The sequence below is a fragment of the Python bivittatus genome, unplaced genomic scaffold, assembly GCF_059951505.1.
Source record: "Python bivittatus isolate LINGU-HERP-01145 unplaced genomic scaffold, Pbiv_v1 ctg000020_np1212, whole genome shotgun sequence".
Classification (NCBI taxonomy): Eukaryota; Metazoa; Chordata; class Lepidosauria; order Squamata; family Pythonidae; genus Python; species Python bivittatus.
Genome location: NW_028277030.1, coordinates 26,336,497 through 26,397,444, shown reverse-complemented (window position 1 = coordinate 26,397,444; position 60,948 = coordinate 26,336,497). Strand labels below are relative to the sequence as shown.

The 60,948-nt window shown below is 39.7% G+C and overlaps 2 protein-coding genes across 2 annotated transcripts; one reads left to right on the top strand and one right to left on the bottom strand.

Moving 5' to 3' along the window:
- Positions 1 to 4,387: 4,387 nt before the first annotated feature.
- On the top strand, positions 4,388 to 23,179 carry ATP6V1C2 (ATPase H+ transporting V1 subunit C2). The gene is made up of 12 exons (XM_007423594.3): positions 4,388 to 4,579; positions 5,940 to 6,007; positions 8,431 to 8,516; positions 13,639 to 13,733; positions 14,481 to 14,572; positions 15,193 to 15,291; positions 16,941 to 17,009; positions 17,872 to 17,964; positions 19,375 to 19,468; positions 21,607 to 21,704; positions 22,106 to 22,235; positions 22,721 to 23,179. The coding sequence occupies exons 1-12, from the start codon at positions 4,451 to 4,453 to the stop codon at positions 22,814 to 22,816; spliced, it is 1,149 nt and encodes a 382-aa protein (XP_007423656.1). The 5' UTR covers positions 4,388 to 4,450; the 3' UTR covers positions 22,817 to 23,179.
- Positions 23,180 to 23,197: 18 nt separating this feature from the next.
- On the bottom strand, positions 23,198 to 39,024 carry PDIA6 (protein disulfide isomerase family A member 6). The gene is made up of 13 exons (XM_007423597.4): positions 38,882 to 39,024; positions 35,266 to 35,407; positions 34,274 to 34,331; positions 31,573 to 31,699; positions 30,429 to 30,535; positions 29,228 to 29,364; positions 28,499 to 28,613; positions 27,967 to 28,107; positions 27,076 to 27,160; positions 26,918 to 26,990; positions 26,449 to 26,607; positions 25,984 to 26,080; positions 23,198 to 24,704 (listed from the first exon to the last, which is right to left on the bottom strand). Exons 1-13 carry the CDS (start codon positions 38,913 to 38,915, stop codon positions 24,630 to 24,632), a joined length of 1,350 nt encoding a protein of 449 aa, XP_007423659.1. The 5' UTR covers positions 38,916 to 39,024; the 3' UTR covers positions 23,198 to 24,629.
- Between the last annotated feature and the right edge of the window lie 21,924 nt (positions 39,025 to 60,948).

Here is a 60,948-nt window from a genome sequence, read left to right as displayed (position 1 = left end):
AGTGGATCCAAAACTGAACTCCATTATCAAAATTATGCCTTTTTATAAGCCCACATTCAATGGAGTAGAATGCCCACCCCAGACATTCAGACCATTCTCTCCATATTAAATTTCCAAACTGCCAAATATGGCGCTTCAAGAAGGCATTCAGAGATAAGTGAATAAGACCATGCTCCCCCCAAACGATGGTCCTTTGGATTGGCTGTAATTTTATTATGAATTAGTCCTGTGGTTAATTGTAATCCCACTTGTGCCAATGTGGTAAACTGCTGAGAGTCCTTGGACATGGAATGGCTTATAAACTGAAATCAAAAGAGAAATACAAATAAACCAATTGCTGGCTGCTATGTAGATAACAAGCAATATTCTTCCTCCTTATTAAAACCTTGTGCTGCTTTAAAAATGAATACATGTGTTCAGGCCTCATTTTAGATGGACTATAATCCATTTAATAAGATACAGTTTCAATTATCGGCTAGAGTAAGCAAAGCTAATTTGCTTAAGGAGAGATACCCTAGTTTAATGAGAGCATAGTTGAGGGTGGCAACCCTGTTTCACTTATGGGCAGGGATGAGATGAAGCTAACATTCTGCAAATGGGGCAGAAAAGAGGGGCTGTCAGGGTCTATTTGTGCTCTTAAGAGAAAGTGGGAAAGGCACTATGTGAGTTATTATATAGGGCTGGGGTTATCATGATTCCATTTTCATGCAGAAACCCAATGTCAGTTATCTCAGTAGTGTCTGTTTTCAAGGACAGAGAATCGTGGTTAAAGAAAGACAGATATTATTTAGTCCAATGGTTATTTTTAGGTGCAGTTTAGAAAAAGCTAGGTTAATACTTCATATGCGCCTCAGATCTTTCGAACATTCGCAAAAATAAATAACCAGTTTCAGCCTTGTACCAAAGTGTCTTGGTGGCACCTCCGAGACTGGCAGTGATGGTAAGCAGGCAAAAGAAAGAAAGAGAGAGAGAGGGAAGGGAAGGGAAGGGAAGGGAAGGGAAGGGAAGGGAAGGGAAGGGAAGGGAAGGGAAAAGGAAAATCTTGCGCCTGCCCTGCATGATTCGGGCGTCCTTGAAAAAGTTCTAAAGCTTCCCCGTCTGGGCGTGCGCGCGCGCCTCCATCGCCCGAGAGACCCCCTGGAGGAATCGTCCATCCCTGACAGACGCCTCGAAGATCTGACCCACGCGAAGGGAGGGGGAGGGGGAGGGGAGGCCGAGGAGGACGCAAGCGCCACCGGCAAGCGAAAGGCCGGCGGGGGGGGGGAGGGGGGTCCCTACCTCCTGCAAAAGGCGAAGCCGCAGCCGGTGGCAGCTCGGTCGGTGGCTCCGCGCCCTTCAAAGCTCCATCTCTTTCCTCCGGTGCCCGCTGAGAGGAGGAGAAGGGGCCGCGCCTGCTGCTGGCGATGGAAGGGGCCGCCGCTTCCAGGTGAGAAGCGCCCGCTGCGCTGTGCATCCCGAGGACTTGGTGTAAGTAAAGCGAGCGGCAACTTTTCCCACCGCCTCCGTAAAAACGCAGGTTGCTGCGCTCCTCGGCGAGGCTCCGGGTGGGAGGGGGCGCACTGCGTCGCCGGCTTCGAAAGGAGACCCGAAACATTTAAAACGAAATGATGGGAGCGAATCGGCCTCGGCGGAGTTTCTAGTCCGTGGTCCATTTTATTCAACTCGGATGTCGGCGCTGCTTCGTGGGAATAGAATGCGGTATTTGTTAGTCGTTAAGCCTGGCCGTTTATATTCCTTCTCTTTCTGAAGGCAGTTCGGAGTGATGGAAAAGGCATTTTCGCCCAGGCTTTTTGAGCCACTTTCAACGTCCAAGTAGCTGTAAGTTATCCCAATAAAACTGATAATTAAAAGCCTAATTTGTGATATTTTTAGGAAGCCGTGGTTGTTTTGTGTTGAAGGGTAAAATGCATCGTTCCACCAGGCCATGGAAAGGTGTCGGTTAGAGATGGATCAGAATCTAAATTCAAAGGCCCATTGCTAGATAAATTAAAGATTAAATGATGAAGGGAGAATTTCAAGAACCTTGGTTATGATCACTTTTTACACCTATTAAAGCCAAAGCAGAACCATTCCCCCTTCTTTTCATTGTGCTTTCCATCATTTTTATGATGTTTCTCTGTGTTAAAATATGGATACGTAGGATCAACCTCACTTGTTTGTTCCTAATGATAGCCACTGCAGGTGGCAGCCCCTAACCAACTTGGCTGCTCTCTGAAAAAGCTAATCAGGGAGGGAGTCGATTAATGCATAGACAGGAGACTACTAGGAAATCCCAAGGCTGGAGGCTAGGCTGGAAAACTGGAAGTTTCCCAGAAGGCAGCTGTGGCAAACACCCTCTGTATCCTTACTATGAACATAGATGTATCCACCTAGTAGGTCCACCAGAGGTCAAGCTCAGTGTAGGAGAATCTTTACCTTTTTAAAATCTGATAAAATTATCATAGATGCCTTCATATGAAATGTAGAAGGAGAAAACTGCTCCCTCTGCACTCTTTCTGATAGCACCCTAGTAGTTTTATACACATTTCATTGTCCTGATTATTAATTTTTTTTGCAGTAAATAGAAGTAGATTTAAAAATCTAAATAATGGTCATGTCAGTATGACAACAGGTATACATTAACTGCCTATCATTTAGACTTTTAGAATGAAGTTGATTTTTGCTACCTGTCTTAGGTATTTCAGGTATAAAGATAAAGGACAAAAACATCTAGAAATATGTATGTAGGTATGCAGGTATATGAAGATGGTTAACCCCAGAAGTGTAGTTGTGGCTGACTCATGAATCTGACTCAGATGTAATTCTAACGCTTTTGAGCTGTATAGTTACTCAAGAGAAGTAGGTCCTTGGTAAATGATGTAAGACATTCAGTGGTGGGGGAGGCCAGGAAGAATTAACAGGAGATGAATCACTTTTATGTGAGATGGGCAGCTATATAAATATGATAAATAAATAAACAAATGTCTGTCATTAAGAATGCAGGTTGGTTTCCCCTTAGTTTACGCCACACCCTTGTGTGTGTCTGCTCAAAAGTAATTATGGAATTCTACTTATGGCTTTTGCAGCAAGATCTATGCAAATAGCAACTCAGAAAAGTGCAAGTATCTGCTTGGCTATATTTTGTTATTCATAAATTATATTGTGGTGGTTTCCTAATGCAAAGAATAATAATGAATACATGACCCTGAGAGATCTTTTCCAAGTTCATTGATGTATCATCCCAGTCAAATAATTAGCAATAACTAGGTGATATAGTTCCTGTTTCAGCTCTGATTATTAAGCATGGAAACTGCTTTCTCTGTATATTTGTGTATATACATCTACAGACACACAGCCCTTGTTTGCAGTGCCAGTGAATAATACACACACATATACTTCAGTTATGTGTGTGTTTTATGAGACTGTATTTGCCAAATATTTAATTCTCCTACATTTTACTTGCATTTCTCTGCCTCCTCAATTTTTAATTTCCAATGCATGCTTCTTTCTAATCAGTTTGAGGATAATATATGGCATGGTATCTAAAAATACAAACATTCTGCAAATCTTGATGCTATTTTGGAGAAGCATTTTCTATTTAAAAAGTAAAAATACTTACTGGAATCCCCAGGTTTCCTTTATAGACATTAATCATACTTCTATCTGCTTTTTAAAAAGTCTCATTGGGTTCAGTGAGACTTCTTTCCAGGTAAATGGATATAGGATACAGCCTTTAAGCCAATGTTTTTCAAACTTGGCAACTTTAAGACATGTGGATTTCAATTCCCAGCCTGTATTGTTAATGACAGGCTATCATCTCCATAACGCTTCCTGGCCTCCATCACTGAAAGTCCTACATCATTTACCAAGGACCTACTTCTCTTGAGTAACTATACAGCTCAAAAGAGTTAGAATTACATTTGGATCTGGGGATAAATTCATGACTCAGTCACTACTACATTTCTGGGGTTAACTGTCTTCATATACATACATACTTCATGCTGGCTGGGGAATTCTGGGAGTTGAAGTCCACACATCTTAAGGTTGCCAAGGTTGAAAAACACTGCTTTAAACTTTTACATTCTTCTCAAAGAGTGTTTCTTGGATTGGAATTATAAACAGATCAGCCTATTACTTTTGCAAATAGTTGTGAATTGCTCCATGCACCAGTGCCCTTAAGATTAAAAACTCCTCCCTACTGATCAGATGAAACAACCCGGAGCAGGGAGGGAAAAAAAGAAGAGGAACTACTGCCTGTTGGCGACATTGAAGGGAAGGTCACATTTGATTTTAGATCTGGATTGAAAGGTGATGGAATTTTCCCTGTATGGACTGGAATACCAATCTTTTTCATTCTTTTTTTAAAACACTGATTTTAAAGGTTTAACTGATCTGTTTCTGTGTTCTTGTTTCTTTTTTCTTTTTTGATTTTTTAGTTATAGAGATTTGTCCTAAAGGATTCTTTTCCACCATGTCAGAGTTCTGGCTAATTTCAGCTCCAGGGGATAAGGCCAATTTGCTTGCCTGGGACAGAATGAATACTGTGACTTCGAAAGCCAACCTGTCCAGGAACAGCAAGTTCACCATCCCTGACCTCAAGGTAAAAGGTGGGATGAAAAGTTAGGAGGGAAGAGGAAGAGGAAGAACAAGTCACCAACAGGGCTTGATCAAGCATATTTCTTCTTCCTTTCTTCATAGAGTGGGTCTATGTACAAGGAAATTTAGTCTGAATAATATCTTTCATTCTGTTTCTTTCTGAAGTGCTTGAATAGCATGCATCCATTATTATTAGTCAGTGGATTAATTACTAGCATAAAAATCTGGAGGTTTAATTTGATTTCACTCAAATCTGTCATTGGCATAAAAACTCAAAGAACTTTAGTTAGACAATCTATGAACATCCTCAATGGTCAAGATTCCAATTAATCACAGTGGAGCTCTGCCTTACATATCTTATATAGAGAGAAATTAAGTACAATTTACTCACAAGTAAATGCACATGGACTTGTACCATTGATAAACTAAATCTGAATGAATTCAATGGGGCTGAGTTCTAACTAACCATGAACAATATTGGGCATATACTTTGAATGGAGATGCCTAGCATTTTAGTGGGTGTCTTGGGGGAGGGTGGGGGTGGGAATTATGACATGTACACAATGTCATTGTGTCTGTATAATCATTTTACCATAATTGATAAACAAATGGTAATTCGTTACCGATGCTGTTAGCATGTCTATTCAAAATATGTCTTAGCTATTTCGATATCCATGCTATATAGACTTTCTCATAGTTCTCATAGCCCATAAACATGGCTTGGGCTTATTGTAGTTAAATTACTTCTTCAATATCAGCTTGCGTTAACATGTTAGTTACATTTGGGTTAGAGTACTAGACATAGTAAAAAATATAGGGATTAATAATATGACTATGATAGAAGTGCTGACTGATATCTGGAAATCACTTTCACTGTTGGTATCCTAAAGTGTAATAATGTCAAAATTAATTTATTTGCTGCAACTGCTGTCTGCCCACATTATGTATAAATGAGGCAGCTGTAAGGCTCATTCATCTTAAGGATTAAGCCTTTTTCCTACTGAAATTGGTAGCAAAATATATATTCTCTTCAGTGCCTTATGATTACACGTACAATATTCTATACTGTGAGCTGTAAAACTGTTGACGAACACTGATAATAAAAATAGGGAAGGAGTCTTGTAGAAGTGGTTTATAATCACATGATAACATACAATGTTTCCTTACTTAGAATGGAAGAAGAGGCATTTTAGTCATTTTCCATTGAAAGAAAATGTTTTCCCTGGTTGACTAAGGCTTCCTTCAAGTGTCCTTAATACTTTGACCACACAGAAGATCATCCTTGCCAAAAAAAAGATCATTCTGGCAAACCAGTTGTGCAGCTCTTCTGTTTATGCTTTAAGTATTTGTGTTCCCTTCTGCAGGTAGGAACACTGGATGCACTGGTTGGCCTCTCAGATGAGTTGGGAAAACTTGATAGCTTTGCTGAAAGGTAAAATAGATTTTATTTACTGCACACAAACAGCAAATGGATGTTGTTTTTCCAGGTCACAGTGTTCCTGCCTGAACCTAACTCTGACTTGTTTAAGCCTGGCACTAGAAGACAGCCAGGTTGGGCAGGTTTGGCTTTATTTTGTCTAAAGAATAGTTGGGTCTAAGTCCTGTGTTTTCTTTTGAATCAAGTGTATTGGGATCTAGGGGAGCAACAAGCTTTGCACAGAGGTAGAAGGCAAGTCTCTGTGAAAGATTGTACCTGTCCTCTTCTTTGATCTATTCTATGCAGTGGCTTTGAGGAGCTGTTACAGAGATGAACCAGGGGCAGGGTGGTGGTGAGGAATGGGTGGCAAATGGCATCTTGCAGAAGGACTATGGGAATGCTAAGGCTTTTAGGAATGTCTTAATAGTGCTGTTCTATTTTATTTGATGAGGATGTCCATCTATAGCTGAGTCTCTCCCAAAAGTCTTCACTGTTTAGACTTCACATATGTGAAGGGTTGTCTTCTTTGTTTATTTCTCAACCCAGAAGCAAGTACTCCAGGGTCTCCTACACTGGTAACAGTCACCAGTAAGAGACACAGGAGGGCTACTAAGACACACAGCACAGAATTGGGAAAAGAAGATATAGGGCTGAAAGTGAAGTGCACATTTCAAATAATTTAGCAGGAGTTGGCAGTTGGCAGCTTGGAGCAAATGTATGGGGTTTTTTTTGGGTAGGATGCTCCCCAATCCTTCTCCCATTTTATACTGAAAGGCAGAATCAAACAGGCAAGGCAAGTAGGAAGCCCTACCTCCTCTCATTTCTTTTTCTGAGTGCCCCCTTTCCAGTTCTCTTCCCCCTAGTCTTCTGGTCCTTCCATCTAGATGAAAGGTTAGAGGTATGGAGCTGTGTATTTTACGGAGGGGTTGGGATTTTGAAAAAAAATGCGGAACACACAGGTCTATTGTTAAGAAATAGATTTGTTTCTCATCAGTGGGACATTGTTTCTCAGAATCCATCTATAACCAATCTGTTTTCTGACTAGGTTCCTAACACTATTATGGTCACCAAGAATTAGGCAATTCAACTTTGCTCTATGCATAGACATCCATTTCTAACCATGATGGTGCCAAAATGGCAAGATGTGAGTTGCCACACTGTGATCCCTTGCTCCCCTCCTGCAAATGCCTCCTAATAGGAAGACTTTTGCCATTAGACTTCAACCCACATTTCTATTAACTACATTGTTTTATAGCAGAAGCTGAAATTCTGACAGAGAAACTCATCTGACGAAAGAACAGAATTATATGTGAGACTAGTGTGTTGTAACAAATGCTGAAGTCCATGGATAAAGGGGAATTGGTCAGAAGCTATTTCAGTTGCAGAGGAACAGATTGTTAGTGGAGCTGTTATTAGATCAACATATGCAAGAAAAGCTGGTACATCTAGCTAGGCGGCAGAAACCAGCTGGCACTGCTTCTGGCCAGCATAGCAGGGAAGGGGCAAGAGTTTTCAGGGTCTCTTGTTTCCGTGCAGTTTTATTACTTATTTACACAGGAGGCAGAGTATTTTTCCATGTCACTTTAAAGCAGCCTATGGCATTCTGATGCTCTCTGCCCATTCGTTCTTGAGCTGTTTCCATCTCGGATGGCACACTCTCCTTGCAAACCTATTTTTAAGTGCTTGCCAAAATTAAAATGGTATAGAATAAAGATGAGAATCCTGGGAAATCCATGTAGTAAATTAATGCTTTAAAAGCAAGTTAATGTCCATTTCTAGGTCTGTTTATTCTGGAGTAAGCTTCTTTAGATTTTCCCATTCTACTACGTAACGTTCCATTACATGGACAAGCACGCACCTGAAGGAGCGCCTGCAGATTCCTTGGGCTTCAGCAATGCTTCTTCCATCCTTGGCTGATTGTAGGATATAGTTTAAAACAAACCACACACACACAACGCACTGTCTGATCCCAGCTGTGCTTTTTCTTCTGCCTGAACAAGCCACACCTTATTTTATTCTTTTGCTATCCTGTAGCGGTTGGGGAACAGACTTTGTAGCATAGAGAAATTACTAGGACTGAGTTGCTAATCCCATCAATCAGAGTTGGGTGCAGAATAACAGGAAGTCATGCACTTAGAATTAAAGAAATGGGTATCATTTTCTTTTTATTACCAGAACTCAATAATTCTTTTGCACAAAACCCAAACACACACTTAAAAAAAAAATATAGCCAGTTCCCTTTTGACTCTTGTTAATCATTTTGGAGTTGAAAGCCCCTTTTGACCCACCACTGTCCTGATCTGTCTTCTGCCCACCTCTGCCTATTCATTGGTTCTCACCTTAGTGACTGTGAAAGCAATCACTATCTAGCTGTAAGTTATTTCATGGTTCTTGAATTAATTTGAACTAAACTTCTACTGTTTTGTTCTTGTATGAAGTGTAATAAAGAAAATTGCCCAATATATTGGAGAAGTTCTAGAAGATTCGAAAGATAAAGTACAGGAAAACCTGCTGGCCAATGGAGGTAGGCCCTGAAATCATGGATACGTTGTTATGTTTGGATGTAGCTTTGTTGTTTTCACCCAATTTCCAGTAAGAACTGCTGGAATTAATATGCTCATATATTAAGGGATTAGGTGGTGTTTCCAGTTTTAGAAAATAATGCTTCTGCGTTGTATTTTTCATTAGCTTTAGGACAGATTGCTAAGTTTTATTGCTTCTAATGATATGGAGAAACCCTTAATGGCAGTTAGAAGTGAAACATTTAGCACAAAGAAGAGTAAATGTAACGAAGAGGAAGAAGAAAATCAACTCAGGCTAAAATGACACCTTAAGCGGCAGTGTCTAGAGAGCATTGCAATCAACAGCTCTTCATAGCCTAAAGTGGGACATGAATTGCTCCAAATTCAGTTTTAGTTCATACTTATATACAGAAGCTTTTGTGCAAACTACCTTTAATTAGGTGTTGAAATGGCTGCTGATAGCATAAAACCAGAATGGAATTCTGTTCTTTGACAGAGATCTTGTTCCAAGTGATAACCTTAGTTTTTAAGACAAGCATGTTTGAAGATCAATAATTGCACTTACTGTATTTCAGGCGCAAAGAACAAACTGAAATGTCTAAAGGGTATGTTGTGTTTGGGTGGCAGTTGTGTCTTGGCCAGCATGCACTGGTGTGTTTAATAATAGAGTTGAGCCCACATCTGGTTGTAGGGGTACAGTGATCAGGTTACGACGGATTTCTCTAGTAACAACCCCGTAGCTTGATCACCATCTCCCTATGACTCAGATAACTGCAGGTTTGCCTCCCCTACTACTTTTGATTTTTCCTTTCCCTGAGTCTTTTTCTTTCTTATTAACTTACTCTGCATGTATAGTAAAAGGGACTGTAGGGACTCCTGGAGCGTGTGAAACGTTTTGCATGCATCTGTTTTCTTATGATCAATCATATTATCAGTGTTCTTAACCGTGCAAAACCAATTACTGCAGTTTTTTCTCAGTAGATTAATTTAGGCGACTGGATCTGAGCTGTAAAAATTCAGATGAGCATTTAATGGCAGCAAACATGGCTTGTTGTTGCCATCTAGTGCTTATTTGGATTTTGCAGCCCAGGTCTGATATACCCAGGGCTCTTCCTCACAGCTGAGGGCTGTCCATTAGTCCTTAAAATTGCAACAACAGCAACAACAACCATACTGGCATCAACAATGCTGCCCCCTTTGCCAATCTGCATTCTCACCGGCTAGTGGTACTGTCTTTATGTAGCTGTTGTGACCATTTTAAGGAAAGGAAGCAGTGGTTGCCCTAGTCACCAATCTCTTTGCCTGATGTGGGTGGAGAGTGAGGATGGGTGAATTAGGTGGATGGTTAGGATGGCAGATTAGCCCCCTGTCAAGTTGCCTGACTTACAAGTTGCAAGCATGGAATTGGGGCATGGGGAGAAGTGGGAGGGACCTCTGCCAAAGCTCCTTGGATCCCTTGTACCTATCAGTCAGATTATTTCTGAACATGAGTAGAGTGTTCTTCTGAAAAAGCGCTAAACCTGTGTTCAAAGGTAGCTTGGCTCTACAAGCATGGAGGACAAGTAAGAGGTGAAATGGAAAGGACCTGTGATACTGTCAGCAAGTGACCAAGGAATCCCATTTTGACCTCATGGCTGGCAACATCTGGCAGCAACCAAGAGACAACTGTGCAGAACATGTGTGTGACAGCTGACTTCCAGAATCACAGAATTCTGGATGGTCCACACCTAATCACAACAGTTATCACCAAGGCACCTACTGCAGCCAAAGCCAAAATGGAGATAGCAAACTGTCCTTGCCTCTCCCACCAAGAGGGACATAAGTATCTGTGGTGTGGTGTGCAAAGAGCCACAAGAAGTGAAGCTGCATAAAGTGATCTGGGACTATGGCCAGTCCGGGCAACAGTGGTAGCCCTCTTGTCAGCAGCAGTAGTGGAAAGCTTTTAATGCACCTACTGGTGACAGAACGAACAGGACATTGCTGGCAGAACCTGGTTCTCTTTCCCAGTTTAAATCAACTTTCTGTGCAGCACAGGACTAGCACTGTTTCAAAAGAGCACTGAACACACATTATATACTGTACTTTAATACATTATACATAGTACACATTTTACATAGTCCACATAAGGTGTGATAAGTACTTTGCAAAGCATTGGTCAGGTCTCTGGTCTCTCTTGCAGCCCAAGCCTAATGGTAATAGAGTATAGTTCAGTGACTGGACAGGAGGGGGCTGACCACAGCAATCTAAAGTGGTCAATAGATGCTGGGCAGATACCAGCTCCTGAGTGCATCCTCAATCAAATGTTTGGTGAAGTGTATCAGTTTGTATACACGGCTAAAATTGTGATGGAAGAAGAAGGAAAATGCTACCTCAGAACTGGAACAGCTAAGCGCAATTTTAAGCTGCTTCAGCTGAATCTGGGGATGAGACAAAGGCATCATTATGAGGACATGGCACTAAAAATGTTTGGGTTGTGGTTAGAGGCAAGTGAGGAAGAGCCCACAGTTTGGTAAATTAATGACTTCTAACCAAGGCAATTACATATGCTAGTTTCTCTCTCTCTCCCTCCTCCCCCATAACTGGTAGGAAATATAGCAAACTTTTTTTGGGGGGGGGGTTAGTTTTGGCATTGATTTCAATGGTTAGAGTGCATAGCTATCTTTTCCAACATAAAAACTAAGCACATCTAATGCACAGATGATACAGGTCCTCCAGTAAAGCTGAATGATGGAAGCTTTAAGTCACAGGGTGGAGTGATAGCTACCAATTTAGATGATTTAGAAGAAGATTAGTTAGATTTATGGCTAGTTAGGATGATGGCTATTAATGGTGATTAGCTCTATTTTGCCTGCAGCCTGGCTTTCAGGAGTTGCTAGGGATTATAATTGGGGGGGATGTCCATCTTGTGGAGTCCACAGAGGTATCTGGTTGGGCTCTGTGAGAACTCAGTGTTCTTTTGGTGTTCTTAGGCTCCCCCAGTGGCCCCTTCCCACCTGTGAAGCAGCAGCCACGTTTCTGTAGCTGTATAATGGATATATAGGGGCAGTCCTTCGGCTGAAATCAGTGGGACAGACCTACCCTCTGGGCAGTTAGGATGACCACCACAAATTATAAAGTTCTGTAATGGATTATTTGCATTTTTATTTTATTCAGAAGAAAAAAGCACAGAAGAATACATTCACAAATAAGATGTGTGAGAGCTAACAATAAAATGCTGCATTGTGGAATATTTCTGTTTATAACCAATTTCATTCCCTTTCAGGAGGGAGGCAGAAGGATTTAAAGGAAAAGAAGGTGCTAGTCAGTTAGCACTGTACACAGTTTAACACTGGGAGGTGCATTTAGGAATTTGATAAACATTTTTGTAAGGGCTCCCATATGCTTTTGTGTGTTCCTATTTAGCTGTCTCATACATACTTTATGAAAGGAGGATAAAGATGAAGCCTGTTGATTTCAGGTCTCTGAGCACTTAATTCTTTCTGTACACATTAGATTTTCCACACCCAGGAAATACAAGAAGGTAAGGTGACTCTTTCTAGGAGTAGCAACACTCTAGAGAAGGACACTGAGATACCAGAAGGGAGCAAGTCTGATACCATAGAAGAAGGGGGTTGTTGTAGGCGTTAGAAAGAGGCGCTTTCCCACCGTAGCACCCCATCCACTAAGATAGGGGTCACTACAGCTACTTATGTGCCAGTCATTCTTTTATTACCTACAACTTAGATCACCTGGATTTGCACTGTGTATGTCTAAAATGTATTGTGAAAGTTTAGTGTTGACCCTGTATGCTTCTCATACACATACTCTCTCATCCACACAGATCTCTAAGTGAAGAAAGTTTCACTGAAGAATTCCTTTTTGTGTGATTATTAATGCCTCATTAAAAACTACACAAAGTTGTTGTGGTGTCTAGAAGCATCCTGGAATGTCCCTTCTCCTGTTTTTCCAGCTCTAGCTATGTGTCTGTGTGTGTGCATGTTTGTTCCTGCACACATGCGTTTTTTAAAATGTGGCTTTAAAAAAGTACCCTGCCCCACATCAGGTTCCCCCCTTGATAATTTCTGCCTCCCTACAGGGTCTCCACATTACCTTTGATGTCATAACAAAGGTCACTTGAGCAGCTTTTGGGTGGTGCAGGGTAGGCTGCAGCCCCAGCATTAAAACATACAGTTCAGGATCCAATCCATCATATATTTCTTTAGTTTTGATTTCTCCCACTGCCTAGCAAAATGCCCTGTTTTGCACCTGTGATAGTCATCAAGTTTAGCCTTTATCAAAATATTAAGTCAGTTAACATTTAAAAAGCTGCATCTGCACTGAAGAGCGATAACTAAGTCAGGCACAGGACTTTTGTTCTGTACCGAACAGGAAAACCTGCAGATTTCTTATTGCAAGCAGTTTTTATGGCCCTGCAGACTAAGTTAGTAGATGTTCAATGCAAGTGACATTTATGCAAGATTTTGCAAACGATGCACATGCTAGTCAGTCTCTGCATGAGCTGTTTTTTGGTCCTTCTAGAAGTGACACAAGAATCTGATAATAAAAGTTTATGAAAGAATAAAGCAACCCCCCTTCCAATATAAATATTATTATGCCACAAGGCAAACCAAAAATGGAGGGGGTTAAAAATTCAAATCCAGTTATCTTATAAAATAAGACAAGGGACTTTATGGCTCCCCAGATATTATGAACTACATCTCCCAGGAACCCAGGTCTTGCTGGTGGTGGCTGTGAAGTTCCAGTTCAGCAACACTGAGTGGGCCATGGATTCTCCAACCCTGCCCTAAATTAAACCCAACCATTACTTTTAAACAAAATCTTTATTCTCTTACTTGGTCACTATATTAACAAGATGAGAGCCAAGATAAACATGATCCTCTTCAAGAAATTAATTGGGTGAATATTTATTTTTAAAGTGAGAACAGTCGATATGGGGAGGGGGGGGGAGTTGAGATCTGGATTGGCATCTAGAAAAGGGGGTAGATGCAACATGGCAATCCTTGTCCAAGCCATATCCTAAATTCAAGCTATTCCGGATGCAGCATGTCATGGGAAAAGAATACTTTATTCTCAGAATAATTCTTATACGTGTGCTGCTCACTAGATTTACTTTTATTGTTTCAGTTGATCTGATTAGTTATCTAACAAGGTTTGAATGGGACATGGCTAAGTATCCAATAAAACAACCCCTGAAGAACGTTTCAGAAGGATTAGCAAAGGTAATCACTGTTTTCCCTTCTTTCTCCTCTATTGAGAAGCATCCTTATAAAAGATTGTTCTCAGGAGTGATAATAAAGTGCAATTATTTAATTACTGAGGACAACTTCCTCAGGAGCCCAGTTATGGATACTGACTCACTTTGAAATTCATCAGAAAGCAAGCTGGGGCCTTTTTTCACATTGGCAAATTCTAGCATCATGTAAATATCTTCCTCCTCATCTTTCTCCCCACACAGATATTTCTGTCTGAGAGGAAAAGGAAAAATAAAAATGCAGTATCTGTGTCATCCTAAGGAGTATCTCCTGTGACTTAAGGAGAAATCTTTAGGGTATAACTCTAAATATATATTTGAAGTCTGTCTTCGAAGCAGTCACAGGTCTGTCACCCAGTAGTTTTCAGCAGAGAGAAGGCATTTATTCTGTACCTGTAAATTTAAATTACAAAGTGTGTACTTACTGAGGGATTTCATCCTGGTACAAAGAAAGATTTTCTTCAGGACCATAAATAAATCAAATTCCTCCTCTTCATCTCCTGATCATCACTTCTTCCCCATCCAAATGCTATTAAGAGAGAAAGACAGATGTATGTATTTAAATTGCACCTAAAATGGAAAATAAGTTTAGTTTTGGCCCTCTGGTAAATCTAGCAATAGAATTTATATTCACTGCAGGCTTTTGCATGTACAGTGTTACTGAATGGATGCAGAGTTCATATTGCTCAGCTGGATTTCTCCTTTTTATGTTTAGCAAATTACACAAATCGAAACAGACATGAAAAGCCGAGCAGCTGCCTACAACAACATCAAAGGAAACCTTCAGAATCTGGAAAGAAAAACAGTGTATGTGTTTAGATAAGTTTTAATTAATTGCGTTCCTGTATGTATTGGGATATTGACTTCCTATGATGATGTCTTAACATGTTAGCTGCATTGCAATATAGTAATACAAACAAGTAATATGGACTAAATTAGATGTTTGCAGGGTTTTTTGGTGCCTTTGAGTCAGTGTTGACTCCTGGACTGCCTGGACAAGCCCCTGCAGTTTTCTTGGCAAGGTTTTTCAGAAGTGGTTTGCCATTGCCTGCTTCCTAGGGCTGACAGAGAGTGACTGGCCCAAGGTCACCCAGCTGGCTTGGTGTCTAAGGCAGGACTGGAACTCCCGGTCTCCCAGTTTCTAGCTTGGTGCCTTAATCACTACACCAAACTGGCTCTCTAATCACTTCTTCAGTGAATCTGGATTAATTAATCTGTTTAAAGTGTTCATTGTACTGGGATAGAATCCAGTTTCTCTAAGCTTACCACACGAAGCCCAGATTTGCCTTAAATTTGTGGGAAAAGATGTCCAAAATTCCGTGAAAACATTTTCTTTCTAATCATCAAATTAAGCATCTACTTAACATTTATAAAGTATCAATGGTAGATAATCCTCTACTGATCTTTTCTGTCTTTTTTTTTCCCAGAGGAAATCTTTTGACCCGTACTTTAACGGATATAGTGAACAAAGAAGACTTTGTGTTGAATTCCGAATATCTCATCACCCTTCTTGTCGTAGTTCCTAAGTAAGAAAAAAGTTGGCTTTCCTGTGGATGGCTTAATTGTAGTGCTCAATATTTACATAGCATTTTAGAGAAAATACTCTGTATACATTATACCAGCTTTGCCAGGAAAATCTTGGTGAGATGAAATTGATAGAAAGTCTCCTACTAACCAAAGAGTCAGTGGAAAAGGACAAGGTTGGAGCCAGATACTTTATTGCTTATAATAAGTTTCTGCTCGAATTCACACCGTGGATGTACCTACAGGTAGTCCTCACTTAATGACTGCCCGGTTTAGTGACCACTTGAAGTTATAACAGTGCTGAAAAAGTAACTTTATCACTGGTCCTCACACTTACAACTGTCACAGCATCCCTGCGGCCACATGTTCAAGATTCAGGCACTTCGCAACTGGCGGGCATTTACAACTGTTGCAGTGTCCTGCGGTCACTTGATCACCATTTGTACACTTCACAATCAGCTTTAGATAAGCAAAGTCAATGGAGAAGCCAGCAGTAAAATTGCAAGTTGTGGTCACATGATGTCTCACTTAACGACTGTGGGTTATCTGCTTAATAACTGCAGCAGAAATGAGGTTGTAAGTCCGTTGCAGTCACATGATGTCTTGCTTAATGACCATGTCACTTAGCAATGGAGTTGCTGGTCCCAATTGTGGTTGTTAAGCAAAGACTACCTTTATTGTAAATATGAGCACTCCACATGACAGATTCAAAATACCATATTGGAAGGAGGACTTCTTTATTTCTTTTTGACAAGTTTAGATGCTGCTTTTTCTTTGTAAAATAAATCCAAAGACACTAGCATACGTAGAACAACTTTTGGTTCATGCTTACTCAAACTAGAGTATGGGGGAAATAGAGCTGGGTGTTTACTGACAACTTCTCAGCTCATCTCTGTGACCCCATTACTCAGTGGCTTCACATAGATGTAGAGAAGTGGGAGTTGAGCAGGGGAAAGAGGAGCATCATGGAATCCTTGTGGATCAGATTGGATATACGCAAGCCCAGATTCTAACTGCAATGGGTCTAGGAAGTTCCTGGGATACAGAAACTTCAGTGTGAATACTGAAGTCTCACTTCCCAAGACTTGGGCCTAGCACCATGCCTGAGTCCACTTCTGTCAGCTCAAGCAGGAAGATTACTTAGGGGAGTGAAATTCAAGGCTCTTAACACCAGTTATTTACACTGGAAGCTGGCTGACGGATAGACACAATACCCAGAAAAAAATGGAATGGGTATTGGGCAACCTGCACTCCTCCAGATTTTTCTGAGCTATAACAATAGCATAAGAAGTGTAGCTCAGGGGCTACATGAAACCCAATGCTGTCCCACTGGAGATTAAGTGGGGCCTAAAATGTCAGTTCTTTTCTCCTTTTTTCGGTTTGGGGTTAAGGAGTGAAATGGGTGCCTTGCAGAGTTTTAATAGCACTGGTTTCAGCCACTTTTGGAATTTGGCACATGAGATGCTGCCCAGAGACTCAAGCTGAAGGAAGTTGAACATTCTTGTCATACAGGATCAATTTCTACATGACCCCTTTTTTTCCCACTTATCAACCTGGCATTAAGCTTTTCTGAATTTCTGTAAAGTGACAATCATTATACTGAAAATAGGAGTTTATACAGTGATTATGTACAAAATCTCTCTTGTTGCAGATCAAGCTATGTGCAATGGCAAAAAACATATGAATTACTCTCAAATATGGTGGTTCCTCGCTCTACAAAGTAAGTACAACTTTTGGACTGTCTTGTTCTCTAACGGATTTCAATCTTATGCTTAGAGTCATTGGGAGTTGGCTGGCATACAGATTTAATAAGTTGTTATTGTTATGGATGAGCTATCGGTTTTCTCTCATGTACTACTTCCCTGTCCTCCTAGTTGTGACATACTCTGGTTTGGAAATGCTTTGCTTAAATATTTTCCAACTTGGCATGCTTCTGATTTGGATATTCTGGAATATGGAAAATGGCAGGGTGCCCTTGAAGGAACTTAAGTGGGGCTAGGCAGTGGTGAGTCTCTTCTTCCTCTAGGAATTTTGAAAAAGAATGAATTTGGGTTGTGGCAGTAAGATGAGTATCTCTTGTTCTTATTTAAAAATATTAAGTTATTAACATTTGTATACTGTCCCACTGTATAAAGTTTTAAAGGAGATGGGGGAGGTTGTATTAGAGCTGTGGAGCTTTTCTCCCTGACATTTCTTCTTGTATAATGAGGTTGCTTTTCATTACCTCAGGCAGGAGGGAAAGTGGTAAGGGGAACATAGGTAGCAATTTCTGGAGAGTGTGTTTAGCTGTTTTTTGAAGGACCCAGTGACTTTTCTGTTAATCAGATGAACTTGGTAGTGGTGGTGAAATGGAATGAAAAAAACTCTATATGTAACCATAGAATGTATATCACAATGTTATTGTGTTGATTAAGAAATTGCTGAGGAAGAAATTGAATTTGGCAATTACCAATTATGACAGGTTATAATTATTTACGGTAATAATCACACATGCATTATGGTTAGTTGATTTGGGCACCTATCATAGAATGGCAGGGTGGTAATCTTTAGAATAACTGAACCAATGTATTTGATTCCTCCAGGATGATCGCTGAAGATGCAGAGGGAGGTCTTTTCACGGTCACCCTGTTCCGAAAAGTGATTGATGACTTTAAGGCCAAAGCCAGAGAGAACAAGTACTGTTTTCTTTCTATTTGTATGCCAAGGGTAAAATAGTACAGGTTCTTTTCACTGACCTGAAGAGAAAGTAGACCCATCCATGCAGTTATTTATCAGAACTCATGAATGATTGGCACAGGGCCGAATCCCGGGGTCTGTTTCCATCAGCAAAACAGGAAGAGGGGAGAAATTTCTCCTCTGCCTGGCATGAATCTTGAGGATGTAGGGAAAATCTGTAAGGGGAGAAGTCCTATTACATGAATGGACTTCTATTTATATTACATTAAGGGCATACCATTCATGTATGTCTTAACCAGTTTTTAAATCTGTTTAAGAATAGTTTCACACATGAATATCTGCATCTGGGTCAACACTGACGATGAAGAGATAGAAAAGAGAGGGAGGTCATTTTAAAATATCCATGTTAGCCAAGTATTTTCACTGAACATAAATGGGAAATGGATAACAAGTGAAAGAGTCTTAAATGCCATGGCTTACTAATCACATCACCCTGATCATTTTCAAATGTTTGGCACTTACATATTAAGCCTTGAACAATTTGAGGACTGAGTTACCTGAAATACCCCCTCCTCTTTATGAGTTTGTTAAATCACAAAGGTTACAAACAGGAATTTTACTACTAACACCACCACCTGCAGATTTCCATATGATGCTAAGTGAGAGAAGAGCTTTCTCGGTGGCATCTTCTATGTAACCCTCTCTGGGCTAGGCTTTGATTATCTGTGGAAGACATACAGTCCTCTCCTCACGCAGGGTGCAAGTGTATGAATGCCTGCTTGGACATGGGACCTATTCCCTAGCAAATATGTTTTGGATTGTAGCCTAACTAGGTGTCTGTTGGGAGAGGGGTCAAAAAAGTGAAGATGTTGGGGGCTATCACAAAATCAAAACCTTTCCCATGTTTTATGTGCAAATGATGCATGTATAAAGGGATGGAGCTTCCATTGGGCCTGTCATCTTGGTTTTTTTGATGATCCCCTGGCCCTCCTGGTGCCTCTATAGCCTAAGTCATCACTTATTTTGGCTGAATTGGGACCACTGGCTCTCCATCCAACCAAACACACAAGGTGTTGTTAAATTCATAGAGAAAGGGTAGGATATAGGACAATGTAAGAAACCCTTCATAACTTCAACTAATGAGTCACTTTTTCCAGTGCTGATGCATCGGCGTGGGCTCAAGGAGCTGAGAAGAAAGCAAGCTTATTAACGATGACAAGAGCTCCTAAAAGCTTTTAAAATTGGTCTAATGTGACTTACTTCCTACACTACTAAAACTTACCATGTTTCCCAGTTAAGCTTTCAACATGTACTTTGTGGTTTGAAAAAGCATTTGAGTACAAAAGCCCAGGCAGGAAACAGCTCTCTAAAAGCACAGGTGCTGAATGTCAACACTGATTTACTTTAAGGTTCATGGTGCGGGAATTTTATTTTGATGAAAATGAACTGAAGTGCGAAAAGGATGAAATGAGGAAGCTAGCTTCTGATAAGAAGCAACAGTATGTGAGTAAACTACATCATGTTGTGCACGTTTGCCAAATTCTCACTGAAATATTGACTTCTGAGCCTCACTTGATTGTTGTTTGATAAGTTACAACATGATCTTGTCAGTAACAAAAAGAAAATACCAAATAGTGTTAATGGATTGCCCAGAAATGTTGTACATATTCTTGGGATGACATCCAAGACAACTCATTATCCTAAAGTTGTGTTCACAGAACACATTTAACTTGGTTACTGTATTAATCCATTGTCTTAATCTGCATGACCCACTGACCCATAAATTAACCAAATGACCTGGGTTTGCATGGTAGGCTAAGCCAGGGGCAAACCCACACACACACACTTAGCACATTGTAAATGCAGCTATTACATTTGTACCTGATTTAGTTAAGCTTGTAAATGTTTAGGGTGTTGGCGTGTGTGGTTGAGAGCCAGTTTGGTGCAGTGGTGAAGGCCCCAGGCTAGAAACCAGGAATCTCTGAGTTTAGACCTGCCTTAGGCACAAAGCCAGCTGGGTGGCCTTGGGCCAGTCACTCTCTCTCAGCCCTGGGAAGCAGGCAAGGGCAAATCACTTTTGAAAAACCTTGCCAAGAAAACTGCAGGAGTCACCACTGACTCAAAGGCATGCATATACACACACACACACACACGTGTGTGTGTGTGTGTGGTTAGGCACAAACCAGTACAGTTTCCTCTCATCGATATAGTGTTTTAGTATGAAATTATATGTAGCCCAGAACGATGCTCTGATTTTCTAAAAAACAGGACCTTTCTTCTCTGTGAATGGATGTTACATAATATTGTTTGTTTGCTTATTTGATAAACACCTATCTCACACAAATAAACACCTATCTCAAATAACAAAGATCACAAAACTTCCTGGGGTTATGGGGGAATGCCTGGGGAAATAATTACACCCCGAATACTGAACAGAAAGTAATCCAACAAGCACCATATAAATGTATTGGCTAGCTGTTTAGCAAGCTTTTCCCAGCCAGAGGTAGCACCAAGGGCTGTAGGAGGCTTGACAAATGGGTCACTGGCTAATGTCATTTTTGACAGGCTTGGGTTTTGAGGAGTGAATGGATAACTTAAGCTTCCACAGACCTTATTTTTGTAAGAAACCCATGAAACATGGCATCACTGAATATCAGTGATGTAGGGGTGGAATTTTGGGGCACAATTTGGAGTTTTGGAGGCCATAAAACAGGGTTGGGGGCATATGCAGCTCACAAGTGACAAGTTCCCCATGGATGACAAATTCCCACTATGTTATTTCTATTTTTGCTACTAAGGAGTTGGTGTTTTTTTTTTTTAAATATCTGGATGCTGAATCAGATTATCTGCAACCTTGCTGGGAGGGGCTGAGGGCCACAATTGGCCATTGGGTGAAGTATTGTGGGAGCATGATGATACCTACATGTAATTTAAGACAGAGTTTAATTTAAGAAAGTGAATTTCATTACTTTTCACATATTTAGCATTATTTTGTTCGTGAAATTTAAAAAAAAGGGCCATCATTTTGGAGCCTTTGAGAGCTATACAGATAGGACCGTCTGGATTAAATATTTCTCCACACATTATCACTCAAACAAAAGAGAGTGTACTGGGACTTTTAGACTGAAGCAGCAATAAGATAGTCCTCTTCTCCAAAGCAATGGCTCCTAAATTTTATGGATATTTTCTCCATTCTGTTTCTGGCAAGAGGTATAGCTATATACTTTCAAAGCACCTTAGTGTATATATTTAGTCCTTATTTAAAGCTAAAAAAAGAAAATGGGACGAAAAGGTATTAAGACTCCTATATAGATAGAGAATCCTGCACATTTGGTTTTGGAGATTACACCAGACATGTTGATGCAGAAAAAGTGTATCTTTACCCTCTACTCTGTAGTGGTAATGACAATAATCAACATCCAAATAATCAAGAGTTTGCTGCTCTTTGGATGTTACATCTAATGGTGCCATTGTTCCTGTCCTATAGAACACTCTGAAGGAGTACTAGCACCTTAGTTCTTGACTTTAGTATTGATAGTCTATAAACCAAGGTTTTAACCCACAGATCTCTATAGCCCATCACATTTTTACGTATTCTTACGGCTCTTCTGTTATCTAATACCATTTTTTCCTCATTAAAGGGTCCTCTGTTGAGATGGTTGAAGGTGAACTTCAGTGAAGCATTTGTGGCTTGGATTCATATAAAGGCACTAAGAGTTTTCTCAGAATCTGTCCTCAGGTAAACAGGTGAAATTGTATAGGATCCATTTTTCCTAGAATCTCAGTTCAATAATTACAGATCCCCATGGATTTGTTTAACTTTCCCATTGATTTTAAACATACTTGGTTGTAGCATGCAGAATGGGTTTTTAAACATTACAGGAATAAACAGACTATAATTTGGCAAATGTTATGATAGAGTTAATAAGGAAAATAAGCAATCTTTGATGCAGTTTCACTTTGCGGTTTTTTCATCACAGAAAGCAAGATGAGGATAGTTGATAGGGACAGTGAAAAATAGCATTATTGCATTCATAATGTAATCTGGTTTCTGCTGCCAGCTTACTGCCCATTTCATTCATTCATTCATTCATTCATTCATTCATTCATTCATTCATTCATTCATTCATTCATTCAAAGGTATGGATTACCAGTGAACTTCCAGGCAATGCTACTTCAGCCTAATAAGAAATCTACCAAGAGGTTGAGAGAAGTTCTAAATGCAGTCTTCAAGCATCTGGACGAAGTAGCAGCAGCCAGCACGATGGATGTAAGTATGCCATTGCAGGTGACATGCCAAAGGGTGGAGAAAGCAAACAAGGGCTGCATGAAGCATAGGCAGTGCCTCCCATTCCGACCCTTCCCCACTTCTCATTTTTGACACCACTTTCTGTCTCTCAACCAGGAGGATGCTGAATAAAAGGTAACAGTCATTTACAGATGACTGTGTGAAGCCCCAGGGCAAACCCACCCTTGAACTGCTGGCTTACCTTATTCCTGTGTCATCTCCCACAAGTAGTTTCTCAGAAGACCTAGAGACTTCCAATGAGGGATCAGCTTCCTTACACTAACTCTGGGGATTTCCAATTTAATTTCTGTATTTACTGTTTTAAGTCTTTTATTTCATAGTACTTGTTCCTGTTATGGTTACTGAAGTTAAGATATTGAAGTATTCCTTCACATTCAGTAAAAATTGTTAACACCTATCTAGAAGTCTTATGGATCTCACCCTACCTTATTTTCATCTTTTCCCAGACTTCAGTCGATATTCCTGGCTTACAGCTAAGCAATCAAGACTACTACCCCTATGTCTATTTCAGGATTGACCTCAGCCTTCTCGATTGCAGCTAAAATATGCTGGACTAAGTGTGACTTGTTTTTCAGTATTGTAGCATTTCATTGTGAGTGAAGTGTCATCATCTCAAGCTGTTTTTAAGGCAAACATAATAGGAGTGTGGCCCTTTCAATGAAGAAAGGGCAAGTAATTTTAAGCAAGTGTTAATTGTAGTTTCTAGATTTGGCTTGACTATACAGCAGTTTGATTGCCTTCTTCCAATTTGAGAGTTAAAAGATACTGGAAGCTTTCTCTGATTGTATTAGAAAACATGCTTCACAAGGCATTTGTGTTATAGTTGTATTTATTCTGTTGTAATTACAAAAAAAACCCCTTATCAACTAGGGTTTTAAATAAAATTGAAAGGTATCTGGTGGTTAAGACAGCATATCCTCGAGTCATAAATCTGTAATTTATTTAATGTATTGATTCAGTCAACACAGCAGTTACACACTAAAATAGAAGGGAGAAATACTTTGAGAAGTTTGTCTTAATCTAACTGGTTGCTTCAGTTTAGCTTGTCACAAAAATCCAGACAGAAAATTTTTCTCCTTTGCCTGAGTGAAATATGCCCCGCCCCCAAATGAGCATATGGCCCACTGCAGACATAATACAGAACTTGAAATCTCATTTTATCAGTTTGTTGAAAGCAGTATGGCTCTTCATCCATCTTGAATTTAATTAAAATCAGATTAGAATAGCAGTACTTCTCTCATAGCCACCATTTGTTGGCAACGTTACAGTATATCCTTTGAGGAGCATTGAAGTCCAACAAATGGCTACGATGATGTTGGAGCAAACCGGTCCCTAGAGAAAAGGTGAGCCTTTTTTAAAAGGAAGAGAAATATTGTCTAATGTTCTTGTGGCAGGAAAATTTAATACTGGCACTGGGAACTTTCTTACATCCTTCTAAAGAAATCATATCATCTTGATTTCTGTTATAGGAACATTATATTTTATAATTTAACATTATATTAAAATTAGCCTGAAATCATAATTCTGGGCTACTTGGAAACATTCTTCATCAGAGACAACAGGAACTAGATGATGGCTCACTATTTTTCTTGAGTACCATCAAGGAACATGAGTGCTTAAAAGATTCCCACTACAACTGACAAGATGTGCATCAAGATAAACCTGCCACAAGTCACCCAGCAAATACGGCAGCTCTCTCAATCCTACAGGCTCCATAAAGAAAAATAATTATTGAAGTTATTTAGAGAGAATCCAAGGACCTGGTTCATATCCAAAGCTTAGTATTGTGTGAAACAGTTCACTATAGTTTTTTCAAAACACCACAATTTAAAAAATGACTGGTTTAATATGATATATATGTCTTCATTCTATTAATATTCACTGCAAAAATGGGTTCTAAATACTGTACTGATCTAGTCAAAAAGAGATCTCTGTACACTGTACAACGCTGACACAGAGAGTCAAAAATATTGTTTTATTCTTTCATTGAAATGAAAGCTATACCTTGGGGATGGAGAAAAAAGATCACATTTTAAAACTAAGTACAACAAAAGTCTCAAGTTACAGTTGACCATCACATACCAGCTAGACAAAAAAACAAAGCAGGAGCATTTCAATGAAAGATCAGTGTTGTTCTCAAAATATCTGTTGCACCGGATACAATTTTACTCAATAAAAAAAATTCATAGAATTTGTGAGATTTTTTTCTTAAGAGGTGCTCAGTTCACTAATGACCGTATTTCCAACAGCTTTTCTCTCAGCAAAAAGGCCACTGGTAGATCTGTGTGATGCAAAACATTCTTCTATCCAACCACTTCACAATGTCTCTCAAGAAATAAAGTTATCTTCAGGCTCTCACAATTCATCCTTCTGAGTATCCCAGTCATCAAGATCTACATCACTGAGATCAATATCCTCTTCAGCTGGGAGCTATGAGACAAGTAAGTGGAACAGGAATTAATGAGGCATTTATCACATGATGTCATCAATACCTCCAAACCCCGTAACATGCTGAGAAAATACTGCCCAATAGTGAAGGGCACTACTGTTAAATGACTTCTAAAGAGACCTAAATGCTCTGTTGTGTTTCTTAATCTGTGTACAACCAGCAATGCACTTTTCTGATCTTCCCTTAAAGTATAAACTACATGAACAATCTTGTCATGAAGGTAGATTTTACCATTCAAACAAGTGATGCAATTAAACTGGAGTTTCAGCACCTAAGACCCTTCAGTCTTATCACTGTTACTTTACTCTTTAAAATCAGCAGAAAAATTAAAGCTATTGATTAGTAAGATCAAAATAACTGGCTTCACACCGCATGCTAAGTCATTATGTGATTACAAATGTGGCTTAACATGATATGGGAATTGGGATACTCATTTCTTTGCAGCTTCTTGGTTCTTTTTATGGGTCCCATCCAAGCTTCTAAACAACCTATAGAGATGCAAGCCAAAGACCATCCAAACAGTAGAGCAAAGTGAACTCAGCATTGGCCAAACAAGGAATTATTATTTTATCTGTCTACAAGATGGACTGGCTGCTTCTTTTTCATTAAGCAAACCAGGATTGAAACAAGCCCAGGTGTGACATTGTGTGTGGCTTCAGTAAGCTACTAAGCAGAAACTTCCTATGAAAAAAATGGGGGAAGTCAACAGTAGATTATAAGTGAACAATAAAAATTGTAAATCTACATAGGTTTTTATGTAACCTGAGCAGCTGGATAAATAAGAAAAGTAGCACTAGTGTTATTATCAAGTTCCTCTTTACAACCCTCAATGCAACAACGCTAGACTAGTTACAGGTTTGGTGAGCAACTCACATCAGCACAGGAAAGAAAGAAAATACAGAGTCTGCACAGGAAGCATATCAGAATAGCTCAACAGGATATAGAAAATAAAATGATGCCAGAAATAGACAAGCAAACAAATGTCAGAGCTTTGAGCAAAAGCCAAAAGAGAACAAGGATATGCAGCCAAGCATAGAACACAGATAAGGTGGGTGACAGAAAAGATGAGAAATAAAAATGAGAAGCAAGGTTTTAACTAAATAGATCTTTGGGTACAAGCTTTAGGGTATATAATGATGGTGTGCCAGGACGACTAAGCATTAAGTGATTGATTTGATAATGAACCAACTGAAATGCATGAACCCTAAATGTTTAATATAAGTTGTGTATGAACACAGAGATGAAAAAGGAGTCTCTTACCTCACCATCTTTGCCATCCCAGGGCTCCACTGGGTTAATCTTGGCAAAAGCCCCTCCGTCAACCGGTGCTGTGGACCCTCGTCCAACAGAAAGTTCCCTAGAAGTTGAAAGAATGTGTTACACACTCATCTAATGATCCATGTTTGAGAACCTGCTGCGATGCATTATATAGCCAGCAGCACTGAGTGGGGTTGGCAACTGGTGCCCCCTCCCACCCCCCCGCCGGTTAAAATTTCATAGGTTTTCAGTCATTTCTCTAAAAAAATGGGAGGAGGAGCAGAAAAAGATGGGTTCAGGAGTGCTCCTGAACAGAAAATATTTTTTTTCTATTCAAAAATGAAGTCAACTAACATGCTTACGGAATCAATTATTTTTCCCTCTGCTACTGAACTCATTTTAATTGAAACTTGTCAGGCTGCACACATTCATATGATTTAGGTGCCAACAAATCCTTGATAATCTTACCTTAGGAATTCATTAATCCCTTGTTCACTGAAAGAGCCTTTCAGGAGGGCAAATTTCATCTTTCGAGCATTAACGGCTGCCATAGCTGGATAGCCAAAGCCACCAATACCCAAGGAATTTTCAAGATCAGACTGTGCTCCAGCTTCTGTCCACACCCACCTTAGATAAAAAGAATTAGGTGTGTATCTCACAGCAACCATATAAAATCACTTTTGTCTACAGTTTCAGATGTTGACAGTTGCAAGATGCAGAGAAAAAAGGGATGAAGATCACACGGCATCATGTCAAAACCAGCTGTTTACCTCAAGCCTCCCCTACTCCAGTTTGTAACCAGTCTAAGCTAGTCCATGCTGGCCAACAGCATCTCAATTATTGAGCTTCTATTTTCATTTCGATAGGAGCATATATTGTCATTCCCCCCCGCTCCCGCTCCAAATCTAAGTGCCTTCTGCTATAGCCTGTAACTTACCCCCACATCTTCTTTTTGTATTTGTCTGCCATTTTCAACATGACTTCCAGATAGGCATTTCTACCTGCGGCTCCTGTTTAACAGAAATCATAAAAAGGTTACATTTGAGGCCAGTATAATAATGCCAAAGAGAGGGGAAAAGGCCTTTTGTTTCTTACCTGTGTCAAGTATATGGGGCAAAACAGAAATAATACAAAGTTGGTGAGTGTCACATGTTTGCTTTAAGACATCTTCGTTAATAATCTAGGAGAGATAAATAGATTACTAATTCAAAATCCTAGTAATTAAAGAGTAATAACTAGATTGGTTGATACAACTACAAATAGTCACATTCTCCTACAAGGTTTTCTCTTGATCTATCTTTCTTAACATGGTTGATGTATTTGCTCTGATATTGGAGTTTCTATAGATAATAGCTCAGACATTAAGACTTAAATAATTTTGGTCTATGCAGCTGAGTGCCAAAAGGATGCCAGAACAATTAGGGCATATACATCATGCCATTCTTGCCCATGACCTTTCAAAGAGGCACTTTGTCCCAAAGCTCTTTGCAAGCAAACGCCAATGTATAAATGCAGCTAATGTGAAATAAGGGCAGACTTTTCAAGAAAGGGCTTGAAATTTCCAACTACATGAATTTAATGAAGGCAATAATGTAATTTTCTCTCTGTTAAGATCTTTTGGGAGAAGTACAGTAAGAAATCAAGCTTAGCTTTATTACTCATTTTCAAAGAAAACTTTGATTCAAACACTTCTTTAATTTCACCAATTAAAAAAAAAATCATGATAGTAAATTTGGGTACCAAATTATGATAGCTATGTAGCCAAAGTAGGACTAATGAGAAATAGGGGGTTACCACCATGCACACATTTGTAGAGGGGAAATACTAAGAGTTCTGTGACCACAAAATGACTGGGGAAGGGTCTGAAATGGAATATGGAGTATTTTGAAAGACAGCATGGCTGGCTCACTGAACAGAAGCATTCCATACCGCAACATTTTGTTGCAGTTTCCACAGGAAATAACTGCTTGATCAGAATAAGGATACCTCTAAGAGCTCAGGGGGTGGTGCATTCTCTGAAAACAAATCCAGAGCCCGAGCAACAATATCTGATTTTGTCCTTCCACCATCATAGTCAACAGGTTCTTCTCCCTTCTGGAAAATTTTTATTGTCGGAAACCCGCGGATCTGGAACACAGAATCAAAGAATTCAAATCATACTGACCACAAGAGGTAATCACTTTGGCATTAGGTGGGTTAAAAATTAAAATAAAACAGCTCGTAGCTTCACTGTATGTCTGCATAATCCAAATTCTCTAAATAGCAGGTACATAAAACTATCATAGAAATCATTACGTATATGACCCAATGTTTTAAGAAAAAGTTCCTGATATGGTTTATACAAACAAATTGTGCTCTCACACTTGCATTTATTTAACAATACTCTAATATATAAATGCTTAAAACATTCCATGAAAATATTGTTGCCATCTTACAAAGACCATATTCTCCCTTCTGTATAATCTGGGAGACAGTGAATAATAAAATAACAACATTACTACTTGCACTAACTACTCACCCCATATCGGCTGGCTAATATCTGGTGCACAGTAGCATCTACAGCAGCTAGTTTAACCTTTCCATTTGTTTGCTCCTTCACTTCAGTTGCAGCTGATGCCCATTCCGGCTCTAAACTGTGGAAGGAAACATGTTGTTATATGTGGGAGTTTTCCTTTTAAAAAGAACAGCAATAACCTACAACAGCATTTTACAATTAAAATCACTTTTAAAATGGAAGTAAAGTGGTTAAATGATAGTTCCAAGATGATGGTTGGGTTCAAAAATTACTAGATTGGTTGTTGCTTACATAATTACAAAAACATGGTTTAAAAACTTTTACTAACAGATCACAACGACTACTGAATACTCCTCAAAAGGGTCATATGACTTGAAGTCCTTGAGACAGCTTGGACTACATTAGCCCCAACAACCATTATTAATGATCAGATTCCAGGAACCAGGATGCCCAAAAGTCCTACTCCTGCTACAAATAATTAGATTTCTAGCATGTGTTGTCTTAGGTGACAATAGAAGAGTAATGGGTACAGAGGAGCATTACATTAAAAGCAAAAGAAGAAAACCCCATGTTACTCGAATGTGGCTCATGTACCTCCAGAAGTCACAAGCTGGACGCAAGCTGTATTTCTGTATCTGAGCATTAGTTCCACTGAATTAAGTGGGGCTAACCTCTGAGTAGATTGCACGATAAGTGTTGTTGCACAACTCTGAGTACATTCAGAAGTCTTACTTTTTGCAATGTCCACACCAAGGAGCATAAAATTCTACCAGCCAGACACTGTCACTGTCCAGCACATTCTTATCGAAGGTATCATCTGTCAGTTCAATCACATCCTTTTTGCTGGAGCCTCCACTTTCATGACTGCTCTATTATTTTAAAAGAAACATGCAAGATATTTAGTGCTACAGTGTTTATTTCAATTCTAATTATTGGTTATAATAAATGAGTGCGTGCTTTCCAGTCAAAAACACTAGCATAGAAACTTATATGTAATCAATGAAAATAACCCATTTCTGCCTGAAATCATACAATCCGTACAGGATGGAAGATGAAAAAGCGAATTCAAGCATGAATTATTCAAATATGAGTTTTCCAACAATGAACATTGGATAGCTTAGTGGAACTAGTCAGCAGAGCTTCACTCTATTCCAGTAGATGTATATGTGTGTCCTGAGAATGGGGAATTAATTAATTTATTTAAAAGACTTATATGGCTGCCCATCTGAGATCTATACAGCCCAGAAGCCCTGTCTTCCGTAATGAGGCTCTTTTAATTTGTTTATAGCCATGATTTTTTAATTTTAATTTTTTATTTTTTAATTTTTATTAAAGAAATTTTTAACAAGATAAAAATAATACAACTTTTAGAAAAGAAATAAAAGAAAAATAGTGGATAAGAAAATAAAGAAAAAAGAAAGAAAAAGAAAAAGAGAAGAAAGGAAAAGATTATAAAGAAGTGGCTTCTAATCTTCTTAACAGTGGTTATAAGTGCATTTACATTTTACCCTCATCATAATTTCCTTCTTTCCATAGTTTACCCTTTCTAATCCTCAAACCCATAAATCACAAGTTCATTTTTTTTCTTTCTTCAGCAAAAAGTCCATAAGGGGGTTCCAGTCACTAAAAAATGAAGTTATTGTCCTTTGTGCTGTTCATTAACTCTCCAATACACCCTATCCTTCTACTGCTATTGTCCACCCCCTCTTTATTCTGATAAGTGCAAACTACCTTTTTTGCAAAATTTGCTACATTTAAATGAGCAAGCCTGTTGTCCTGCTAAATTTCTCACCCCTGCCATAAAATAAGTCCTTCTTAAAGCCATCATTCAAATCCTAGAGTTACTAGTTATCCGCTAACAGCCTGCTCGGAATATATGCTTGGAAAGAATGAGCCTCTGCAATGAGCAGGAGGCAAGGCCTAAAAGGGGTACCTGTTTTCCAGAGCTGTATCCACCACCTCTGCCACTAAGACGATCTTTTACAAGTGACCGGACAGCACTTAGAGCAGCATCAACGATAGCATCACTAGTCCTGGCTCCTGAGACACAAAACAAAGACAGAATGCTAAGCAATCATTAAGACTCCACATATATCATTTATGTATTCTTTCCAGCAGCAGTATCCACCCATTTCAGCACTTTTAATAGGAGAGGGGGAAACCCCCACAATTGGGCAGCTGCTTGAAGCACTGTGGTGCTGCACCAGGAGAAATCACTGGAAGCTTCAGTCTTGAACCGGAAACCCGGGTTTTAAGTAACCAGTATGCTCCCTGTGACAGGGGTGGAGAACCTGTGCCTCTGGATGTTACTGAACTACAACTCCCACCCAGTTCAGCCAGAAGTGAGGCATACTGGGAACTGTAGTTCAGCAGCATCTGGAAGACCACAGGTTCCCCACCTCTGCCCAACAGCATATATTTGGTTGTTCGGCCAAATCTAATGCAGCCGCAAAAGCAGGAAATACATCTCATTTAAATTCTTGAGAATTTCATGTCACAAAAAAGGACCCAATATATTACAGCAGTCAGTCTTTTCTACTTAAGTAGGCTTTAAGTTGTGAACAAGAGAAAAAGATCAGTTTTGTTCAAGATGCACATCAGTAAAATAATGTGAGGGGACGTGGTGGCGCAGCGGCTTAATGACGCTGAAAGTTGCCGGCCAGAAATGGTCGACGCTTCAGCGGTTCGAGTCCAGCCTTCGCGTTAACAGGGTGAGCTCCTGTTTCCTCCCCAGTTCCTGTCAACCCAACAGTTCGAAAACTCACGTGAGTAGATAAATGGGTATTCTCACTCTGGTGGGAGGAAAAATGCTGGCGGCACCTTGCAAAAAGGAGTCGGGAGCAGTTGCCGGTAAGTGCAAAACCGTGGTCGCCCGAAAAGGGCGCTAAGCAACGGAAACCCCGCCTCCTGCACTTGCCAGCTGGGCTCTGCTCTAGGAAGGAGGCACTGGCAAAACCATTTCCGAGAACAATTGCCTTGAAAACTGCAAGGACTCGTCCAAGCAGTCACTGCAGAGTCGGTAACGACTGAGTGCAGATAAAAATAAATAAATAAATAATGTATCTTCTTAAAAATACCTTGATAGTCTTCTGCTTTGTTCTTGTTAGCACCAAATATCTTGATAGTGGGAAACCCTTTAACACCATATTGACCACCAAGAGATTGATGTTTATCTGCATCAACTGCCCCAACTTTCACAACTCCCTGGAAGAAAGGAAGGCTTTCAAGTTAGAGAAACGAAACATAAAACTCCACAAAGAGCAGGTAAAAGCTGTTTTGCTGAGTTCACACACATGTACTGACTTTTGCTCAAAACAATGGAATATGTCAGTTCATATACACATTAATTGAGAAGTGCTGGTTTTGGCTCAGATATTACCTTTGACTAAGCTGTTTCACGATCTTAAAAGAATAAAGATAATTCAGCTTGAAAAAAAAGGATGCTGCGTTCATCCATTTATTTTTCTTTTAAATTAAGCACAAGAAAGTCACATACCTACACTTTCTCTGCTAGGGATGTGCTGTCTTTGGGAGCTTCCTATGTGGTTTGCCATGCCTGCTACTGCTATTCCTCCATGTTTTCTGGCAGTCCGCCAACCAGTAGGTGGCCAAGGAAGATGATATTGCCCAGGCAGTTCTCCAATAGCAAATGCTTGCACATTAGGAAGCCAAGGCATTGCTTATTGATTTCCCACTCATTGCAACAAAAACCCAGCATTGCTAAGTTTCCTTCCAGTAAATCTTTTAAGAACATAAGGATCGACTGCGTGTAATCTCTGATAAAAATATAATGTAAATAGGGTGGCCAGCAGTTTCAAAATACCAATTAATGAATCAACCAGAAGATTTAGTCCAATTTTCAAACAAGCAATACATCTCTGAAGTAATACTCTATATTTTAGAAGACAAAATCAATAAAGATGAACCAGTATGGTACAAGCTAACTATAAAAATCCTAGACAGAGGCTATAACAGAAGAACTGTGGTCTGAAGACGATTCTATGGCAGGGAGCTTTCATATCAGCTTCTTAGCAACAAGAAATTTGCCACCGCAGTAAGGAAAACATGGGAAGTGGTAAAGAGAAAGGGCCGAATCCTGTCGCTGCTTCAACCAACCTAGGTAGAGTATCTGATCTGAACTGGTTCTGTAATTATTTTGTGGAAAGGTTATAGTAATGCCACAGTCAAACATCTTGTATTTAGCTTTATATACAGGAGTATATATATAGGCCCTTTTTTGAGACCCAGACTTTAATAGGTACAATAAATAAACATGATCTTCAGTAAAATATAATGATAGTGCTAAAAAAACATTTTAAACAATTCCAAAAATGTAGGCTAGCACCCACAAGGCCTCATGCTTCTCCCCAAGGCAGTGGTGGGCAATGTGTGGCCTTCCTGATGTTTTTTGAAGTCCAACTTTTATCAATCCTCATTAATATGCCCATTGTTAAGGAGTGATGGGAAATACATTGAAGGGATGAGCAGGCCACACATTTATTCTTTATCAAAGAAAAGGGGCATCCCAGAATTTATATTTTCAATTCCAGCTATCATTAACTAAGTTTTGAAAGATTGTAAAGTGCTTATTCAAGGTAAGCAAGAAACTTCTATTAATCAGGCACCTGATGACAGCCATTTTCTACTAACAAAGGTATCAGCTGATGGGTAGGATACCTGCTCTTATTGCACACAATCCAGGTTTGATTCCTACTATCATATGTGGGCTGAGAAAGTCTCAGAATTGCCAATCATGTTGAAACTGCTAAGTTAGATGAAACACTATCTGTGCCTGAGAATCACTAGGCTCAAAAGTATCTTCTTTGGCTTTATCTTATCCTAATGCACAAACCCACAACTAAGGCTTAGCATTATTTGTGAACAAAGGCATTCCACTTTGTACAGTTGCAGGAGAAAAAATGGTGATGGTTAGAACAAGCAAAATATCTTACTCCCTTATTACTTTCCTCAGAGCCAGTTTGGTGTAGTGGTTAACGGCATCAGGCTAAAAACCTGGAGCCTATGAGTTCTAACCCTGCCTTAGGCACGAAGCCAGCTGGGTGACCTTGGGCCAGTCCCTCTTTCTCAGCCTTTGGAAGGAGGCAATTCAAAAAATCTGGCCAAGAAAACTTCATGGACTTCTTCATGTGGTCAATGAGAGTCAAGACTGAATCAAACATGCATGTGCGCACACACAAATTTCCTTCCCAGGGACTCAGAAAACAATAAAACCTATCAGCCCAGACATAAAATATTTGGAAAGCCAAGAAATGTTGATAAAGCTGGGAGAAGATGCTAAGAGGAGAGCAAAGGCTCTCGGAAGCAAGATCACCATAAGACAAAGAGGTAGTATCTCCACCCTTTTCAGGTCTGCTTTTGCTGCTCTGATACCAGAAATAAACCATTTGGGTTTCAAAAGAAGGGTATACTGGTCTCTGTTGTAAACAAAGTCTTGGGGGAATCTGAGAGAAAAAATTCTCCTTTACAACAACTGGGGTTAAAATATCCCAACTTAACAGTATGGTGCAATGATTAAGGTGTTGGATAAGGATAGGGGATACCCAAGCTAAAGTCTGCCCTCCTCTAGGGAAGCTCATGAAGTAACGCTGGGCCAGTCACACTCTCTCAGCCCAATTTACCCTACAGATGTGTTGTTATGGGAAAAACTAGAGGAGGGAATAAGCACACTCCCTTGAGTTCCTGGAAGACAGGTAGGATACAAATCTAATAAAGAAATAATAAATACAAAGAAAGATTATTTATGGATATGCTACTCACTTTTAAGGCAGTTGCAGCTTTCTTCCATTCAGATGTCAGTCTTTGGCAGTGGCCACACCTTTCAGAAGATAAAAAAAGAATATAAGTGTCAAACATGTGATTTATTCCAAACCACATACACTCTTTCCTCATATGAATCCTCACACTGAAACGTGTGTAAGTGAATATACAGTGGTTATATTCTAAGTCATATCCCAGATTTATTTTTATTCTGCTAGCATTCCATGATGTTTGGAGCCAATGTTAGTTGCTACAACTTTCCACATATGTGTAACATTACACAAAATGAAAGAAATACTGACTGCTGGACATGTCTCTTGTCCCTTAACAAAACCCAACAGCTCTGCACAACTAGCCGAAGTTCAACACATACAATTCAATCACAGCATTGTCATAGTAGGACATGCAGCATTCTTTGAATTTCTAGCTGCAAAAGATACAGAACCCTCTCCTAAGAAAAATAAAACCAAAGTTGGCAACCATATACTCTTATAATAACAATAACATAAATCTTCAGAAATATGAGAATAAACTGCAGGTGCAGGGCACTGTTATGATTTCTCTAGCTTTCAACAGAGATTTCCATCCTTCTTTCATCAACTGAAGGATGTGGGATCAGCATTTATATTGGTATCATGACTAACACATGCAGACCTGCTCCCCCCAGTGCATTTAATGAGGATGTTAAGATTTATTTTCATCAGCCCTTCAGGGGTGCTGGGCTTGTAAACTTCCATGTTGGCTGTGAATTTCAGGCATTGCAGTACCAACATATCTGAAGGACAGCAATGAGAAAGGTTGACCCACGTGTTCCTGCACATAGTCTCACTTAACCATAACGCTAATATGACCAGAACAGTCTAGCTAGATATTCTGTGTTGAGATGCAGGACACTATTTACAGAAACAAGATAGCTAAAACATATACATGAACAAGTAACAAATGGAACAAACAACAGCCATTCTCTTCAAGACAGCCCAGTTAATACATACCATGGTGCATAGAACTCTACTAGCCATAAACTATCACTCTGAATGACCTCCCTGTTGAAATTTGTTGGTGTCAGATCTATAACATCATCACTGGAAGAATACAAGCTGTTAACAGCCAAGAAGAGGGTGCAGCTTATAGTCCCTAGGATACAAACAGAACAAGATTCAGGTCATTACAACAGACAATCAAGAAGGTTTTTGTTTTGTTTTTAAGATTTTTATCCTGCCTTTTTTTTCATTTACAACTCAAGGTGGCAAACATACCAATACTCCTTCCTCCTCCTATTTATATATTAGGCCAAAAACATGCATGCCTGCTAAATTAGAGGTAAAACATGTATGAGAACCCTGTTCCACTAAACCAAACAGGACAAGAAATAAGATGTGTGGAAAACATTTCAACAGTCAGATCCCATTTTGAGTTGGAACAAGCTCTGACATTACTAGAACTCTTCCTACCCCCAAATAGACCATTCTGGCCATTATTCACAATCAGGACGGCCTACCTCCATTAAGATCAGAATACTAATGGGATACTTCCAGTGAAGTTGGAACAGCCCATTCTAAAATCAGAACAGATCTCAGGACTGGAAAATTTCCTGCTAATCTGGTGCTTCCATTTAGTCTCTATGCAAATGTAGCCACCTGAATTAAAAGCAAAAGGGTATTTGTCCCAACCATTTGCCATGAAAACATATCCACGCACATACAGGTGACATAAACCGAATATATACAAAGTAATTCAGACGTAATGCTCTTACTGCTTAAACCAGGAGTTCTCCAACTTTGTGGTGCCATGACCTCTAAAATGATGCAGGGTGGCAGTTGCACCTTTAAGAGGAGAAAGCCCCCTCCTTTTTTCCATCCTTTAAGCATTTGCTCAGGCAAAGCCGGAGCCCCACCAGACTGCATTCAGGGCTCTCCTTGGCTTGGGTGCATGAGCCCCTCAAAACGTGACAATCTCTAAATTTGCTTGGACCTCCCATAACCAACAGTTCAAAACTCTCTGACTTCATCCTTTATACAATTTAAATCAGGGCTTTAACACAGGCTGGATCCCTTGGAAGTTGGCTTCATTCCTAAATCCATTTATAGGAAAATAAGCTCCATTAGACTCAATGAAACTCATTCCCAAGGAAACAGGCTGTATGTGTTGACTCACATGCTTTTGAACTACTTTATGTGGGAGTGGCTCTTCTGCTTTCAACAGATTACACCACATTTTTTAACACTATCGGTTTGCATGTTTTATTATATTCTTTACTGCTAAGTTATGGTGGTATTTTTAAATTATCTGGCTTTGGGATTTGAATGAAAACTGAATTTCACTAGAAAAAGAAATTTAAGCTCTGTAGGCATCAAGTTCTTTTTGGAAACATAGTCTTATGTCAATTATAAGATTATATCTTATAAATATCAATCCAGAAAGGATGTGCCCTGATCAGTTTGCTAAACCATTCATTTGAAGGTTTGCAATAATGAGAGTCAGCCCAAAAATGTACCCATCCAAGGTGATCTATATGAAAGCACTTCGCTGAAATGGATCAGCCTTCCAAACTGATAGATGATCCCTTTGATAGAAATCTGTATATTGTGATTAAGACTGGCCATCAGCAAGCTGCATGGTTGAAACATCCCAACTACTCTACAACAGAGACACCATTTAATATAAGAGCTTTTATTTCTACACGACATCTTCTCAAGCCAGAAACTGTTGGAAATTACACATGACACTTGTTTCAATCCGCACTTCATCACCTGAGTCATGTGAAGATAACTACAAGTCTGATCTGATGTCTGGAAATATATTTTTTTTTTAAGTATTAAAGATGCCCAAAATGTGTAGATTCAGGAACTGAACCAATATTGTACATTTTCTAAAAATCATTTATATGTATTTTGGACTGCACTACAGTAAAGTCAAATTTTCCCCTTATGGGAAAAGTATCTGTGCTCAATTGAAAATGCTTAACAGCAGGAGCAGGAAAGCAATGTGGTGCCTATGACCAATCCCATTCCCACCCACCACACTCCTTGCAACAGCAGGGTTATTTTTAAAATATTCTTTTTAGCTGAAATAAACAAAGTGCTGACATACTACAAAGCAAAGCACAAATCTCTAGCATCAACCTAACTTACAAAATTGTCTCTGGATTCCATATAGACTCCAAAAGCTGGAAAATAAAAATCATGGGAGCCTACAGCTGTGCTCTGTTTCTCCCGGCTGTCTAGAAAGAGCTTAACAATAAGCTGAGCTTACAGGGAGCATCCTGAGCAGAGGCATCCTTGGGAGGCGAGGGGGCAAATGATGAAACCACATTTGTGCTTAAGTTCTGCCCTTGTTGTACATGCATCATGACATTACATGCCCACACAAAAGGGGTGGGGCTTGTGGTGTGACACTTGCTTTGCCATTTTGATGAAAACACTGGATCCTGCAGATACCTCTGATCTTCAGGTGGGCCAGAGGGAATACTGGATGTATTCTGACTGGTCATGCCAACAGTCATTCTAAAGCATGCCTTTCTCATGGCACCCATTTTGCAGACCAAAGTTTCCACGTGTCCCTTGGCCCTAAAATATTGTCTAACCCCGCCTTCTCTATGCTACAGAAATGATTTATTTAAAAGCGGTTACTTTTCATTTTTCTGTTCTTATTTGATTATCATTATCGAATTAATCAAATAAGAACAAGGTTTACAACCCCATAACGAGCTCTGGTGCACTCAGATGCACAATTCCAATGTGTTCAGCAATATCTACTTCCATTTAAATGCCAAAAGGAGAACAGCAGTTCCTGAGACCCACTGCGGGAGGCACCAGGCTAAACCCAGATTCCAATTTCCATTCAGCCCTGCATCTGACTAGCGGGGTGCAAAACAATTTAAATGGTAAGAGCTCCATGTCAATTCGAAACAAGTGTTCCGAGTTGAAACCAGAGTGTCCGGCCTTGAAACACTCCCGGCATGGTCAGCCTGGCCCGTTTTGAGTCTGAAACGTTTCAAATTGGAAGCATTTTGCCCGCCCCATGCAGGCGCCTGGGCCAACGAGACCGAACAAAAGGGTGGCAGAGCTACCCCTCGATCTGTCTGTGGAGCTGGTCTGTCTCTTCCTCTCGAGTGGAAGCGTGATTCCTACAGCAACAACGGGAAAGCGCGGGACCTTAAGCCTTTCCTAAAACTGTATGAATAAGGCAGGACAGTTGCGTGATAAAAGCCACGCCTGCGGGGAAAAAAGGAGCGACCACATAAATACAGAAACCACATAAGCTGCCTTGAAGAAAAGCCTGCCCTGGCTTCTTTCTTAAGTTACTCAAGAGGTCTTCGCATCACCTTCCTGCATCCCCAAAGCGCTTCCCTGCCGCTTCTTCAAAGTGTAAAAAGAGAGGCCGACCGCTCTCTCCCGTTAAAGGACGTGCTGTTCTAGAACGAGTTTCAGCAAATCTGAAATAATGTTAAACTAGAGCCCGAAGGCTGGACACCACGCAGCCTATTTAAGTCTGACAACCGGGGAAATTTCTTACACTGACCCTCACTAACCCTCCGAACCCGTCCCCGCTTCCACTTATCCAAAGCCTGCCCTCAATAGCAGCGTCTCCCTCCCTCCCTCCAATTACCAAGCAAAAATCGCTTTCCGCCCAACGCGCCCATGTTGCGCTCCGAAGACCTCCGACTCCGCTCGCGTCGCCGGGATTCTACCTCTCCTCCCCCGGGAGAGGACCAAATGTTTCAGCAATCCCCGCCGTGGCTTCCGCTCATTGGTTCTTGCTGCGATCCCTCTTTTGCGCAGCCAATGGGAAACGGACGGGTCAGGCCCGGAACGAGGCGTGGAAGGGTTCGGATGGGCGGGGCTAATTAGGCCTCGGCGAAAGGAAGGGAAAAGGGAGTGCGGGTCAAGGGTGCAGCCGGTGCCGCGCGACCACCCTCTTCCGGCCTCTCTTATTGTTACTCTTTGGTTGGCTGGCCATAGAGATGGGAAAAGGGGAAAGGAGAAAGTGGAAGGGAGGGATTCCTTTCGGGTTTTCCCCTTGGGGAGCGCTGGAACTGCTACCGCGGCTTTGAAGCCTGGCACTATTGCAGATGAGCTGGGAGTCCAGTTCCCACAATTCTCAACTGGGCTGGATGGGAATTCTGGGATGAGTCTTCTAAATCCTTATGGAGGATGTCCCAGGCTGCGATAAGAGGGCCTGTCTTTTTATACTTTTATAGAAAGTAAGGGTTGAAAAGAGTTTGGAGATCATCTGGTCCAACCCCCCTACACTGCTCAGAATCCATTAGATAGAATAATAATATAATAATGATGATGATGATGATGATGATGACGACGATGATGCTAAATTCAGTCTAAACATCTGGCTGACTGTGACCAATCATCATCATCATCATCAAACAATAAGTCTAAATAAATGAAATAAAGATCCACAAAATTAAAATCATTTTATCTTCTAATTTTAGATATTCATCAAATAGTTCTGAGAAGAAAGACCATGGTCAACTGACCCAATGGAGTTGTTTGATTGATTGAGTGATTGATTTATCAAATGTATATGGCCACCCATCTCACAAATGTGACTCTGGGTGGCATACAACAAAACCAACAGTTAAAACATTCTTCAAAAACCATTAAACATAAATAGAAACAACATCAAGAGAATGTATCAGAATCTTACACATGATACACCCAACCCGCAAACTCCTGGTTACCAAGGATGTAAAATATGTTTATGTTGGTAAAATATACTGGTCTTTACCTTTGCAAATCTCATCTTTCAATGGGATTGAGGTCTCACGGGCTTATGTTCCCCTCAGAAGAAATACTGTTTTGCTTAAACTTGTTCTTTTTTTGAGGGTAGCAGCTTTTCAACTGCTTCTGTGTGCATAGTGTAGAAAAACAATGGAAATTTTCATCATGCACACAAGAGAGCCTCCCAGAGATGAATCTTTGTGAACAATACACTTTTTCTGTTATAAAGCACTGGATACTTAAAGATGATGAACAAATAGAAAAACCTGGCTTGAGCAGAACCTGTAATTTTTTTTAAAGAAGCTAAAAATCTCTTTCAGACTAAAAAGCATAACATTCCAATTTTAATAAGCGCTAGTTCAATACCATTTTAAAGCTACACTGAAGAAAATATAAATTTCTTGTCTGTAAAAATTACACTGAAAGGAATATAGGAAATGACAATCATAAATCCAAATAAATTATGTAAAGATCTGAAAGACTAAAAAAACATTTTTAAAAAAAAGGTTAAAATGAAAAATTGGTAAGTAAGTAATTTAAACCTTGGTAAAACCTTTGAAAAAAAAAAGTTGGGTGATGTGATTCTACAAAAAGCAAACCCAAGAAAGCAGGTACCAACAGTGACAAATCTGTACTGTAACATGGCCAGTACTGTAGCTTATGTTCTTCCCTCCATCAATGAAAGCACAAGCAGACCTTCTCTTGAAGTCCTTAAATTGCAGGTGTATATGGGAGAAAACAGTCCTTGAGGTTTGCAGGATCCAGTTTTTCAGTCTTATGTATTCCTGTACTTCACCAACCTTCTCTACGTACCTGCAAGATGGCATTTCATAGATTTGTTATTATTAGATTTTTATCCTGCCTTTTTTATATATAATTCAAGGTGGCAAACATACCTAATATTCCTGCCTCCTATTTTTTCTACAACAGCAACCCTGTGAGGTGGGTTTGTTGGCCACAGAGTGACTAACTGTTTGGGACATGTTTTTTACCCGGTGCGAGAGAGGGCCAAATTACGCACAGAGTAGAGGGAAGGCTTTCCCACTTTATTTCTGTACAGAAGCAAAGAGGCACACTCGGGACCAAAATCCAAATGGTGCATGCAGAGGGGCATTATCCAAAGGTTTTTATACATTTCACTAAGCAGGTAACATTCATCACAATACTTATTGGCTAAAACAAATCCATGGGTGAATTATATCATGCACATGCGTACTTACTACAACTATATACCCCATAATAAGCCATGAGGCAGGCTCATTAGCATCTCATGTTTACTCCTAGGGGTGTGTTTTTTACCGTTATAATGAGGCAAAGGGTACTATAGTTCAACTTTTAACTAGTCACATATCTATAGTCATGTATTTAATCAAACCAGAACAAGCAGGAGCAACCAGGAAATTCCTAATCTGTCGGGGCCCCACAAACACAGACAGCTCCCAAAACACAAACAGCCCATCAGGCCCACAGGTTGGGCTGAGAGAGAGAGTGACAGGCCCAAAGTCACCCAGCTGGCTTTCATGCCTAAGGGAGGCCTAGAATTCACTGTCTCCTGGTTTCTAGCCCAGCACCTTTGCCACTACACCAAACTGGCTCTCTTTTTGAAGTGGACTCTGAAGTTTGCTAATTACACCTGATGGGTAAGCATTAACGCTCACTATGTCTATTAAAACACATATGAGAACCAAATTGCAAAACTGTTGTTTCTTTCTTTGGATAGCCTCTATGAAGCTTGCTTCTGAAATATAAATGTTTATATGATGCCATTTCTGTATGTCTGCAGATAGCTAGAACAGTTTTTGATATACTTCCTTCAATCTGTATTGGATATGTGCTAATCTTTTAAAGTGTTATACATATTCATTTATTTACAGGGCCTGGTAGGCCACTCCAATCAACCTAAGAGGCTTACACCTCCACAATACACAATTGCAATTAAAATAAACAAGAAAATAAAACAAACTAAGAAAATGCCACTCTTCACAATGTAAATTAATATATTAATAGCTCATATATAAAACTTTGATGTATCACCAGTGCTGTAGAGAAAAACCATTTAAGTTTGACCCATTGCAAATAGGCAAAATTACATTATAGAAGATATCCTAGAACATGAACATTTTGATATTCTACTTGTACTGATTTATAAGAAGCTTTTTGTTGTTACGACAGTATTTGGATTAGGCACCAACTTGATTATCTTTACTCAGCAGGTACTGATAGTTCATAATCTGAAAGCACACAAGCATGAAAATGCATTTCTGAGTATCATGAGAATAGTTTTCCTTCAGTAGAGTGGACTTATCAAAGTCAAATTTTATTTCAGTGACTGACAGTATATAAAAATCTAAAATCAATATATGCTGAAAAGAGAATCAATAATAGTATAACATATTGGTAAACTTCAAATGATACTGGCCTTCTAACCAATATCTGTCAAGTGTGACCACCCTGAAAAGAAACTGGACAACTTTCAGGATAATTCCATCATCTTAATTAGATAAAAGGTAAATAACATAAATACATCAGGCAAGAGACTTGCATGGCCCCTCTCTACTTCTTTTACATTTTTATTGTTTATCATAAAAACAACCTACAATAAAATCAAAACTAATAGACAGAAAAAAGGTAATGTAATAAAATACATTAATAAAAATTAATAACTGGTTTATTTTTATTAATCTATTTTATTACATTAAACAATGAACGGAACCTTGACCACATAAAGAATTATTGGATAGGCTTTCATGTGTGTGGAGAGTGAACATATTTCATCAGTCTATGAAATTACCTGTCCTCTGATCTCATGGCAGTTGAGTTTGCCCAGGAGCCTCTCCTGAGGGATTTTGTCAAAAGCTTTTTGAAATCCAAGTATACAGTATCATCCTTGTCTATGTTGGCATTCCCTGCCCCAAGTCTAGAAGAAGACATGATTTAGCTTTGTGACGCTATGTTGGTGGCAAATAATATCATGCCAGCAATTTTGTAAATATGCTTTTCTCAGTATCTGTAACCATGTTTGCTTATTTCTTCAGTGAATGGGAGCGAGGGGTACATTTAAAGCAAACCTGCCTACAGAGAGGTAGCAGGAACAGAACCCCAAAGGTCTATGGAACAGGGTAATGAGTCCTGAGTCTAGGAACCAGGAGGCAAGATAAGACAAGAGTTCATCTCAATAAAAATCAGAATGTTTCTATTGAAGGGAAAAAAAAGCTGCTGGCTTTTATTTGCTCCGGTTTTGAATAAATGTGCGCAGAGAGTAAAAAATAAGCCAGGACAGCTCTCCAAAGCAGCTAGTGTTGTAGGATCAGATGGGTCCAGAACGGTCCTGTATTGGTGCAAAGCATTAATGTAAAGGAGCCCACTGCACAGACGCATCTAGTAGCCCAACAGAATGGGTGTCACAAAATCTTCAATCCAGCAACACAGAACTACATACATTGTATTACTAGGAAGAAATAATTACTATGAACACATAAAGACCCCAAAGTTCTGTCTTTATGCATGCTTTCAGGAGAGAGAGCATGCATAAATATAGAAAGAAAAATTCAACACTGTAGAACTCCGAGGTAGGAGACAGTATTGTGATTTCAATCTTCCAAACACAATTGCTGCTCATATCAGCAACACAACCCTGTTTAGAATGCGGACACAAAGTCCACACAGCATTGCAAGCATAGGAGAAGTAGGAGATGTTTTAAAAATTGTGCCTGTTTATAACTTTTGGCCCTGCAACAGCAGGCTCAAACGGTTGCCGTGTGTTTAAGTCTTTTTAAAAAGCCTATGAATCTCCTGTGATGGCGCTAATCCTTTTTAAATAAAAGTGACCAATTAATTGAATATAGTCTTGCCTCAGTCACACTCAACACCGAAGCACACTGGCAGCCCCTTCCAGTCACCTGAGCTGCCATTTCTCTTCAGAAGGTCTGCTTTTTACTCAGGTTCACGATTGGTACTTTTTTTTAACCCTTCCTCGTTCATTTCACCAAGCCTGTGGAAAACCTCTCCGCTTCGTCCTCCCTGCTTGCATCTCCCCCTAGCAGCGTCTCACCCAAGCTGCGATACGTATTTTGTGAGGGAAGCAGTTTTCACTCTGACAGGATGCAGCATCTGTGCAGAGAGAAAGAGAAAGGAAGGTTCTTCTGGTTACAACTTTTTTCTGGGGCTTAGTGTAAGTTCCAGTAGAGGCGAATGTGTGTAGCTCAGGGTTGAACTGTGGAGTCCTTGGGGTTCTCTGAGCTTGGTTCTTTTCTTGCGAAAGTTTCATTACACGGCTAGGTAACACCTTCAGTGCTAAAATGGGATGGGGTTTGCTCTCTGTTTATGTGCTGTGGCCTGCCTTGCCAGTGCTGGTGGGGGTGGGGGTTCTGTTTTGCTTCTCTGGTAGTTCTTCGATTAGCATATAGTTTGCTGCTTGATTGTGTGCCTGGTGGTAACCTTTGCTTATTTGGGTGATGATTGCTGGTGAGGCGATCTTCTGGTCTTTTGTCTCTTTTGAATAGTATGTTGTTGTTGTTTTTCAGTCGTTAAGTCATGTCCGACTCTTTGTGACCCCATGAACCATATTGTGCCAGGCCTTCCTGTCCTTCACTGCCTCCCTGAGTTGGCTCAGTTTCATGCTCATTGCTTCAGTGATGCTATCTAACCATCTCATCCTCTGCCATCCTCTTCTCCTTTTGCCTTCAATCTTTCCCAGCATCAAGGTCTTTTCCAAAGAATCCTCTCTTCGCATTAGGTGAACAAAGTATCTGAGCTTGAGCTTCAGTATCAATCCTTCCAATGAGCAATCAGGGCTGATTTCCTTGAATAGTATGTAGATGCTGTTTATCTCTGTCTGTTAATGTGTATGTTACCCCAAAAGCCAGCAGATGGCAATGTTTGCTTTATTGCAGCAGTGATGTCAAGCAGGCCAGGACAAGTAAACTTATTTTGTACTGTAGATTACCCCTGAAAATATGAGCAGAGGGCAGTATAAAAATACCTCAAGTTTTTACAATAAATCAAGAACAAATGTCAACATTTTGAGTAAAGGTCAAACAACCTATACACCTGACATAAAAAAATTACAAATGTTTCCCAGTCCTTTTTTAATTTCACGGCATGCCACATCAAAATGCAGGAAGCTCCATAGAATTATCATGGTCTGCATGCAGTACAGTATGTTTGTAGGGTACAAGTGCTACCACTTGTAACAAGAGGGCATTCCGTGAGTTTCAGACCGGTTCAGGAGCAGAACCAACAGGGATTAGAACAGGATCAACTGATCCTGTGGGAGGAAGTAGTGACCTTTACCAGCCCACATAATTTGAACAAGACAAAACACCAGTGCAAAGCAAAATCCATCAGGCTTTAGGCTAACAGGAGGAAATGCAACATCTGAAAGAAGCAAGAAAGATATTGCTTCCTTTAGATATCAAGATAATGGAAATAAAGTGTAATCTTATATGGGTCTCATCAGAATCAAGACCCACCGCTTGAGTTTGGTGAGGCTGCTTTCCAAGTAGGTGGAGTAGGATTGGAGACTTAGGGTACAATCCTATGCCATGGATTTGGGGATGAGCCACATTAATTCACTGGATTTAGTTCTCAATAGCCTTATATAGAATGTTGCTGTTAAATTATTAGTTTGAAATATTCCTTACTTAGACGATTTGGGAGGTCTGTGAGTAAACGTTTTGCAAAAGCGATCTACAGAATTTAGAAACAAATTTAAGGTGGCCACCAGATGGCAGCCAAGAAATATAGAAAACTCTTAACTTGTTGCTTCCATCTAGTGGTCATCCAGATGTTTGCAACCCAGAAATGATAATCTTAGAACTAGTCAAGCTGCTGCCTTTTAAGAGATTGCTCCGTTAAGTAGCTGATTAAACATAATGAAATGCACAAACACCCCAAGCAGTTTTTTTTGTTGTTTAATTAGACAACTGTATTGCCTTGTAGCTCTCCTTCCAAAAAATTACCTTTACAAGATTTATACACTAAAGTAACAATCCTATGTCCTTTTACCTGTGAATAAATGTAAATGAACATCATGGAGCTTAATTCTGAATAAGCTTGCATCAAAGTGCACAATACATCTTTGGTAGATTAATCTGCCAATTAGTTATACAGTAAAAGATAACATTAGGGTTGTCAAGGATTGCATTTAACTTTTTTCCTCTTTTTGGAGCTAGAGGGCCACAGTGAATGTGGCAGTGATCCAGATTGGTTGGTACTGGTTTTTTCCCCTTGTTTTAAGTGGCAGTTTTGTGGGGTAGTTTTCAAAACTATGGTAAGTCTCTTGTAGCATTTATACTGCAATTTTTCTACATCTCCTGTTTCAAAATGGTGTTAAATTGGGCCACCAATGTTCAGCAGCAGCAACAGAGGCAGGGACTAGAGGACATTGCTTATACCTTATTTAAGACATTTTCAGAGTTTGCTTCTCGAACGGAGAAATATGTGCCTGTATTTGATTTCTGGATCAGATAATGATAGGAAGAAGAGAGAGACGCTGTTTGTGTTAAATATGAAGCTGGTTCTGCAAAGTATCATATTGAGAGATTTCCCTTTTTTAAAATACAGCTACCATATTTGTGCTGCAAATCCTCTAGAGGATGTCCACTAGATACAGGAAAGAGAGAAAAGTCTTACTCTTCTGGGGTCACCTTGAGGTCATCTGGAGTTTAACAGCGCAGATATCTTATGCATACTTAAAACAGTTTTCTTTGACCTGCTGTCTTCCAGATGTACTGGACGGCAATCCTACAAAGACTAATTGCAGACTAATGTACTTATAAAATGTGGCCCAGTTACTCAGTACATTCAGAAGGCAAAAAAAAAAAAAAAAAAAAAAGTGAAGGGGGCAAGAACATCAGAAGATTTCTAGATCACAGTATCTCATATTGCACTATTATCTTTAACTTCCTGGTTAGCATCCTCAGGTCCTCCAGATGTTGTTGAATCCCCTTGGCCTTTCTGGCTGGAACTGCTGATATTTAGCAAAACTGAAGAGCCACAGATTCTCTACTCCTGTTATAAACCTCAGATATCAGCAAGCCCATTCTTCTAAGTAGACTTCCATAGGATTGTGCCATGACCAACTATTGTCTTGGCCAGATCTGCCTTTCCATAACTTGCTATGATACCCATGGAATGGGGGGGGGGGGGGGAAGAAAAATAATTTGCAATTCTCTATCTCCTTTTTCCCTCTGCTCCACAGCCACTATTTGTTCAAAGTTGTGGCCATTTAAAACTGGTTTATTTTCTAAAAGGAAAAAAAAGTTTTTAAAAAATATTTTTAGAACATACCACGTGCAAACAAGCTAGAAGATGTTAAAATATCAGCTTTGACACATGTGCTTGCATCTCTTACATTTACTATACTGACTTTCTAGGAGATGAGTACCTAGAACAGAAATTATTCTGTGCCAGTAAGAACATTTAGAATTTTAATAGCATGTCAAAGGCATTTACACACAATAGTTGCCATGGATGGACTTGTTAAGTCACAAGATGGGTACGTCCCATCACAATTCACTCATTTATCAGGAGGGAAAATAGGAAAATTGCTTCATTTCACTCGGTCTGATTGATGATGATGTCACATCAAGTCACTGTTGACTTCTAGTGACCACATAGACAGATTCTCTACAGGATGGCCTGTCTCCAACCTGGCCCTTCAGGTCTTCTAATAGTCTACCCATTGCTGCTGTAATTGTCCATCCACTTCACTGCTGGTCGTCATCTTTCTCTCTTTCCCTCTATCTTTCTCAGCATTATAAAATTGTCCAGAGAGTTTGGTCTTTGCATAATGTATCCAAAATATGATAATCACTCTGTCAATCCCATCCCAAAATGATCCCTGTCATCCCAAATGAACTGCCAATTTTCTGGGCAGGTGGTAGACTTGCAAACAAAACATGGCTGCAGTCATTCAACATTTTATTTTTTAAAAAATGCCTGTCTGAAATTCTGAGGTATTCTTATAAAGATTCTTCAGTCTGACACTTCGATATTGTACTTCATTTTGTAGCATGCCAACTTACCCTCCCTCCCTCCCTCTTTCTCTCTCTCTCTCTCTTTCTCTCTCTCTCTCTCTCTCTCTCACACACACACACAGAATAATGTGGTTCCTTCTGACACCAGAGCGCTCTCACACAAGGGGACCACATTATTTATTTTTGCCCTACAAGAAACAAACTTTTGTTGTACATTTGTTGTCCCAGATCCATAGATCATATCCAGATTAACTAAACTACATTTCAGTTGGAACTGAATATACTTTCTTAGTTCTGGATTTAAATCCACATGTGTCTCTTAAAGAAAATTCGTTCAGCATTCAGTGTTCAACAGATTATTCTGAGGTAAATGCTTTATTTTTTTCAGAAATCACTTGTGAGGGCACTTCTTCAGTTACCTTTTTTGAGGATCTCATCATCTCCATCCAACCTCAACTTTTGCATTCTTCCTTTCAACTCATTCACTCTTCCTCCATATTTTGTTTTTTTAAGTTGATCTTTATTCAGCCCCTGAATAAATGAAATGTCAGCCCATATCCGTGTTCTCACATGCCATTTCCCCAAGCCTCCCACTGCATTCACTCTTGTTACTTTTCCCTTTATGTACAGGAATAATTAACAGCATTCTTCCAATTGTCAGACACAGATACATTCTTCAATCATATGTTAAACAAGGCACACAGGCATTCCAGGAGCAAATCACAGCCTCATTTTAACATTTCTCCAGTTATACTGTGTATACTTACAACCTTACTGTTTTTCAGCATTCTCTTGGTTTATCATTTGTATTTCCCCTTCAATTTTTAAAACTGCAGCCAGCTTCTTTTGTACATCTAGTAAGAAGTCCTTATCCGGGTCATTCTCTTGGCCTGTCACTTGTATTTCCACTTTAAATGCCTTGTCTGTCTTGTAATCCACACTTTTTTTTTAATCCAGTATTTCTGATTCTACTATTTCTGCATAAAGCAAGTTTTTTTTTCACATCTGTCATTCCTTCATTAACATCTTTGCAACATTGTCTGTCCATATAAGCAGGCATAGTTACTGATATTGTTGATATTGTGGCTACTAATTTCTGGCCCCATTCTTCAAAGATCTCCTTTAGTATTTCAAATATTATAGCATTTTATATCATTTTGTAAATCCCAATACTGATTCAAATCAAAAGCAAGTTTACACCTTTTTTTCTTTTTGTTTGGAATCTTTAGTCCCCTCTAGTGTCCAATTTAAATCATAAAGTCTCTAATTTCTGTTATGACTTACAGTAGACCAAATAATTTTGGTTCCCACGAAAAGCTGTTTATTTTATACAGTTCCAAAATCTTATAGTAAAAATTTCAATGTTCCAAATTTGTATGGATCCTTAATCTGTTTATAATTTTCTTAGTTCAAAATCTTATTTAGCTTTTTCCATTAATTTCAAATTCTTTAAGTTCTTAAATTTATAGTTAATTTTTCTTTTGTTCAGAAATGAAGATAAACTCACCAGGTGGCTTTTCAAACTTGTCGTTCTGAAGATCTCTAATAGCTTTAAGATGGTTAGATAACCAATTTCCAGAAGTGATTAGAAAGTGAGGTTAGTGAATTTAGTGTCCTTTAAAAGGCTCCGCTGCGGTTGTGAGCGTGATGGCTTGATCCCTTCGCCTCCTGGAGCTCAAACCCACGGGAAACTGCTGCCCTGCAGTCTCCTTGCAAGGAGCAGCAGTCTAGAGCACATGTGGGTGATCTCCTGTCCTCTCCTTGTCCAGAGAGGTTCTTCAGTCTTTGCTGCGGTCATCATCTCCACTCTCCCAGAGACATGTTTAGCTGGCCGTGCCTCCCCCAGAAGCCAGAAGCATTCATTTCAATTCCATTCTTCAACATATCACTATCACTCCCATAGAAATCTCTAAAATACTGCCAGATTCCTTTATTTCAATTTCATTGTCAGCCCTTCAAGATTGTCCAGATCAGGAGGCAGACTGGTCAAGAAGCTTTATTTTAACAGAATCTGGCAATTCTGACTGTGTTCTTCCTCCCCTCCCTCTCATACCCCAGTGAGTCAGAGAAGAGTCAGCCTGAGTCTCTTCCCAATCCTGTCACCTTTCCTAGGGCTAAGGGGAGGCTTCTGTCCTCATTGTTTATGTAACGGTTTCTGAATATCTCCCTCAAGGCCATCCTCATGGCTCTCTGCAATACCAAATCATTTCATCAGTTTTGTTTTTAATTCCAGTTATGCTGATTCTTGGTTAGCCTTTTCACCGCTACCAAAACATTCTTTTATTTCCATCAAAATCGCTAATATTCATTCTGCTTCTCTTAATTGTTTCTTGCTTTCTTTGATTACATTCTTTGCAACTCTCTTTTTTCATATATGCACATTATAGCATTTTTTTCCTCATCCTTATTTTTGCAGCAATTATTTTATATGCATTTTTTTCACCCATAACCTCCTTTTTTTCCTCACTCCACAAAGTATTCTTTCACACTTCTCACTAGGGTAACTGTGGCATTCTGGAACATTTTTTTTCACATCTTCTTCCCCTTTGTTGGGAAATGAATCTATCTTCTAATACTTTTTCAAATTTCCTCTTCCTGCAGTCATTCTATTTTCACTCTAGTTCTTTCATTTTCTTCCATAGCCATCTTTCCCCACGATCCACTTTTGTCCCTACTAAAGAATGGTCTGTCTTGCATTCAGAACTTCTCATCACCCTCAGTGGAGTTTTGCAGGAGGGCCAAAAAGACAAAATGGCAGAAATGTTGTTGTGATGCAAGCCCCGTTCCTTTTGGACATGCATCGCACATACATGCAAAAGAGGCTGTGCTTATGGTGTGATACTTCTTCCATCATCTTGCCTGTTTTGTTCCCCTGCAATGCCGTTGATCACCCTTGCCTTTCTCACTGTCTTAATCTTTCATTACAAACAATCAAAGCAATCATGCATTTCCATTTATCTCTCACAGCATTTCCCAAACAGAAGTAGTTTTGCAGAAGTTTCAATTATGCCACAGCTGACTTAGCAATCAGCTTTCCAGCACTGATAATCTCTGATACCGCTTTGTTTCCCTGTCATGGGAGCACAGAGGTCCAGAGTGCAGTGTGCAGATCAATGCTCTACTGCTTTCAACTGATGTGCCCTGCCATAAAGAAAATAAGATTGGAATGCAAGAGCAGGCATTTGGTGGGAATATTTTGGACAGCATTCATGATGCTTCTGATGATAAGCAATATTGGATTTATACAGCTTCACAGAATTGTTTTCAGTTTGTCAACATCCTTTTATTGTGAGTGTGGGGCTTGGTTTGCTCGATGAGATTTTCAGGAACTGAGCAGAACAGAAGTTTTATGTCTCCAGATCTTAGATGCAGTTTCTATTAATGAAATTTAAAATATAATGGAATTTATACACTTAACTTTGGCTCATGTTTTACTTGTTATAATTTAATACGACTTCCAAATTCTTATTGGCAATGCTGCTTTTTATGCATTGTCAAAATTGTTTGTGCTTTCCAATCATGGTCAAAATTCATTTTGTTCAAAGATGCTCATCTCTGTCAATACGTGTGGTAATTTTCTGTAACCAACCTTACTCTTTGCTGAAAAAGTACAGTGTATATGAACAAAAAGCTACATCTGGGATTATGTGAGCAATTTTCTATTCTTGTAATGCAACTTTCCTTTGTTCTCTTTTTCTTTCCATTCCAGGTATTCCCCTCCCTTTTATGCTGAGAGTCCCCCCAGCTCTCTCCGTCTGTTTGGAGGATGTGCAGAGTGAATGCTAACAGGGAAGGATAATCTATTCTACTCGTGAATGCCATCCAGCAATCACTGGATATCATCCTAATATATTGTCTTCTTAAAAGTATTGTTAACCCTCTAATGTTTGAAAGATCAACAGATTGGGTGTTCCTTTAATTACAATTAAGGAATAATAGTCTAAAACAAGGGTGCAAAAAGCATAATAGAAAGATCACATGTGTCCTGACAGCATTCTTCTGTGGGTCTGGGTTCCCTAAATTGCTGTGGGCAAAATGTTGTGATCTTTCTTAACATTTTGGAGATTTGGGAAGTTTTAAGGGGCAAAATAGTGCTTTAAGCCTTGCAGATGCTTAAGGCACCCATTGCACTCTTGAACCTTCTCCCAACAATTTTTGGAGTGTGGTCTTCAATGTGACGTGCAAAGGGTTAGTATAGCCCTTAAGTCAGCGTTTCTTAATCTTGGCAGCTTTTGCTGGCTGGGGAATTCTGGGAATTGAAGTCTACTCATCTTAAAGCTGCCAAAGTTGAGAAACGCCGGGTTAAGCTCATGCAAGGTTATGTTCCTGATCTAGAGGCATCATGAATTAGGTTCTTTATGCAATGCTTTGAATAATGTATGACTAGAATCATGAAAATGACCATTTATCCCACTCTAGCCAAGGTTATCTCACGTGTTTCACCATTTCTACCTGAAAGTTAGATTTCTGTATGGAATTTTTTAAACTCAGGGTTGGGAGTGGGGTAGGGAGGCATTTATTTAAACATATGATCACAAGCATATATCATGTGCACATATGTTAATAAGGCATGCACGCACGCACACACACACCCCACATATACAAGCACAGAGAAAAATCAAGACCAACTGGAGCATCGCTCTGCAGATACACTTGTATGCAAAGTATAGGCACCTCTGATCAAATGGTTTGTTTCCATTCTCTTTGTGAACAGAAGTTGATATCATTTTTACATAGCAAATTAGGATGCATGCTTACTATTTATATGGAATTGTTTACAGATTCAAAATAAGAAAACAATATGGTGGGTACAGAAGTTTGGACACCCTTTCAATCAATACTTTGTAACACTTTCTTTGGCAGAAATAATAGCTTCCAAATGCTTTCTTTAGCCAGCTAAGAATGTGAGTAAGATGATTTGTCACATGTTCTGCCATGATCTTTGCTTAAAAGATTGGCTTCTGTTGTGGAAGAGTAGTGTCCTGTAGGGAGGATATGTGGAAGCACTTGCTCTTTTCCCTTTAAAAGTGCAAAGTAGGCACAAGTCAGCTACTCCAGAGGACCTTCAAGATCCTTTGATGTTTGCAGAAGAAAGTGTTATCTTTCTGTCTTTGCCTAAAATGTCATCCTCTAATGTTGCTTTAATGGAGCTTAACCTTTTTTCAGTCACCTGAGAAACAATGGCTTGTATAGACTAAAGTTAACAGAGTTCCCTTAGGATGGAAGGAGCTAAAAAGAACAAAATGTGTTTTTGCAAATGGCATCGAAGACTTCCTCTTGGGAAACTATGGGCAACCAAAAATGCCTCTGTCTCATCTCTGCATTAATATCTTAAGTTCCTAATCACAGCATAAAACCTCTCTACTTTCCTTTTTAAAAGGATTTGCCCTAGACAGCATTTGAAACACAGAGCTAGTACAATATGGTAGGCTAAACACAGTTTGACTAGTTTGTGGCCCAGTGTACAACAGGAACCAAGCGAGTGTAGTTAGTTTATTATTCAGTCTGTTGTGTAAATGTAGGCTGTAGAGCTAAATCAGGACACCATAGTATGTTGTGTGAACACTGGCTAAGACTAGGGAGTCAAATGAATCATTCTCAGTTATATTTCCTATATTGACTGAGGTCACAGAGCACACTAACCCATGGTTAACTGTACCCATGCTTTATTAGGCTAACCCAACTGCATGCATTCAGATATCACACAGAAATAAGAACTAGCGAACCAAATTTTAGCTTGGCCTGTTGGCTACTGTAGGATTCTATATTGTACAGTCAGTTCTGTCCCTTATCCTTCTCACTGCCTGGATAGTCCTTCCTTCTACACTTTTCCTCTGTTGGTTTAGCCCATGTGATGGTCATATTAGAAGTTACTTAGATCCAGGATCTCCCAAGATCTCTTCTTTTAATTAAATCAGTCATATAATGGTATAATTTGGATTTGGGGTTATGATGCCAGGGAGAGGAAAACCCAATGCCATAACTTAGCACCTAATTATGTACATTATGTTATATAATGTAATCTCTCTTCCTTTTCAAAAATTATAAAAATGCCATCTGGGCCACAAAATCACTGGCTGCTTATTGGCTTTGCCCTCAGATAATAGCTGATGTTTGCTCCATGGTGAATAGGAAAATGTTTCTTCTACAGAAGGGGAATGCCAGTTCCAACAAGTTATGAACAGGGTGCAGAGACAACCTGCCATTGATTACTGCAGACAAAATTATTCTACTTCTATTTATCTGAGTCTCAGGTCTCTATCATTTCAGAGAAAAATGGCATAGATCACTCCACCATGTCCTTAGCTGCAAATGAAACTGGTGAGATCAGTGAAATTGCTCAGGTGTGACAGATGTTCTCTTCATCCTTGTATGCAAAAGGAGGGAGCTAAAGTTCTGAATCCAGAAAGTTGGAAAGTAGAAATCAAGTGACAAGTGGATGAGATACTAACAGAAAGGGCAAAGCAATTTATAACTTTGAGCAAGAATAAAAATAGATAGCTAATTAGCAGTCTGTCTCCAAGGAGAACATCTTTAGCACTTAAAAAAAAAAAAGCCATTATTACATCTTGCTCAAATCATCGGAACGCTAACTGGGAAAATTACTTGCCATGTTATAAACTCCAAGAATATTTGCGAAGAGCTGCTGGTGCTACTATTGCAGAGCTATTCGACATTGGTCTTGATCCTTAGCATCCAGTAGTCCTTCTTATCTTATGCCTTCCAGACATATTGGGGTATGCAACTCAGTATGGAGAATTTTCACACTGGCTGAGTAGGGTAGGAGGTATAGTTCTGTACCCTAGATACGGAAAGACTGCCATTGTGTTTCAGCATTGGTCTTACACACAGCTCTCCTACTTAGGAATTAATGTGCTTGTTTTGTAGTCTCAGCAGCTGACAGCCGCTGGCTGGCCTCCTTTAGGCTCAGAAACTAATTGGAATCAGCCCTGGTTAAATATTTGGATAGGAGACAGGAAATTCCAAGGCTGAAGGCTACACTGAAAAATAAAAAGTAAAAAAAAAAAAATGAGGTAGGCCAGGTCAGAAAACAGAACCCCCAAGGACTACTGGGACTCTGTTTTATTCTTGCAAGGTATAACAACAGAATGTTGAAAGCCCAACTGAGCTTTTCTCTCCCTTTAGCAAAACCTAATTCCTCACCTATATTTTGCTCAACCTCTTATCATCTGTGCCTCACCATATCATCCACATCCATATAAGCAATACTCGGTCACTCCCCACACCTTACAAAATACAATGGATAGGTGCTGTGCTAAGGATAGTTTTGGGTCACAGATGGGCTTTGTCCACCATCATGTCCCTCACATCTTTTTCATTCGGGTAAGTGTTTTCTGGTGGAATAGATGCTGTCTTATGTTGGTTTCTGTGTCTGTCCTGTTGCAGAACAATACAATATTTGCAGTGAGGATAGAAGCAGACTGTTTTGATCCACAAACATACCAAGTGATTAATCAGGCCCACCCTTCACTTTTCAGTCACTTAATGTCACTATCCTGTTTTGTGTAATTTAGGAACAGCTATAGCCAGAACTTCATAAACTGTAACAATCTGCTTCACAGAAGTCACCATAAGTATGTTATTTTATGCAGCACTAAAAGTTGCAGTGAAACTCTCCAGTGAGATCTAATGGTGGCGTCCCAAAATTGATTGATAAATTGGCGAAATGCTTTGCATTGGCATAGCATTTCGGGAGAGGTCCTGATAGACTTGTACCTTTAAATAATCACAATTTTTTTAGTTTAGATCTTGTTTAAGAAATGTGTAAGTTGGACTTTTGATGGGTAGTACACAAATCTCACTATTAAGCCTGGGGTTGTTCTGAGTAAAAGATCACTATCTCAGGATGAGTTCCTCAAATAGTGTGATTTGTTAATTTCAAGTCTGGACAGATTTCACTAACTCAGGAAATAACAAAGGTGATCGTATTCCTTCCCTTATTCTGCTGAGGTAGCCTTCTAAATTGTAAGTTTAACTTCTGGCTGGTTTTCCACATCTTCTAGCTTGGCCTGCAGATCCCCAGGTGAGATAATAAGGTTTGGGTCTGTGTTATTTATTCAGCTGGACTAGTGGAAGAAGCATGGTTTTATTGATGAGTTCCAACAATATCATTAGCTGGTTATATTGTGACATCCCAGACATCTTATTATTCTGATCCAAATGTTTGAAATAGAGTTCTCCTTTTATCATCTGCAGGATATGACTGTCTTGCTTACATCTGAGAGCCTCTGAGAGCATTTCAACAAGGAGAAGCTGTATGAGTTCCCGCGTTACTAGAAGCAACTTTAAGCTGAGATTGAGAAGTTTTGTTTTCTAATGAACTCTGAGTTCCATTTAAGATTAAGCTAAGTACAATTTTGAAGAGTTCAGCATGGTTAAATTGCAACATCAAATGGGGTCATGTGGAACAGTGGTCTTATCTGCATGGCATGCTAGCCAAAAATCTGGTAGACCAAACTTTGATTCTGTGTGTGTAGCAGTGGGCTGGTTTCCACTACCAAGTTTAAATACTTTCCATCCATCCTTGAATTAAAAGAAAACCACACCAGCATGAAATGTGCAGTTCCTATTGCTGATCCCTATCCTGCCTCCACTGCACATATTCCAAATCTGTCAAATACTATTCAGATTGTTGTGAGTGCCACTTTGATTGGCGAAGCAGTTGACTGAATCCTCTCCCTTTGCAGCCAATCATTATGGGCAGGGCTGAATTTAGGGCTGTCTCTCTATGTCACTTTGTGTACCTCTGCTACATTCCATCATTAACAAGTTGAATCAAGTGTGAAAACAACAGCAACAACAAATAAGAATCAATCACAAAGGTAGTTGAGTCACTCGTGATTTTTGTGAGAGAGCAGGGTTATTTAGGATTTCTCTCTCCTTTCATTTTTTTTTTTGTATAGACATCAATAGAGGCAGTGTGTGTTTGTGTGGAGGTAAGTCTTGCCCTTTCGCTGTTACGCTATTGCAGCCTTACAACAAACAAGTAAGAGCTATGGAGTCAAAAGGCTCCCAGCACTACCAGCTGAACAATGTAGAGCTAAAGTGCTAATCTGATTGCTCAACATTTGAAGATGCCCTCCTCTCCAGTACATTATCAGCCAGTGGCAAATCCCCCATTCTTTCATAACATAAGTTGAATAAAGTATGGGGACAAAAAACCCAAATAGGAATCATGACATGAGCTGACTCACTAGAAGTAGTTCTAGAGCTGCTCCCTCCTGCTCCTTATTTTTTTATGCCCAAATGAATGCCAGCAAGTTCAGCCAAATTGGAATGGAGTGTGCACTCTACAACAATTATACAAAACAAATGGACCACAAAAGAGAGAAAGAAAGAAAAGAAAAAAAGAAAGAAAAAGGCTTCTGCTTCTATTTCCACCTGAAGCACATGTAATATGTAACATGAAGTCCTCATCAAATCACACTCAAATCTTTCTGACCACCTCATACGTTCATGTAGTTTTTTGGCAACAACCCATACTGAATAGATTTCTTGACATGGCAAGTACCATGATATCTAATGCTTAGGAAGAAAACAGGAGAATAGCAGCAGCAGAGGCTGACTGGTGATCCAGGGGTAGAGATAAGCCAACATTTGCCAGAAGCACTGAATATGCACCTCTCTGATAATATCCACTATTGGTCACCTGACTTCATCTACAGAACAGAAGTTTCACATCTAGAAGCTATTGTTGGACAGTGTTGGAAAAAGAAGGAGAATACTACTTTAATACCAGAACAGCTAATGATGATTTAGGACTGTCAGTCTAATTCGTGGGCTGGGGATAAAGGCAACGTGGGCTGGGCACCGGGGGTGTGGGTGGGAATTACTGTTCTCAAGAAATGATAGTGGTATGGTTGATTGCAAGTGGGGACAGAGCCTGCGTCTCCATAACCAAGAGATCAGGAAGTTAAGTGCTACTTATAGTGTGGCCTTGAAATGTCAATCATGCAAGGCACTGTGGGAAACCAGAAACTTGCAGTTCCTTTTTGCCAGACTTTTAACATCTCCAAGGTGAACAGTTCCCCAGGGTTGACAAATTCATTTATGGAATTGTACATGTTCCTATCGCATTTGTGAAAAAGAAAAAGAAAGTACAGCAGATTCAAAGTGGTCTGAAGAGATGCAAGTTTAACTGAGGCTCTGGGGACTGATGGAAATCTCTTGCATACTTAGTGGATTGATTGCTCAAGTCATTCTCTTATAAATAGTTCAATTAAGTGGAGATTATAGGGTAACTAGGTTATGCATTGGCCATAAAGCCTATAATCAGAAGATGGGCCAAGTGCTTTGTGAGATTACAAAGCCATTAAGAAGATAAATTGCTGGAATTCTTAAATAACCCAGAATTAAAAAAAACAAAAAATCTGTTGCTACCAGGAGTATACATTAAAAATATAGAATAATCCACATTAAAACATTTTGTTTTGGAGAATGATGTTACAGAACTTTGCCTTGAAATACAGAAAATAATTATCTCCACACCCCTGACTCAAAGGCACAAATATATGTGTATATATAGCGCTATGTTCTTAATTAAGGAAATCATTGTAGAAGAATCCTGCTGACGATTCTGAAGGACAGCCCCCCCAACCTGCCAGTCTCCAGATATGGTGAACTACAATACGCATTGTTCCCAGCCAGCATGGTATTGAGGAGTTTTATAGTTCAACACACCTGGATGGTAATGGGTTGGGAAAAGCTGCAGTGAAACAAAAGCTAAATCCCGGACTACTAATCAAAAATTTGGCAAAATTTGTGACATTTTCCAGCCCAGGAAAGAGTTCATTTCTTGTGATGAATTCAAGTGTCATGATAAATGCATTATTATTTCTTTGAAATGCTTTACTACTATTGAAAAAAGTAATTTTCCTTGAAGTAAATGTTGGCTTATTCACTGCTTGAGTTGCCAATTCTTTCCTATATTATTATTATTAAAAATAATTATATACTACCTGTCAGGCTAAGCATATCCAGGTGGTATAGAACCTTAAATATTCAGTATTGTATTGTGGTTAAAGTGTTAAAGACTAGGAACGAGGAGACCCACGTTCACATCCATCGTGAGCCATAGAAAACCCCTGGGTGACTCTGGGCCAGTCATTCTCTCTCAGCCTACTCTATCTCTCACAGTTGTTGTTGTGGGGAATCCTGGGAGGAGGGAGGGCTATGTATACCACCTTGACCCCCTGAAGAAAAATCAGGACATAAATCTATGAAACAAACAGAAAATGCCAAAGAAATGTCTACAGCTAGGAAGGCCTCTGAAGGTGATTAGGACAGTCAAGCATCTCTGTATAAGAAGAGGCCACCCCTCTGATATTAGATCTTCCTTTCCACTAGAAATGTTGAATCTATTTCTCATTTAATCACCCCAAAACCATCTATAGTTCAGTACAATTAGAAGATTCTGTAAGTTATGTGAGCCTCTTCTTTCTGTCATTAAAAGACCCTTTCCTCCTCTACTTGCAGAAGAATATGATGCAGTTCACTAAGAGCACTTCCGTCTTTTGGTTTATGAACTACGGCATGAAAAGGAGATGTGTTTCTTCTCCATTTTCTAAAAATCAAAGCCAGCTGGACACTACCTTTCAATAATTCTGCAGAATATTTAACAGTAAAGTTTTCTGAACTTGTAACTTTTAAATGCAAACTAGACAACCTGTGACCCATTGGGTCATGGTTTCAGAGATATTTCCTTACCTAAACAGAGAAACAGAATGTAAAAAAGCAGTAGGAGTGGGAGTGACTTACGACTTGCTGCCAGCTTCCCCATTGACTTTGCTTGTGGGAAACTGGCAGTGAGCATCAGAAAGTCCCTCCCTCCCTCCCTCTAATATAGGCTTGTGCGGTTTGTCTTCCCCTCACAACCCTCAGGAGAGAAGCGGTGAAGCTGCTTCCTCCTCCTTGGCTGACCCAGAGAACTGCCTGCCACTTTGCTGGAGGGAGGTAGAACAAAGGGAGCTGAGGACCATGAAGAAAGCTGCACCCCTACTCCCCATTCTAGTGTGTCCCCAAGGGCCCCCTCCCTTGAGGGAAGAAAAGGGCTCACTTGTTGATCAACAGTGCCCCCCAGCTAGCCCTACCTTGCCAGCAGCATCCAAGTAGCACCCTCCTCCTTCCCTCAACACTCACTACTGTTAAGAGATTTCAAATTTCTGCCTCCTTTCAAAGCAGCCAATTGCCACTTGCCTGCTGGGCCTTGCCACCAGCTGATTGGGCATACGGAAAGAGGGAGGCGGGAAAGAGGTCGGGGATATGCCCATGACGATCACATGACCTGGGCTGACCACAGTGGCATGGCAGCACAGCAGTGCTGAAGCAGCCACAAATTTCCCAAATTTCAATCCCACAGGAGTAATGGGTCCCAGATTTTGGATGCATTCTGTAAGTTAGCCCATTTGAGGTACCTTGGTTCAAAAACTGTTGCCCTATGATGAACCGTTTCACCCGGCTAAAGGTTACAGACACAAGAGTTTTAGTAGTATATACCATATTTTTCCGACTATAAGACGATACTTTTTTCTAAAATCCTTACCCTAAAAACTGAAGGGCGTCTTATTCAAAGAAGTCAGCCAAGAATCGCACGGTTCCAAACTGCCCATACTTTGTTTCTGCAGAGAGGCTTCCTCCTATTGCTAGCCTCCAATCACGAGTGAAATAGCTTGTCTCCCAAACAGACTTCCTCCAATCACGAGCCTGATGTAACTGACGTCAGCTGATGCTGAACAAACCAATTAGAGGAAGGCTGATTGCAGAGACAAACTATCTGCAGTTTTACTCGTGCTTGAATGTAATCAGTTAAGCAAAAGAGCCTGGAAATAGAGCTGCAGAGAGACAGTTTGGATCTCCTCCCACCGAGTGTATCAGGTCAATGTTAACTAATTACTAAATAAAAATGTGGTCTGCACTATCTTTAAAATATTGATTTTTTAAT

What these genes read in the sequence shown, in the direction of transcription:
- ATP6V1C2 (XM_007423594.3), top strand. Translation starts at nt 4,451, where the DNA reads ATGTCAGAGTTCTGGCTAATTTCAGCTCCAGGGGATAAGGCCAATTTG. An exon ending in TTTCAGAAGGATTAGCAAAG is followed by an intron (nt 13,734 to 14,480) that starts GTAATCACTGTT and finishes TTTTATGTTTAG; the next exon opens with CAAATTACACAAATCGAAAC. An exon ending in CTTCTTGTCGTAGTTCCTAA is followed by an intron (nt 15,292 to 16,940) that starts GTAAGAAAAAAG and finishes CTCTTGTTGCAG; the next exon opens with ATCAAGCTATGTGCAATGGC.
- PDIA6 (XM_007423597.4), bottom strand. Translation starts at nt 38,915, where the DNA reads ATGGGCGCGTTGGGCGGAAAGCGATTTTTGCTTG. An exon ending in CGGAAAGCGATTTTTGCTTG is followed by an intron (nt 35,408 to 38,881) that starts GTAATTGGAGGG and finishes TTTGTATCCTAG; the next exon opens with GGACTATAAGCTGCACCCTC. An exon ending in GCCCCATATACTTGACACAG is followed by an intron (nt 26,991 to 27,075) that starts GTAAGAAACAAA and finishes TCTGTTAAACAG; the next exon opens with GAGCCGCAGGTAGAAATGCC.